General features: G+C 43.0%; 2 protein-coding genes across 2 annotated transcripts; one reads left to right on the top strand and one right to left on the bottom strand.

Annotated features, from left to right (window-relative positions):
- Positions 1 to 5,400: 5,400 nt before the first annotated feature.
- LOC126516520 (motile sperm domain-containing protein 1-like) lies at positions 5,401 to 28,017 on the bottom strand. Its single transcript, XM_050166654.3, has 7 exons — positions 28,000 to 28,017; positions 26,686 to 26,888; positions 23,228 to 23,412; positions 14,319 to 14,394; positions 11,917 to 12,101; positions 6,655 to 6,864; positions 5,401 to 5,586 (listed from the first exon to the last, which is right to left on the bottom strand). The coding sequence occupies exons 2-7, from the start codon at positions 26,763 to 26,765 to the stop codon at positions 5,555 to 5,557; spliced, it is 768 nt and encodes a 255-aa protein (XP_050022611.1). The 5' UTR covers positions 26,766 to 26,888; positions 28,000 to 28,017; the 3' UTR covers positions 5,401 to 5,554.
- Positions 27,035 to 28,505, top strand: LOC126516519 (SAP30-binding protein-like). Its single transcript, XM_050166653.2, has one exon. The coding sequence runs from the start codon at positions 27,242 to 27,244 to the stop codon at positions 28,055 to 28,057; it is 816 nt and encodes a 271-aa protein (XP_050022610.1). The 5' UTR covers positions 27,035 to 27,241; the 3' UTR covers positions 28,058 to 28,505.
- The last annotated feature ends 28,151 nt before the right edge of the window (positions 28,506 to 56,656 follow it).

The raw sequence follows: 56,656 nt of genomic DNA, 5'->3' as shown, positions 1-56,656 counted from the left end.
CTTAATTGTTAGTAAGTGGACAGCACTTAACAGGTTCACTGTGTACTCTTTACCACTCTCCATGCAAATTAGCATCCTCTGCAACAGAGAGCGACGATAGTGCCTCTTCAAGCTGCTTATTACTCCCTGGTCCATGGGCAGTAGCTTCGCAGTTGTATTTGCTGGTAGAAACTCCAGACGAATGGCAGAAAGTCCGGCGACGTGACCGTGTCCGGGACAGTTATCAACAACAAAGAAAACTTTTCTCTTCTCTCTCTGGAAGCGATGATCCATCTCCTGAAGCCACTGCTTGAAAAGCACTTGCATCATCCACGCTTTCGAATTAGCCATGTACGTGACCGGCAGCGTTTTTATGCTTTTAAAGCCGCGAGGTGCTTTAGACTTCCCAATCACCAGCAACCTTAGTTCGTCAGTCCCAGTCATATTTGCGCCCACGAGGACCGTTACCCAAAGCTTGCTGTGCTTGCCCGCCACGCAGTTATCACCAGCAAATGTGAGCGTTTTGTTTGGAAGCAGCTGGTAGAAAAGGGCAGTTCCGTCCACGTTGTATATATCTGCCTCCAATCGCTGCAGGCCATTTCGTCCACTGCAGTGGCCTCACCGACAACGCAACGAAAGGCCAATCCATGCCTTCTGCGGAAACGGTCGAGCCACTCATCGCTGCATGCAAACTCCACATTCAGGCGCAGTGCAATTTCTTCTGCTTTCGCTTTCAATATGACTCCATTCACTGGCAAATTCGTACTGTGCGCTCTCTTTACCCAAGCAAGAACGTCTTCTAGGTCTTTGTGCATAGCTGTGCGCATTCTTTTATGTTTCGGCGCAAACTCACCATCTTGCAGAGCACTGGTAATTCGCGATGCCGAACTTGCGCACAATTTCAGTCTTTGAAAGCCGGCCGGTGTGAACTTCGGTCAAAACTTCGATCTCTTCACGAAGTTCAAGCGGCTTTTTCCGAGCTGTTGGCTGACTTGCCATACTAGCAACACGACGAACAGGGAGCGACTAATTCGTGTAGCCGGGTCGGGAGGAGACAGAGGAGTGAGTGAAAGAGGGTGGGAGAGGAGGAGCGGAGGAGCAGCGGAACCTTTGCAGAAACACCGAGGTGGTTAGGTCTCCTCATCTCCCCACGTCGCACAGATGGTCGACGGCGCAGAAAAGCTTTCATTTTTGTCTCTTTTTTTGCTTTCTCCTAAAGTGCTGCTCAGATGACCGAGTAAAGCTGCACGGGTAAGGCCTGGCCGGCCGTGAAAGTTCATCTTAAACGATTAGCGCGTGTGCAGTGTTCATATTAAGCGGATTTTTTCGCATCGACTTTATGGAAAACCAAACAAACTACTTCCACTGTTCATCTTAACTGAGGGTTCATCTTAAGCGAGTTCGTCTTAACGGGAGTCTACTGTATTTCCCTTTGATTCTTTCTTCAAATCCCCATTGCACCTTACATTTACTTGATGGAGCAACAAAGAAGTGCTCGCCATGATCAGACATCTATGAAAGCCCAGTGCTTTCCCTTTCCTCTGTGCACTGAAAACACAGTCTCCCCCTTTCCTTCAGCTACTGTAGAAGCAAACATGGACAAATTCTGTTCACTGTACCATGCAAAGGTTGAAAATGGCAGTTCTGTGGCGTATGCAAAGTAGTTCAGCAAGCTTGTGTGCACGACAACAGTGCAACATTACAGCTATGCCATTCATGTCACACCATGCGGCCAACTACATACTTCAAGAGAATAGGATTCCATCACAGGTTGCTGATTACATCACATTTTGTCATCGCTAATGCAACAGTGCGGATGCTGCTGCCAGTGTTACAGCGATGGCACTTATATGACTACAACTCTACCTTAAAGGCCTTGCCGACACATTTATCACACTCACTCTAGATACAAATGAGCCTCGATACCGTACAGATTTCCCCTGCGGCTGCGCGTCGGCTGCTACAGCACGGGAAATCTGTACGGTATCGAGGCTCATTTGTATCTAGAGTGAGTGCGATAAATGTGTCGGCAAGGCCTTTAAGGTAGAGTTGTAGTCATATAAGTGCCATCACTGTAACACTGGCAGCAGCATCCGCACTGTTGCATTAGCGATGACAAAATGTGATGTAATCCTTTCCCCTGCGGCTGCGCGTCGGCTGCTACAGCACGGCCGCCCGATTGCACCAACTGCACGGAACAGGCAGCCCCGCGTGTACGGAATGCGGCGAGGATGAGACACTGGAACACCTTCTCCTGTGTTGCCCATCCTTCGACGTTGAGCGCACCGCGCTCTGTGCTTCATATCGCCGAGTCGGACTACCGTGCAGCACGGAGGGTGATCTTCTATTTCCCGCAGCCCCCGCCTCCATCGCCAAGAGAGCGCTTGCTGCCCTCCTTGGCTTTTGTGACGAGACTCAGCTGAGAGCGCGGCTGTAAGCCCTGCTTTGCTTCTTCTTTAACCTTCTTTTTTTTTTTTCTGCTCTCTTTCATTCTCTCTCTAATCTTTTTCTCCCCACTCCCCTTACCCCGTGCAGTGCTGTTGAGGTGCCCTCCCTTGAGAGACAGTTACGGCACTGCACTTTTCTCTTCCTTTCATCTTAAAATCACTACTACTACTACTACCGTACAGATTTGGTGCTCCCTTATGGCCCATGGTGGACACTTGTGTCATTGTATTACTCTCTGTTGCATGTAAAGAGGGGAAAATGCAGCTGTAATCTTCAGTCACAACCAGAAAGAGAATTAAATTTTGAGTGTTCACTTTCCACGTTGTGCTATTTAGGTGTACCGTAATTAGTACCAGATTGAACAAGTTTAAAAGTTTTACCTTCTGCAGGGTGCCATTTATACATGGTTTTATTTTTTAAGGTTGGAAGCACACTTGAAGAAAACAAGTTCACAGTGCGCTTAAAAATATTTCCCACACTAGAACACAGCAAAACCAGCTGCGCAATGACAGTCACTGAGCATGAGCACTATTTCCAGCCCACATTGGCAGCCCGTGATATGCAAGCAAATGCTGCTCACAATATGTAAAGTGAGACTTGCGAGGACTTGCGCAAAACCTTGTTCGAAAATGTGCAGTGCATTTATACAGAACTTCATAGATGCACAAAACACAATAACAGTTGCGATGGCAATGAAAAGACACAGAGCCTAATGGCATTGTTCAAGCTTGTCCTCACTGGTTTGTCTCTGCGGACTACACTGTGGGTGGGGACTATCTAAAAAACATTATTTTAGGCCCAAATTGGCCCCTGTGGACTATACACTGGGTACAAACTATATATAGTCTGGAAAATACAGTACGTAGAAGTGGCCATTTACAAAGTAATCAGAAGTGCCAATCACTTAGCGTAAGGGAGCTGCTTACCATAATCAGCAATACAGAATGGTAAGGCCCAGAATAAGGCCACACAACTTCCACAATATGATGACGCAGACTCCATATTTGCAGTGGTGAGAATGCTCTCTTCTATGAAAAGCTTTTTGTGGCAAAAAACATGTCTTTCAGCAAGCACCAACTAGGCCAACAAACAGTTCTGTTGAAAAAGAACAGAATATGCCACATAATGCACTTATGGCAACATGGCATACAATATATCGCTTGTAACAATTGGCTATTATAGTAGTAGCAACATCTGCATTACCTTTATGCAAAAATAAATTCTATATAATGCGATCAAACTATGTTCACAATGGCGCAGTCATTTTCTCAGGATATGCCTTTCCCACGAAAATTTTGTATAAAATCTCACTATGACTGTCGACGGTACTGCATTAGCATTGAATCAATATAGAGACACAACATATTGCTGCCGTTAAAAACGAGTTATGTATGAGGCGTGCACTGCAGTGGTTCTCTTTCGCGCTTCCTTAAGAATGCTCGGCGCCATGAGGCACCGCCGTCGCGAAGCCTGCCCGTTGCCTCCGAAATGCATGGCGCATTGGTGCGTGCGGACACTGAGAAATACGTCTAGTGGCAACGGGGCTCCTTTCTCGTACTTCTTTCTGGACATGCAGAGTCATTTAGTGGCACTGCTGAAAAGTCTGCGCATGGCCTCCTAGAAAATAAACGCGGCACACTAGTACCTGCAAAGGCTGAGAATTGTTTCCTCGCTTGCCTCACACTGAGTCGCACATACTCAGTGACCCAAGTTTGCCAGAAGTTCATTGAAGAGCAGCACATACCCAGTGCATTCATGGGTCACTGGGTAGCCTGTGGATGAATGAGTAATGCATCAGGCTGCTGTGCTGAGTGAACAGGGTTTAAAACCAGCCATCTGACCAACCTGGGTCACTGAGTATGTGGCAATGTGTACATGCATTCTGCTCTTCAACAAGCTTCTTTCACACCGACATAGGTCATTGTAGATGCGGGACTGGGTAGGCACTTATTTTTGAAGTCACTCTTTGAGGGCGACTTGGAGCTCTGGGTATGCACCACTCGACCTGTGCTGCTCTTCAGTGAACCTCTTTGATGCTAACTTGAGTCACTGGGTATGTGCCACTGGAAATGTGCCCCTCTGCAATGGCTAAAAAGATCCATTGAATTTCTCCGATGCTAAGTGGAATTCAACCCACATCACAAGGGTTCCTCTAGGACAGCAACCTGACACATTAACAGGCACAAATGCACTGGGTAGGTGCCGCTGTTCAATGAACCTCTCGCGAACCTCTCTCACAACTGAGTGTGCGACAAGTGAGGAAACAATTTCAGCATTCTCGGGCACTGGCACGCCACATTTTTTGTCTCGAAGGCCACAGGCGGACCTCTCGTCAGTGCTACTAGATAAAAATTATATTATGGGGCTTTACGTGCCGAAACCAGTTCCTGATTATGAGGCACGACGTAGTGGAGGACTCCAAAAATTTTGGCCACCTGGTGTTCTTTAACGTGCACCTAAATGTAAGTACACAGGTGTTTTCGCATTTCGCCCCCATCAAAATGCGGCCGCCGTGGCCAGGATTCGATCCCGCGACCTCGTGCTCAGCAGCCTAACACCACAGCCACTGAGCAACCACGGTGGGCAGTGCCACTAGATGTTGCAGTGTGTTGAGAAAGAAGCTTGAAAGAGTAGCCCAGTTGATGCATGGTGCGTTTCTCAGCATTTGCACACACTGGTGCATCATGCATTTTTGGAGGCCACATGCAGGCTTTGTGGTGGTGCCGCCAGGTGGTGCCAAGTGCTCTTAGGGAAGCGCAAAAGAGAAATTCCACAGCAGTACATGTCTCATACATAGCTCATTTCAACAGTGGCAATACATTGTGTTGCTATATTGATTTAGTGACATGCATTATCATCGACAGTCATCATGACATGAGTTACCCCGCTTTCTTTTTCTTTTTAGGTTAAGAGCCTGTATAAATTTAATGAAAGACATGTTGGGAATGCTGATTGAAGAACTAAGTTCTACTATTTACCAAAATCAGGCACACTTTATTTAATAATGAACAAAACGTCATTGGGAGGAGCAGGTCACACAATTTCATGTCCAATCTTTCTCGAAGTTGGCCTGATTGGCTTTAAAGGTGTCCAACCATTCTTGAGCACAGGCAAAAGAAACCCTCCCTTACTTGCGGACAATGAGTGTTGTCATGAGTCCTGCACATAGAAAGTAGTCAACTAGTGAACTTAGCTTGCTAATCACTAAATGCTATACACCTCCAACAAACTACATTTTTTCGGTTTTTTTTTAGCATGACCGAACTTAAACACATCATAGGTAACCCAAATCCGTCATTGAAAGGAACCATCTACACAGTTTGCAGAATCTACAGAATTCAAAGTGTCTGCCAATGTGAAAAGTTTTAAAAGAACTTTTATGTCCGCAAGATACCTTCAGTATATATGCTATCACTAAGAGTAATAAGAAATTGCATAGAAAGAATTCACAGACTGGATAAAAAGGCTGAAAATAAAGTGTGGTGTCTTATAATAAAATTTCAGGATTGTTACGAAAAGGTATCTGTACTAAAGGCCTCCTATAAATTGAATAACAGTGACCTCTCTGTATCCTACAACTTCTCAAAATGAATTCAAGATGGCTATACAATGCAATTATGGTAAAGATCAATGACTGAAAAGGCCAAAAGTGCAAAAGTTAAGCTCTCATATGACAAGCTAATCAATGATTGAGCTGCGTATGGGCGGGATGAAACTAAATCCTCTCATTATCACATTAACAAAAAAAAACTTGTTGATGAAATAGGCTACCTCATTCGTTGCTGCAGATGGTCAATCTTAATCACTGAAGCATAAAGATGGCTGTTCGAGGGACTTCTGCCGTCACACAGAACTCTGACATACTAGTTCTAACAGAAACATGGTTGACTGATTCAATTTATCAGTGATTCCACCTGGCTTCGAATGCATATAGAAAAGACTGCAACTCAAAGGGGGGGTGATATGTGCATTCTGTAAGTGATAAGCTTGATAAAAATGCCAGATGTTTTCAATGCTGAATGGAACGTTTGCAAAAGTTACTGAAGTGGCTGCATTACTTTACCTTGGTCTATTCACAGCTTCTGAAACTATGTGACAATGGGATGTACCTAACCAAAGAGGCAGTTGGGCTTTTTGGTGACCCATTACAATGGCAACTCGTTACAAGAATGTAGACAGTTAGCTACACAAGCTACCAAGTTTGTATTTCATATGAGTTGGACCTACCAAGAATGTATGCAGCGAAGAGCTTGTGCTCGTGGCTCATAGGCAAGTGTGCAAGCAATGGGTGGCTGCTGGTGTCACGTGCATCCTCAAGTGGTAGCATAAGCACCACAACACAGGCCAGCACCACAAACAGCACTAGTGGGTCTTGCCCAAATGCAGTCCAGCCTTTCTTCTGTCCCTGCTCCACCAATGGTTGCAACTGGGTGGAATCTGTAAACAGCACACCAGTTAGCCACACAAGCAAGCAAGTTTGTATTTCGCAGGGAGGAATACTTGTAAGGCAGATACTTTTCTGGCGCCTAAATTTTCTTGAAACTTTCAGGCAAAACGTCCCCTTCTCTAAGAGGCTGCTACAGCAAAGAATGCACATTATTACTGCCGTGCTGTCTGATGAGTGAGCAGAGATGATTTTTCAAGTTCAACCACACTATAGCACCCTAATTATTAAGAAACCTGCAGACTAGTGCTAACAATGCACACAAATGCATCAAAAGCCCAACTGACTTGGCAACTGGGCTGGATCACAAGGGAGCTCAGGAAACCTTAAAGAGATTGTTTTGACTTCAGATTTTTAAGTCGCAGAGCGGCACGTACCTTTTACAGTTCTTACATAGATGCATATATACACATATTTATATATCTATATGACAGCACATGCTGTCTAGAGAAATCCCATGAGCATCTTCATGGCTGAACTTAACTCTATGCTTGAGTGACATGTGTGAGATCCTGGCAGTGCTCCATCCAAACGAAATGCCACATGAAACAACACAAGCAGTATGTGACAAACTAGTGTGGCTTTCTCTGGAGGAAGCACTGCGTCGTCCTCAAGAGCTTCGAGACCCTCGTTCTGGCAACATTGATGCCTTCAGGTAGCATGTGTGGGTTTATTGACCGGTTGCCTTCACCCAAAAAAAGATCACGTTCTCGTGACGCCTGTGGCAGAAAGGATGTTCTACATCCGCCGCCAAGGTCTGTGGATGGTGGCACTGGCTAACACTCCTGGGGTTCTACTAGGAAACATGAATACCGAAGAAAGTGGATGGGGATACGGCGTCGCGGTAGCTCAACTGGTAGAGCATTGCACACGAAATGCGAAGGGTGTGGGATCGTTGCCCACCTGCAGCAAGTTGCTTCTTCATCCACTTTCATTTCCATTAATTTATTGTTTCTTTATTTCATTTATTAAGCACAAGTAATTTCCCCTATGTTGTCCTTGGTGTCGGTGTTTGTTGGCTTCTTGTGATATGACTAACAGAAATCGGGCCCCTCCATTAATCACATATTTGTATCATTTAACTTCCTAATTACATTACGGTGCATATTTCAATTTATGAATTGTAGCCGGTGAGTTTGCAAGACGTATCCACTTGAAATCAATTTCTAGGAGAACACCAGGACAAAATACGGGGGCATTCCAGTTACTTTTGTGCTTCAGTGCATAAAAGAGTGTTCTCTTAAAAAAGCAAGTGGAACCACAGTGCACACTTATGGTGAGGTTTATGATGCATACCTCTAAACTGGTGCCATTCTGGAAATTAACTCCAACTGGTCACGCCTTACAAAATCACCAGCTACATTTCTTAAATTGCAATATGCATCGTAATGTAATTAATTAAGAAGTTAGTTGGTGCATCTTTGTAAATCAGTTGAATAGGTGTTTCAATTTCTCGTGCAAATGTCTGCCTCTCTGAATAATCCAGCTCAAGGACTACAATTGTGTTATGTGCAACAAGCATGTTTAAAAATTCAGTAAAACCTAAATATCATCACCGCGTATAATGCACATTGAACCTGTATGTAGAATACACTTGCAATTTCAATCAGACCAAGTGAAAGAATTGGCTCAAATCACTGCCCGGTATCCAAGAAATATGCTGCACTCAAAGTAAAGAGCATGCTGCCACTTTATTTCCAGTCTTTCAGAAGTGCTTGTGATGGCCTACTCGAATACCATATACATTGAACAATTATTTTACAATTTTTTTTCCTGCTTCCACAGTGTGTACTAAAGATAACTGACTTAATACAATCAGGCTGCAAATGTATCAGTATACTTTGCTTTGCATAGTTAGTCTCTATGGCAATGCAAGCATTGAGATATATGTAAAGGGTGATCAGGTCGCCAAAACTGAGAAAGACATTCTTAGTGCAAAATAGTATGTGCCCTTTCATTTATTTATTTACCCTAAAGGCCCAGCCAAATCATTAATTTCACAGTGAAGGTGAAAAATCTTTGGTAAATAGCTGCACAGATATGCATACTTACTTATCATCGAAATAATAAAATATGGCAGCCTAAAACTCTAAAGACACATTTAATTGCAGGATCCTGCACTACATATTGTTTCTATGAATAGAATCCAACCAGACAGGCACTAGCGTGTTGAGTATGTGACGTGAGCTGTGGCCAGAGTACTCTCCAAGGTAAGATGCTTGTGCTAATGTGTGTAATGTTTGAGGAAAAAAGTGGAAGAGTGTTTTGCCTTTCTATCAATACACATCAACTCCTATGCTTCGTTTAGATGTGACGTGCCTATACAGTGAAGAGAATACATGAACCGACTGAGGAACATGACCTCCCCTGCTTAGCGTGCTATGCTTTGTCATGGTGCACCGCTGCTCTTAGACCAGTGGTTCATTGCTTCGTTATGCAGGCACACTGTACATAAAGAAAGCAATGACAGCAGGCACAAGGATTGATTTGTATTGCTGGGATGGCAAAATCTTCTAGTCTCTTTTTCAGTGCGTATTATGTCAGACAGTTCCTGTATGCTGTGTAGATAGCATCATTCTTTAACCCTTTCAGCATCGTTGTTTTAGAGCGCAGCTCTTAGGTGCCCATTCCGGCGTTTTGTGTCAGCATTCTCCCTCGGCATAACCGAGCAAATGAGCACAGCAAAGGATGAAAAGGCGAATGCGGAGCGAAACAAGGAGAGTGTGAGGAGGAAAGCGGAGGAGGAGGGTATGGCGAAAGTATGAGACAAAAAGTGTAGTGCCGCGCAAGACGGGCTCTGTGGCGACGACCGCTATGAGATGGTGCCAGAGTAGCGCGCTGTCATCTGCTCACCAATGGCATGCAGTGAGTGCGTCTACTGATGCTATATGGAAACAAAGCGCTGCACGAGCAGAGGTCTGTCTCCTGCGGCTGCTGTTAATCGTGTCCATGTGTTACCCACGCGCTGCCTCTCATGATCTCCTGATTAGTGAGGCAGTCGCGCCACACTTCGCTCCATTTGCAATGTGCCGCATGAGACAGATCGTCCGTGCAAGCCAATACATTGCAAAATGAGAACATGTATCGAGCTGTGTTCAAATTTCACATTAAGGAGTATCGTAATCGTTGGTGAATTTTCTTTTTTCTGATATTATAAAACAAACACCATAGATTAATTTTGGTTGTGCACAAATGAAAAAATTATACAGATAATGGCAAATGCCCTCCTGGTGCAGTCCTCACATTCCTATCTGACAAAAGAAATATCAAAAGATACATGGCAGGATAGAAATGTGGAAACGTGCCAGTACATCAGTGACATTGAAAGGGTCAAACTTGCCACTATGCCACTCCATCTCGCCATCTGAATGCTTCTCTCACAAATCGTCTCTCTAATAAAAGCCCAAAATTCTTAATGGCTCAATCTGTAACCTTCTTTGTGGTCTAAGCAATGAGAGTGATGGCAGGTGGCAAAGGCACTGAAGTAAGAAACAAACAGGAAATGGAAAGTTGTGCTAGCTGCAAGTGTATAGAGACTTTAACATAATATTACAGTCAGTGCACCCTAGAGAGTTATCCAGCAACAGCATGTATGCTGCAGTATGTACTGATGTGAAAATACATGCCTACATACTCAAATTGTCAATTGTCACTTCTGTATATTTACTCACTGGTACTGTGTGACCCAATGTGGGTCCGTCATTTCTATATAAAACCCAATTGTCTACTCATTTTTACGTCCTCATCAGTTTTTACAAATTTATAAATGGCAGGCTAAACCTGAATTCTCCCAGAATAGCCTCCTTTATAAAACATAGTCATCAATAGTAAGGTGCCACTGGATATCAGCCACTGACACAAAAATGTTTCAGACTCCCATGCCTCTGCTGCCACTTTGGTACCTTTGTTGTTGGAAATTATTTGAAGCTCTCAAATATAACAGGTGAGAAGCAGTAGTATAAGGGCTATATTGTCACTGCTATCAAGCAGTATCTTGGCATTACCAAGGGTTGCATTGAAGAGTTCTTGTCCATAATGTGTTCGAAATTGTGTGAGGAAATTGCACAAAGTTCATATCCCTTTGATTCACCTGCAACCAGGTAAAAAGTTGCACCACTTTATTCTTTATTACACAGAGAAATGGTGGTGTTTGCATAATTCTACTTCGTAAGAGTGCAAACTTCAGGCAGACCAAGTTCGTGGTCTTCTCTGAACTTGCCGGGGGAATCTATGTGAAGCGGTTAATCAAATACTATAAATTTGCCTATATCATTCCCGTGTCCTTGGTGTAAAGGAAACTGGCATGTACGCATGTGCTCTTGTGCACTCGTGCTACTCAATGTGACATGCAGCAATCGTTGCAAAAGACCTAGCTAGAAATGTGTGTGCAATTGTGGCCAAATGGTGAGAGAATTATGTTGCTGTATGGGGGGCTGTGGTTTGATTCCACCGTCACGTACGTAATTGAGCTATTTGGCAGGACACTAGCAGCACCCAGCAGCTATGATCATGGAAGTCCAAGAAGATTCGCAAAGAAAGCTTCACTTTAATAGTGCAGGAGGTGCCAGCTTAGTCAGCACAGAAATTGCACTGAACTGTGTAAAACATGTAATGTAGTGCCAGGCAAACCAAATAAAATAGTTTTTATGAACCCTGTGCTTTGTTTTCTATATCTGTTTAACATGGATGATCAAAGCAACACACACTTCACCTGTGGTTTCAGTTGGAAGCTAGTGCTGCCTCCGCTTTATTATAGCTCTTGCAGTGCACTGAAACTTCTCCAAAATAAGTGGTACATGTCTGATTATGACTAAATGAGTATTTCGCACCTCAGGAGAATGCATGTCTGGTATGATTGAACGATATGTCCAGGTTATCTGTTCTTCCTAATTAACGGCAAATTAACAGGCTTTTATTTCAGCAGTAGGACAAGGCAACTTGAGGGTCACTTGTGAGAACATAATTTACGTCAATGTCTTCAACATAATCTAACAATCAGATGCAGCGGTACAACACGAACAACTCTTCTAAATAGCATCACCCACCTTTCTGGGAGAGATCGTCCTCATCCTCCTTTTCTTCCTCATCGTCAGAGCTACTGCGTGTGGCCCACAAGATGGCAGGCACATCCCTAAAGCCCTGAAGGCGGCTCCCTTGCTTGCGCATGACTACGCGCAAGTTGTCCTTGACGCCCACATTGCCTTCAGACAAATCACAGTGATGCACCACTCTGTTGGGAGACAGGGAATCTACTGCATTGTCTGGTTTTGCCAACAATTTCAATTTTGTACCAAGATGCAGGCATGACTATTGCTGGCAAATCATACTGCAACACCCTGAATAAACTGATAACTGAACCTGGCCTTAACTAGACCAGACATGTGTTTTAACAAAGTGAATGTGACAGAGGAAGTTTGCTCTTTTGAAGAAGTGTTTTACTGGTCTTCTGAAATGCTATTCAATAACTATACAAAAGGAGGTTTTGTAATTAGCAACTCCAACTGGTAAGCCAATACAAAGCAAGATAAGTGTATTGAAAACAATTCAGCTTTATACAAGAAAGGTGCAAACAATACTCACTCGAAAAATATGGTTAAAGAGCACTTTCAAACAGACTTATGGTACTGAATAAAACAAACATTTAGTTAGTATGACCAAAAGCAGCACGGCTTACAATCTGCATATTTTCAATGGCATTGAGTCACTGATACAACAAGCACATACATAACTTATGACACTGTTACAAACACAGGAGTCGCCCTTCTTTTAGCAGGATGAGCGACACTTTCCAATGCCTGTCTATTTTTCTCCTCACTTTCTCCTTGGTTTGACTCCCTTGCCAATTGACATACTCTCAATGACATGCTGTGGCCTGTTTTTCTGGCAGGACAGAGGGTGGTAAGGTCCAAAGAGGTGATGCGTGCCTATCTGCCTTCTCCTCGCACGCATCCATGCATGGGACACGTGCCATATTGATCTTGGAGGTAATAAAGTTTTAGAACAGGGGCCCAAACTGTTTAGGACCCAAAAAACTTTACGGGTGTTAGCATTGGGGCATGCAGGAGTGAAGAGTTTTATAACAGGGCTTTGCATTTGTGGATAGTGTCTTGTGCTTGCAGTGCCACTACAGTGTCGAAGAAAAGCTATTATCAATATTAAAATAAAATATACCACTTTATGATAAGCGTAACTTTGACTTCTCTGTTTTTGCATTTAATTACAATTTAGAGGTTATTCTTTGTAAACCAATTTTATGTGCCTTCACCAGCCAAGTTAAGCCATGTCAGGCCTATGAACCATAATATCGACAATCGAATTTAGAAGCAGTAGCATATAATAAATCAATCTTCATTACACACATTAGTTGAAGTGATAACTGCAGTCACTTCTAGCTTACGAACTCCATGCATTACCACGAATCGAACCCAGTTTGGTGCTAGGCTAGAGCCATCGCCTCAATGGGTGCCACCATGTTTCTGGACACAAAGCTTTTCGGACTGCCACTAAATCAGTGAAATAGTGTGTCCGATGCAAAACCCAAACGCAGTTTGCGTATCGCGCATGCGCAGTGGCTTCAACGCTATTTCCTTGTAGCCCCAAAACGTTTGGGGCCCCTATTCTAAAGCTCTCCAATCTCTCTGCAGCAAGCCGAAATGGATGGGGCCTTCAAGCGCACATTGTTGTTCCCACGCATCTAGTGTTGGCGGCCACATAACCTGAAGTTTATGAAACGCAGTCGCTCGCATTGTGACTGCGAGTTTGTGGTCATCAAGTGAGACCTGTTAAGTGCACATCACACCGATAAAATTATGTACCTTACTTCGTGCAGTGTCTTTGCTATCGCCATCAATGCTCCACCTTTCTGGCAAAACTGACTTTTTTTTTTGGCTCAGGACAAATATCCGTATTTTTTTACACTTTCGTTTTTATTTGTGGGCACCAACTGTGGGCACTAAGCATGGTCACCTATGGCATCCTGTCAAGATTTACAGCGCCGCACTACGCAACAAGTGCAAATCTCGGTCGCTGTGAGCCACGTCGATGCATTGCTCTTGGTGCGATCTGCACTGCACTTGCTGGCGCTCATAACCTCGCTACTATTATGACCCGACCTTGTGATATGTTTATAAATGTTTAAGAAGATATCCACCCGGAGTGCTCTGGGAACTTGTGAAGTTGTTTTTAATGCTGAAACCTTAAAACCTCGAATTAACGCAATTTGCAATTTAACTTTTGCTGCAAGTACAGCTTTATTATTCGAGGTTCAACTGTATATGGTTATAAATAACAAAAGATCAAGCCCCTTGATTTCCCCCATTTTTCTTTTAGTGAGGCAAACATAGTTGGTCCATATGCACCAACTGTACAGTTACTTGTACAGGACTCAATTACAATTTACCATGTGCAGCAAAAGCACATACTGCATGAAATGTGTGTCCACACTTACATGTCAGTGTAGCAGTGTGGCGTGATTATCCCTGCACGCCCTGAGACACTAAACCGTCGTGGTGCATTTGACATCACTGCAAACAAAGATAAGGCCTCAGCTCAGTACAGCACTAGCAACAAGGGAAATCTCGAAAACATTGCACTTGCCGAGATGTTAAAGGCTGCAATGTGTTAAACATAATACTCCGTTTACCCGCATTGCTTGTTTCCATTCTATACTGCACTACAGTGCAGACTTGATATCTCCAGTGCACAACTGCACTCGCACTGCAAATCTGGGACTTCAGCACACACACACACAAGTTCACAATAACTGTCTCAGTGATGTCTACTGAGATGATGTTTAGAAGCAGTCTTAAAGCATACATGCGATTCTCTGGAAAAATTTATCAAGGCACTCAAACCTACTCCAGTGCACTGAAGCCATAGTTGTGTTTACTACATTCAGTATTTTGTTCCAAAGAGATTTCTTTTTCAGTGTAGCTGTCACTGTGTTATTCAGTAAATTCTGCAGTAGTGTCACATAGAATTGGCATAACAACAGCTACACACAGATCAAGAACAAATATAAAAAAGCTGCAAACTTGTGCTATGCTAGAAACCTCGGTGTGCTATGCAACCTTGGCATTGCTTAAGAAGCAGCAAGGTCTAAGCGTGGATGGAAGCTGTGAAATGAAGCACATGAACTTAAAGGGGTACTGAACCATCCCTTAGACTTGATGAGAAAACATAGTCTAGGGATAGCATACGCTGCTGTGAACATCTCGGCCAAGTTTTGTAGTTGTGCATAGCACATGGAGCTTGCAAGCAGAGCGCGAAGTCACCTAGCTCTCACACCCTCTCTTCAACAGAAGCCTGCCCCTCACTCTTTTCAGGACGCTTTATTTTGTAATATAGCAGATCCCCATACGCGGCTGCTATTGGCCAACGGCTGAGGTCAGTCAACAAAAGTGTTTGGATTAGTACACTTCTTCCTACTGTTACTATGTATATTTATTGACGAAGTTTAATAAACAGGCTGAAGTAAGTGAAAATCTGCTTTCAAATTTCGATAATGATTACATACTTCCGGAAGAAGCTGACTATCGTCTGCTCACGCTCACCCACGGCTGCCCACGTAGGAATTAAACTTTGGCCACCCTGCTTATCAGCACCGTAGCCGTTGGGTCTTGCTAATTTTGACTAGTTTTGGAGCACCGTAGCCGTTGGGTCTTGCTAATTTTGACTAGTTTTGGACACTCAACTAGCCTCGAACCATGAAAAATTTAAGGTCAGACCACACGCACGTTTGCCAGTGCACACTCACTCCTGGGTTAGACGCCTTGGCAGACTTCGCTTTGTATCGAGCTATTGATAGCGCTTCAAAATGAGCAAGTTGGATGTGGCTACTATCTGTCGGTCAAGCTGGTACAGGACAAAGCTGGGCTGCACCACATAGCATGGCCAGACTGAAGCATATGGTCGCAAGCACGAGTACAAAGCAAACGGTGTCCATAAGTACTGCAATTGCATGTAGCGTAGGTATGACAGGCACTGTGACAAGTCCGCTGGTTGAGCGCACTGCAGCTTGCTGAGGACAACCGTGTTTGGCACATCGTAGGTAGCAAAATCAGAAATACCTAGTGGTGTCTACACTCCTGAACTAAACGTAACAGCGCAAACACCTAAACGCCACAAAAAGAAAGGCACGACACACACTGGCGCTGACTAACAACTTCCTTTTTTCTTTTCGTCGTCGATGCATATATATACCTAGGCCACACAACCGCGCAGGTGCAGAGAATACATTACTAACATCTGCCAACTTATCTTACACGCAAACGTAGGAAATCAATTTCTGATGGGTGCAGGGACAAAGATGTGTCACTAATGCAATTATTTCCTTGTCTTTTTATGTGCTAGGCCTCTAAGGCAAGCCGCACATGTTCATTCTTGCTTTTTCCCAGAATTATCGTCCGATCAAGTCGCGCCTCACAATTGCTGCAAGAGTTTATATGCGCAACCAGGTGCGCTCCTTTGTCTACATTTTTGTTTACTTTTTGCGCATGTTCCCTGAGTCGCTCATTGACGCAATGCCCTGTCTGGCCAACATATGTCTTACCACATGAGAGTGGAATGCCATAAACCACGCCGACAGCGCACGACACGTATGAGGCATCATGCCGAATTTGGCATCCTCCTTTGCTCTCTCCGCAGGTGCGGGAACATAGCTTTGAAAGCTTGTTTGGCGCAGAGATTGCCAAAGGAACACCATGCCTGCAAGCAACTTTTTTGAGTTGATGGGTCACCTTATGCATATAAGGGACCACCACAGGCCTTTGCGTTTCACGTTCGGCGGCCGGCCTTTCTGTGGTTTTACTTCTCTGGATCAGAGCTTCAACCACGGCAGTCAAAAGCGACATAGGGAACCACGCTGCCAAAAGTCGCCTGATCTGATTGTCAAAGCTTTCTTGCATCTTGTGCACACACGATCTCGTTAAGTGCCAATTCTATACATGACGACGCAATACCTCTTTTCACAATCTTCGAGTGCGCAGACCTGAAGGACAACAGTTCCTTTTTCGCACGGTGTTGATACACCCAACACACATGGCATTCACAGAATTCAAGCTTCAGTTCCAAGAACTGCAATACATTGTTTTGTGGACTCTCGTGGGTAAACGTAAGACCTTGTCCATGTACCTTAAAATCCTCTAAAACCCTATTGATCGTATCCTGGTAGGACGAGTCAAGCGATAAAGATACCAAAAAATCATCGACATATCTAAAAACTTTTAAAACTTTCTGCTCAATAAAAGCATGGTCTAAAGAATGATCCACACTAGACAAAAAAATATCCACAAGGGCGGCAGCAACACATGATCCAATACAAATACCATTCCATTGTAAATACGGTTGGTCATTAAAAACAATAAAAGTAGCTCGAAAGTAATATTCTAAAAGACTTAAAAAATTACCCACTGAAAGTCCGGCATCATTATGGAACGAGATCGTACCACTATACTCAATACATTCATGTACCGAAGACAGGAGTACACGCTGTGGAACTGAATAAAATAAATCTTCAACATCTACAGAAAAACCATAACCTACATCCTTATTCTCAAGCAAGAACTGCACCACGTCATTCGAATTCTTTGTTCGGAAAGGGTCGATCACTGTTAGTAACTTTAAGTTCTTTTGCAGGAATTGGCTCACATTCTTCTGCCAACAACCAGATTCACTAATAATGGTCCTGAATGGTGAATCTGGCTTGTGGGTCTTAGCCTTAAAAATATACCGATAGGTACCTGCCTCTACTGTTCTGTATGCTTTTTGCAAGCGGCATCAATTCCAGTTTTTTACAAAAGTCAACAAACTTTGTTTTTATCCTAACTGCACTTTTCTTAATAGGAACAAAATTTTTTAGCACAGCCTGCAACACTTTCTCGTTAAAGATGCCCTTCTCGACGACAACAAACCCACCTTCTTTATCTGCTTCTAAAAGGCTCAGTTCGTTATCTTTTAGGAAAGACAACGTTCGTCGAACACTGACATCAGAACAGCGTGAAGGTCCTTTAGGTACTACCTTTTCCAAACGCTCGACACCTTCAAGAAGGCAGCGATCGCGGTCTTCTTGATTTGCCTTGGAAGCAACATTTCTATTAATAGCTATGAGTTCATGAGCAGGGACACTAGAAGGAACACAGAACTTAGGGCCTTTCACCAGCAAACGGTTAACCTCATCAGGTAGAACAGCGTTACCAAGCACCTTAACACTTTTTGTTTCATCTAGGGTAATTTTTGCAGTAGATCTACACAAAATCTTTACCATGCAATTCCATCTTGCTTCCGTGAGCTGAGCCGCAAGGCGAATATAATATCGGTACTTCTTAAGAGCTATCCACTCGGGGTCAGCAGCATGGCAAACAGGCCAAAGCCAGTCCTTGAAAAGTCGGATTTGCCGCCACAGTTCCGAGCGTAAAAGTTTACACAGTCTCTTGACATGGCTCCACGATGGAGACACAGGACTGAACAAAGCACTCACATCTGTCGGCACAAGTCTACACTGACATCCAAAATCAAATTTGAACTGTGCACCACAGTGACATAATACATAAAAATTGAGTAATTTCTCTCAGCATTCACTTCTTGGATCTAAAAAAAAATAGATATATTAACTGTAGGAAGCAGATTCTTTTTTAAGCTGTGAAATGTTTTAAAAAAAAATTGATGACAATTGCAAATTTGAATAGAAAAAAAAAATGAAGTACAAAGTTTAAAATTTACCTCAGTGATAAATCAGAATACCACAATTATGTAAATTGCACTATTAAAGGGACCTTGAAACGATTTTGGTGATTTTGTACAAATGTACCGAGTCATTAGGGTAGGTCCTCCTGATCATTAATTGACACATCTAAGTGCTCCGCATAAAGCATGTAATTTATTATAAGGTTTTAAAGATGTACATCGCTGCTGATTGTAGTACGCCACTCGGCTGAATTTTCAGCCGCCCTTGACCATTTGACACTAGTAAGGCGAGCTATCCGATTGGCTGCCCAGGGTGTGTCATCGATAATTCCTCTAACTTTGTGGTGAACAAATGTTGTTCATAATAGTTGGAACGTTAGTTAATTTATTTCTATAAAAAGAAAGGTACAGAAAAAATGCAGAAGGACAATTCCTCGCTACACTTAAGCACTTCCAGCACTCAGAAAGTGTCATCTGCTTGTGTTAGTCTCAGTCTTTTTGCGAGCATCATGGTTCACCGTTGTTACGAATGTTTAACAGTGTTTTAAACTTGGTTAGAACAATATTAGCTCTTTGTTTGACTCGTTAAGCTCTGCACCACCAGGTGACTGGACCGTGCACATACGTCTACACTAAAGCTCCTTCGTTATAGCGATAGTAGTATGGAGGGGCTTTAGTATACGCTTCCGCCCATCCGTAGAAACGCCCAGCTCACCTTTGGTTACCGAAATATGAGACACGCTCAGCTATGTGACAGAATGCTCGTAACGCATGCTGCTTCAATAGTTCTCGCTTGGGATCAACTGCCAGGCAGCTGGCGAAGAGGTTGGAAAGGCTTCGCACGCATGCTCCTAGACAACCAGAAGTCAACGACACGACGTGCCATCATGACGCAGAGCCAGTGAAGGCAGAGCTTAGCCCCTATCGCTCGGCGAACGAGTTGAGGAGAAAATGGATGACTATGGAGGAGGGTAACTTGTAATCATCCGTAGCTCTCTTAATACGAGACACTTCATACAAATTGTGGTGCAAATGATTTACAGTGGCTCTACCCTATGAGTCTACAATATTTGTCTGAACCATTTCAGGGACCCTTTAAGACACCCAAAGCAGACAAAATTGATGTATTATACATTGCTCTCAAATACATAAATAATTTGCGAGTAGGGTTTCTGCAAAACCTTCATGAGGATTTCAACAGCTTCATGTAACCTGTAAATTATATGTGTCCACTTTATATGCTCTACCAGCAGTAGTTTATAGTACCACAGTGTGCATAATTCTGTATTTGTGCATAAAATTGTAGCTGGAGCATGTGTTACCCTAAATGCATTGCAACCACAAGTCTTGCCAGCGGTTAGATTGAAGTGCTCAAGACATAAGCCTATACACTCATGAACAAAAGTATATGAACCACAGGCTCACTGAAGAAGCGGATTTTATTCGTAATTCAGATGCACTAAGTGAAATTGAAGAGTGCATTAAAAAGTTGGTAATGCCAAGTTTGGACTGCAGTCTGCAGTTTTAAATTATTCATTGACGGAGAAGAAAATTGGCTTTATCACGGAATCCCTGGTTAATATACTTTTGCTTAGTACACTTTTACTGACTGCCCCTGGAAGCAACTGCTATTGTATTTTTGAATTTTTTTGGTATGCAGGTCATGTTACAGCTCATGATAGTGCACAAAGTATAGGGCCAGGAACTCATAGAAAAAAAACACTCCCTAAATTACAGTAAATAACATTTACTGTCAATGTTCTTTAACTTTTGGGGAATAAAGTGGGTGATATTACACACAGTGCTAATATCATTGGTAAAATATTAACATGTACACCATTCCATATTTAACCTACCATGAGCATTTGGATGCCAATGAGCCGCTATTCATAAATAGACATCAAACTGAAAAATCCTTATATTGTCCCTCTTCCTTTTTCAGTCTGTGTCTATTTGCACTGTGCAATTGGAAGGATGGACATGTACAAGGACCTGTGCCATGTTTCCCATACATAGCCTTCCCTGTAATGTGCACTATCTGCTGCAAGTCTGCCACAGCTATGAAAAAAAAATGGGGGGGGGGGGGGGGGGGGGAATGACCATATGCAAATGCAATTCTAGTGGCTCAAACAAGGGTGTTCGCTATAGTAGTATGCATACTAGTACCACCACCATATGACATAATATGCTCATTATGTCTGAAGCAGCAGAAGCTTGATGTGGGCGAGTTGGTTTTGCATACTTGAAGAAAAGAGCGCTACAAAGACGCGGACTAAAGGAAGTGCCTTGTCCGTCGTACATGTTCTTCTTTTACTCCGCGTCTTCGTAGCGCTCTTTTCTTCAAGCTCATTATGTAAATGCAATGCATTATTTGCATATACCTTTTGGTCGTTGAACCTTTTGTATGTTTAGTTTAAGCGAGAAGAATAAGGGAACTGAGGGGCTCAATGTTTAGTAACAACCATAGGGAGCCAATAAACAACGAAGTTAGGGAAAGCTTAGGGTGCCCTTAAAACTGTTTTTATTCAACTCTATACTCACTACTACTGTTACTACTGTACTATTCAACTCTGCAACACTGTTGTACTCTATAATTCTGTTTGGGCACTGGACGAATCATTCGGAGGTGATGTGTTTGTTTCCCACTGGAAGCAAAGCTGTCTTTTCTTCCCCTTTCATTTCCCCCTTTTCTCTATAACAAGTATGCAGTGGTCAGATATTGAACCCTTATATTGAGTTAACTGTACATTTCATTAAGAACTGTTCATTTCACCCATGCTTTCCTTGGCTCCATTGTCTTTTTGCTTCTTATGGTTGTAATTAAAAATCCAGCCTTTCAGTTTCCGTTACTCTTCTAGATGCAGACGTTAATGAAAGGCTGAAAATATTAGCCAGGCTGATCACCTGGCATGCTACTCCAGATGCTGGGTGATAATTATGTTGTACACAGTGATAACAAATACACAGAATACACACAGTAAATCTACAATCTTTCCATGGCATATTCTGGCAGCCTTGATGCCTTCCATAGCATGCGGCGTTATTAGCTAGCTGCCTGCTCCTAAGATCACATGCTATGTTATGCCTGTGGTAATGGTGTTTCAGATCTGCTGCCATGTCTGCCACTGGTGCTCATTAAAATATGTGTGCTGTAAATACATGTATGCAATGTCCAAAAGCGAGAGCCGAGGGACAACCATTGCTGCAGCTCAATCGATTGAGGTTTGTACAAGTCATGCAGAGGTTGTGGATTTAGCTCTACGTTAACTCTGTTTAATTACAGAGTTAGGTATAAAAGCTTAACTTCCTCAATGCTTTCCCTGGTTTTATTGTCAGTTGGAGTCTTATGGCCATTTAGTGTGTGTCACACTTCCTTGCCCCATCATGCCCCATCTGCTTGAAAGGAGGCTACCACTGTTGCAAATACTGTGCTGAAGAAAAAATGCACCAGAACATGTTGCCTGCCAGTGGATAAATGCACTAGACTAGTTTGCACTAAGACAAACTGGGGCAGAAATAGATGCACAGTTAACAGCTGCAACACAATGAAAACAGTAAGGACAGACAGCCATCCCGCTTGCATGAAAGGTTTCTCATGCCGCCTGAGGTTTGTGCACTGAAATTACAACCAATATACCAAATCAAACTTTTACATTGAAGCTGTATATTAGTAGGGTTCCGTGAATTTTTGTTGGCCGTGAACAAAAACTATCATCATCAATGGCTCATCCCTCCGTGAGCAAGCAAAAAATGCAATGGCTCATAGCCCCATAAGGAAGAGGCTACAAGCACTCAGCAAAGTGAAGCAAACAGGGCTTAAATTTTTTGTAATCACGCATACAACATGCAGAACAGCATGTCGAAAACTGTCCTCATCAATGGCTCATAGTCCCGTAAAGATCATGGCTACTTATTTTTCGTGAATTAGCTGCAGTGACACTACCCCTGTTGTAACCGTCGGTGATTTCAATGTGGATGTGTCGGTACCGAAAAGGTTTACACAATGACTCAGTCCCGTAAGGTTCATGGCTACTCACTTTGCATGAATTAGCTGCAATGACACTACCACTGTTGCAGTTGTCGGCGATTTCAATGTGGATGTGTCGGTACCGAAAAGGGAGCGGTTTATGCGTTGCGTGTTGCAAAAATATCCCTTGTGATGCCACACCAGCCCGGCCCAACCAACCACCCAGCGGCGTACGTGTACCCATTTGACATTATCAAAGAATGTGATTGCAGTTGCGAGTGAAATAATGACCACTGATCAAAACAATGAGTGCGCGTACCTTTCGTCACATTGACCACCCAACAAGACAATAAATGAGTTTGTACCTTTGTTCAAAATTGTGTGTCACCTCCGTGTCATGACAAATAATTTACAGTACTACGTACGTGTCATGTGCTAAACAGCTTCGCTGGTCAATCACCTTCACAGAGTGAAATGGCTCATTTTATTTTGTCAAAATAATTGCTACGTCCGACCATTTTATTGGTCTAAGCACAAAGTGCCTGTCAACCATCAGGCTGTAGATGAAATGTTCATAACAAGTGAGCAGTACAAGACATCATGCAAATGACGAAAAGAATCAAGAGTTTAATGATACATGAAAAACACTGAGATCATCCTCTAAGTAAAAAAAACTGCAGAAAGTGAGAGGCAACAAATATACTCACACAGAAAGTGTACCGGGTGGTCGTTGACGTTGTACAAAGTGAGCACCTGCGTGTGGCCCTCTTGCTCATCTATGTAGAAGTCAAGCTGTGGTGGGGACACAGCCACGGGCAAATAAGAATCTGTGGCCTGCAGAACAGCCTTGTTGGCCTCAGGAGGGCCTTCACGAACAGCCCCATCCCGACGCCTACGGCAAGACACCACCACTTCTTTCAAACTACTGGAATCGCTAATTGACCACTAATTGATAACTGTAGAAACACTAATTGTAAAATAAGCTTTTTATTTGCACTTCTTCTTGGCAATGTGCACTGATGCATATGAGGAATAAACAAAATTTACTAATAAAAAAAGCAGAAATGGAATGCTGGTACTGCTTCCTGCAGTGGCTTCCTGGCATCAGGCATAGCTTTGATCTAATATTCAAAGAATTTTATAACACTGTTTTCTCTTGACAAGAGCACCTAGTTATTCTTCTTAGTGGATGTTCTGTACTGATACAAACTTGCCCAACTATGCCCCATGTGTAAAATAGAATTGGGCTAGTTATCCTGACAAGCTACTTTAAAAAATCTTTCTGTGACAGTTGGACATTACAAAATAAAGCTAGATCTTATTAGCCTAATTTACTGCTTGCATTCAAGCAGAACATGTGGTTTTTCATTTTTCATATTGTGCAGCATGTTTCAGCTCACTTGAGCCAGACCTTAGAAAAACAGTAGAAGAATTAATTGCAGGGCTAGTTGATCTTGCATTTCTGAGAAGGAAAACTAGTGCAAACAAAAAGGCGACTAACACAGGAAAAAAAAGAAAAGCACTACACTCACAACTGTTTAATAGTGGGAAGGGTTTCACATATATATCACTTTGTCACACATGCGCACAATCAAAATGCAGAAAGAATGCAGGTAGAACACGTGCAGGTCAACGGTGGTTGCACAAGAAGTTGTACTCCAAGTGTGATTGACGGCTCACTTGTACAACGATCTCTTCTTTTTGATAAATAAAGCTTCCAATGAAAGTCTGGAAGAAGCATTACCGATCTTGCCTAGTACGGTAGTTTCCGAAAAACAAGCCTCACAACCACACGCAGTAATGTGGGCCACCATATAGGCACTCTTGTCCTCTTGCTTACATTTTGCGCATGCTTCCTTCACGCAACGTTCGGCTTGGCCGATATACACTTTACCACAAGAAATCAAGATGGCATAAACACCTTTTTAGCACTGACTGAAGGACTTCTTATGCCTTGTACGGCAACCTCATCTGCTTTCATAGTGCATTCAAGGGCACAGCTTAGAAAGCTTGTTGAGGGCAGAGAGAGAGAGAGAAACAACTTTACTGGTCCATTATGAAATGAAACGCGTTAAGCGTCTGATGGGGTGGCTCCCTCTTCGCGGGAGGGCAGAAAAAGACTAGAAGCACACCATGACGGATGGCAATCTTTTTAAGGTTGTGTGACACTTTGTGCACACACAGTATAACCTCAGAGCTCAACTTAGGACGTTGCGCCTTTGGCCTTACCCTTCGTGCTCCATGTGTCTGTGCTTTTACTGTGCGCATGTGTGATAAGGTGATATACAGAGTGCCATAGTTTACTTTAGCCAGAGTTTAAAGATATGCAAATGCCATGTAGCTGGACAGAACAAAGGTAATGTTGTTTGCCGTCACTTGGAAATACTCAATTTTTTTTTTCTGCCTAGTTTGATGGTCTTAATTAATCAACTTCTCAAATATTATGATTAGATGAAAAGTGTCAATGAGAAAATTGTAGAGCAACATGAAAAACTCCAGATGCATCTTTCTGTTGCTCAACACATGCTACATAAAAGTGTTTTTCCAAGCGTGAAAGAAGCCCGTGAATACATGCAAAGTGCCTAGAGCGGTCAGTTGCATGGCAATTTTGCATGCATTTGCGGGCTTCTTTCACGCTTGGAAAAACACTTTTATGTAGCACGTGTTGAGCAACAGAAAGATGCATCTGGAGTTTTTCATGTCGCTCCACAATTTTCTCACTGACACTTTTTATCTAATTATAATATCTGAGGAGTTCATGAATTAATTAAGACTAATTATCCAATTAGACAGAATGGAAAAAAAATTGAGTATCTCCAAGTGACGGCACACAACATTACCTTTGTTCTGTCCAGCTATGTGGCATTTGCATATTTTTAAACTTTGGCTAAAGTTAGCTGGGACACCTTGTATATGTGAAAGTTATTTTTGGCTAATAAACAACTGAGTGTAGCGCTTGTCTTTCTCTTTTCTTCCCATGTGAGTTGTCTTTTTGTTTGCACTAATTTTCCTTGTCAGCTTAGGAAAACTAGGTGTGCACTGCAACTCAGTTTTTAATGTGATTAGCACTCTGAAAAGTTTACCCATCTTGCAATATGTATCAAAACTCTTTCACCCAGTGACCTAAGTTGCCTACTAGCTTGGGCCACTGGGTATGTGTCACTAGGTATGTTATATTGGTATGAGCCCATTCCTGGCCAATCCCCCAGAATGGACACTAGGGGTGTTTAGCCTTAACTACATACTAGAGTGACAGCGCCCCATCCTAAACACGCACCTCCTCACAGGGCGTGGCCGCTTGATGGCAAGCAATTGCAATGAAGTTGCAGCCATGATACTAGGGATACTATGGAGTTTAAACTGGTGAGCAGTGATTAAAAGATATAGCGTGTCTTGGTATCATTTGAAATTGTGTTTAGCAGCAAGATTGCCTCTTTGTGCATCTGCAGTGGCAATACGGTGTGTCGATCACTACATAGCTTTAATGATAACTACATTAATTAACATTGACATTCATTACGAGATGAGTTTGTCAGAATTTTTTTTTTACTAAGAACTTGTCATCTATTAAATAAATTAACCAACTTTTTAAATATGTGGCTATTCATTCATATCATTTCTGCGTTGAGTATCTTGCAAAAGACCTGCATTTTGGCAGCAGGAGTGCTTAGAATGTGTGCACAATCACGACGCCAAATCGAGAAATGCTGCTAACGCCTGCTGCACCGTCCGAACGCGCAAGTGCAAACAAGTCGACTAGGGTTACGGGCACGTGGCTGCGGATAGTCGGCCGCGTTGACAAAATGTGCGCACGCGCTGTGACCCATCCGTGTTCTACAGGCGATCGATCAATGTAAACATACCAAGTAGTAGCCGCGACAGAACACGAAACACGCGTTGGATCTTATCTGCACTGATAAGAAATGCCTCTGTATGGCAGCAGCAATCGCAACATCGGCTCTTGAATGCATCGTACCGATGGAACGCGCACAGAGCCGCGCCTGATCTCGCTTTTCTGTGGCGAGAACTGTCATTATACTAAAGAAATAACCAATGCAAACTTTCGGAACTTCTTCGCCGGCGAGTTTATAGGCCAAGCACCCGCTTGTGCGTTAACAGACTTTCGCACAACCGATCGACATCAGTTATGAAACAGCAGTCTCACCGTGCTTCCTTGCAATCGTCCGCCTGAAGACCCGTTGGCGGGATGCTCTGGCTGCTGAATTCCTCACGTCCACGCAACATTGTCAACGGGAGGTTACAGTACAGCGCGCACCAGAGTTGGTTTTATGGCCCACGAAGCCTGTGGACAGTCCTCAGTCAGCAAGCGCACCTCGCCGGGCCAGCCGTCAGTCTGAGGAGCGCAGCCTGAGCGAGTTCGAACATCGCCTCGTTCAAACCGTTTTCCAGTCAAGGCCCCAGACTGGCTACGGTACTATCCGTAGTACAGTGCTAGGGTGGCCAACATGCACATTACCATAATTGCTTTATGACTTTACAATCGTCAAGTTACCAAGCCAGTGTCTTACCAAGCCAAGGCTATTTGGTGCATTGTTGAACCACCGTTCGATTGTACAGTACCATAACGTAGCGACGTCTTCTGCAGTCACTTGCTAAAGCTCGGTTGCTAACCTGTGGTGGTGATTTAGTACTATTAAGTTGAATATTTTTAAGTCACGATAGTCAGTTTTTGGGGAACGTAGCGCTCCGTCTGATTCACCATGACCAGCGAACCCTCACAGACGGCCACGGCATTGGCATCGCTGACCGAGGCATACACTGATTCAGAGGACGAGCAGGACCTGGAACCCGCGGCGGTCCCTGCGTCTGCCGAACACAAGGAGCCGATCAGCAATGGAATTCCGAAGTCGCCGAGTGCCGGGCCGCTCGTTTCGTACCGCGGCGATGAGGATGATGAAGACACGGAAGTTGGAGATGATGAGGCGTCTGTAGCAGGTCCATCCGGCAGCAAGCCGGGCTCAGTGCGGCCAGCGTCCCCAGTTTCCTTTCATCGTACCCTGCAGAACTTAGGGCCAAATGACGTCGTGCCCCTGCCGCCCGAGCCGCGAGGTCGCTGTGCCCCGGCACTGCAGGAGAAGATCACACGCCTCTACCAACGAAAGCTTCGCGACCACCGTGACATGAACGCGTCAATCCAAATGCGCAAGGACTTCCGAAACCCAAGCATTTACGAAAAGCTTATTGCATACTGCGGCATCGATGAGCTGGGCACTAACTACCCGCCGGAGGCGTACGACCCGCAAATGTGGGGACCGGAATCATACTACGACGAGCTGTCACGACGACAGAAGGAGGAGATGGACAAGCGTGACAAGAAGGCCAAGGTAGATTTCCTCACGGGAACTGCCAAGAAACCCGACTCACGTAAGAGCAAGTGGGACATGGGTGGTGCGCAGCCCGTACTGGGCATTGTCAACCCCAGCTTCGCTGCGCCAGCTGCGCTCTCAGCCAAACCTACCGTCATCTCGGCCTTCGGCGCGTTGCCCAAGAAGAACCCGTCCACCTCCAAGCAATGACTGGCTTACCCGGCGGTCGCCGCCGCCGCCACCAGACGGGCGCGTTGGTTTAACCCGGTACCGTTTGCCACGTAGGCATCTACTAAACTCTCTCTCCCAGTGAAAACACTTGCGTGCTACGAGAGGGGATAGCACTTACGGCGTTGCAGTTTTCAGGACATCCAAATACCTACAGCGAAGTTTGCTGAAAGTGCAACTAACCATTTGCCTCAAAGGTTATGCAACATGTAAACATAAGTGAAATTGGATGGTGTGTTGGCTTCAAAACCGGTGGCCGTGCTTAAGTTGTGCTGAAACTTGAGTAAGGCAAGTTGCTTGGTGTAGTGGCTAGTTCCCTAATCAGTTTCTTTCTCGGTAGCCTATTGTGAATACTTTAGCTCCTAAACTCCTTCATATGTAGCACATTCATTGCAGCATGGTCCAGCATTAATAAAATACTATGCTTTCAGTTGTAGAAATCTTCAAAGCATAGGTATGTGATGTGTCTTGACGTTTGGCATGTGTATATATGTCATTCAAATATCATGAGCATTGCATGCAACTGTTTTAATAGTGGATCTGCGAGGAACTTAAGAACAAAATCAAAGCAGTGGCCATACCATGGGTCAGTCTAAAAAAAAAAATGTTTTCTTGCTTTATATAACCACTTCAGAGATTGATGAGCAGGACTCCTTAGTGGGAGCAGATGTGTCAGAATACAGGAACAAGAAAAAAAAGTAGAACCCTTGAGGGGGCTTATGTTCTGATATTAAGGTGTGTGTGCCTACCCAATGTGATTAATTCTTTTTAAGGAGTCTCCTGCATTCCTGGAGCCTTCTCTTTTTTTTTACTGTTCACCAAAGTGTGAACTTCCAAATTTCAAGCTGATTTTTAATAGTGTCACCCAATGTAAATCAGCAGTATGTCATATTCATGCCTCATTGTTTTAGCTGCTGTATTTGTCACACAACACTTCAGAATGATGCTGCATGCATTGTGCAACGAAAAGTTGAAAGTGTGTTGACCATTACCCCACAGTGATAGGCAGTGGTGTTTAACAGTTTGTTAGGAAGAGAAGGGCCTAACCCCCCCCCCCCCCCCCCCCCCTAATAGAATGCAAAGCTTCATGAGACTTCGAAGTGTACAAAGACCACATGGACAAGCATTGCAAATATATGAAGGAAAGGGAAAGGTTAAACAGGAAACTACATAGCTGCATAATAAAAAGTGTACAGGGGTAAGGAGTTCAAGAGGTCATCAAAAGTAAATATATATTGTAAGCACAGCACATGCCTGACCATCATCATCCCTACATATCATCATCCATTGCACATCTTCCTCATCTGTACATTTCATCGTCAACTGTACAGCTTGATCTTCGTGGTGGCAGCACGAGCTTGGCTTTGTGAGCACAACGCAATATCGAGAACGGGAGAACTGTGTGACAAGATGCAGTCTGCTCCCACTTCTTTGGTATGGCTTTGTCACATTAGTAATCGGCGCACGAGTACTCTGCTTGTGCTTGGCATACCATCACCCCCATTTCGCTAACTTGCGAAGTCAGAACTTCTGTGCTGGGCAGTGGCAGTTGCACCCTAAGTTCCTTTGGTCTCATTCATGTGTCGGGTGGAGAGAGAGCAAAGAAAACTTTATTTAGGATTTATTAATGCATTGTCGTCCAGATGTTCTCCAGCTGGTGCACAACTGGTGGGACCCTCAGTCCAGCATCCCAGCAGCCCAGGCTGGCTCTCATGCCTGCCGCACCAACTGTTGCTGGCTCTGCAGGTTAGAGCTTGACAGCATGTCTTACCACTCATTTTGAGTGGGGTGTAGCATAGAGGGAAGTAGCATGTAGGAGCACAAGTGGTATGGAAACCTGAATGGCGCAGGGTGAAACACATTGGGAACATTCAAACTCCCCTGTGGTAGATTGTGCAATTCCATCACATTAGTTGAATTATTCAAAGTGTGTGTTACTTACATGACAAATCACTGTGTTGTTTGGTAATTGACAAAGTTTCTCTCACTTTGTAATTGTTCACTTTAGTGCATATGTTCCACTTGCAAAACTGAAGCCAAACAGCAGTGGTCATATTCATTTAGCAGAAGTTCTGTGCTTAGCACCAGCTGCGAGAAACACTTCCTCAAATTCTGTGGCAAACTGAATTGATGTTCTAGCTAACATTGATCAAGTTGGCTTGGCTTAACTGCATGGTTACAATTCTGCAGTTGAGACATGTGTCCATGTGAGGCAGACATTGATGACAATTATGTCTTGAATTTGCTCTGTGTCTAGTATGTTTATAAATGAAAACTGCCCTTTCAGTCATAGCACTCCAGCTGTTCTGGCATGTCTTATTTTTCAAACATTAGTGTTTGAAATAGAGAAGCCATGGGATTGCCCTTACTTTGGTTTCTTTCACCAACAGAATTTTGAGCGCCTTATTCTGTCTAGTCCAATGAAGTGGTGCAATTCAAATGTTGACAGGGTTTAGTATACTGTGTGAAAATAGGTTCTGGTGCAGCTGTTTCTTGCATTTTCAGTCCTTATTTGTCTTGTTATGACAGAAGGCATATAGCTAGTACTGCATGGCGTATAAAATATTTCGGCAATGTCTCTCTTCAATTTCGGCAGACTCGTGCATTATGGTTATGCGGCCAAGCTCGTGTTTGACAGTAGAGAGGTTTAGCTTGTCCGGTATTCGGATAAACGCAGGCAGTTGGGGCAGAGGTGTAAACCAGAGCGGCCTGCATGGTGCAGCCACCTGGTGGTGCAGAACTCAGACAAAAACGGCTAATATTGCCTTAACGAAGTGTATTCTGCTTTGCTGCTGGTGTAAATTTTTGGCACTGGCGTAATCGTGTTGCTCCATTTACTGCCTGCGTTTACCCGAATACCGGACAAGCTAAACCTCTCTAGTGGCCACTTGAACAGTGAAATTTAAATGTGTCATTGCAGCTTCTGTGCTTGGTAAGGTTGCAATGAAGGAGCCAATTGGCAACTGCTGAGTGCTTTGTTGAAGAGGTTACACCATCACTTCCTGCTTCTGTAAACCAGATGACAGATATCGAAAAGCCAGTCCTTCATTAAAGTGCTTAGCAGAAGTGCTTTGCTAAAATCAACTTATTTCCTTCACAGTATCACTGTTGAAACGTGTACCCATGGTGGTGACATTGTGGCTTTGGCACAGCGCTGCTAAGCCAAAAGGCATGGGATCGAATTCTGGTTGTGAAATGCAAAAATGCCTGTGTGCCGAACATTGGGCGCACATTAAAACCCTAGGTGGTCAAAATTAATCTGCAGTCTCCCACTGCAATGTGCCTCGTAATCGTATCATGGCTTTGGTAAGTAACACTCCAGATTTTTTTTGTTCTTTAGGCGTGGGAAATATTTGCTGGCTTTTTTTTCTCTCTCTCTTCCCTTCGGGTTCTGCTTTTAATGCCATGTATAAGACGTTTAGGTTGTGTTTGTTGGCTGTTGCAAGAACTGATTTCCATTTGTTTTAAATTTGGACTGCATGTTTATTGTAACTTCAATAAGCATGGCCCGTATTTTGGCATGGCTACACGCATTTGCAAAGACTGCATCACACCAATTGATTTAGTTTATATGGTCTTGAATCCCATTATCTTAATTAACTGAGTAGCTGACTGACAAAAGCCTTCTCCTGTTTATCAGGGACACATAAACAGGTGCAGTTGCTTTTGCACTTTTTGGAAAGACAACATAAAAATGTAACATGCACAAACTAGACCTAGTCTAATGGTTGATCAAAGTGACAAAGTATGGTGTATAGTTGGAAATACACTGGGGCGTACGAAACATGGTCAAAAGGTTGTTCTGCGATTGCAAGTGGAGAGAGGGTCAAAACACTGCATCTTGTTGGGGCTCGAACACAATGTGTTCTCAACACCCAAATGCTGTGCACTCAGCAAGTCAAAGGTCTGTTCTTTGTATGTGCACAGTGCTGCCATGCAGGCAAAATGTTTTAACTGATATGGCCACACACTGGCTACTTCCATAAATGAAACATTTCACGCAAGTAGCCTTAAAGGGCCCCTCATCAGACCACAGAAAATTTTGGTTATATGCAGTAAGTTATGTGCCCTCTAGGGAGCATTCTACCGCACGAATTTTTCAAATTGCTTCATTGATAGCCGAGATAGAAATATCTCAGTGCCGCGAACCCATGATTTCAGCAGGCGAGCTTCACTGCCAACATAGACAATCACTCCACTTGCCCTGTCTAGCCTTCACAAGCAAAATTCCTCCCCTGTGTTCTCCTGTACCGGAGCTCGAGGATTGCGTGACAAATACGTCATGGGCATCGCCTTCTTTTTAAAGCGAAGCTTTATATGGTTAGGCGAAATGAAAATTCACCTCTGTGCCTGTGTACAGAAAGCTATCTTCATTAGCAATGGCTCGAGCAATGGCTCGAGCAATGGCTCTTCTTCTACAGCTAGCTCGTTGGTGCTCATCATTTGTTTTCGTAATGGTGAGGCCGCGTATACAGGGGTATGAGCCATTACTTAAGGGAGTACGAGCCCATTCATAGCCAAAGACTCGCAAGTGTCAATGGTGGGTAGATGCCGCTAAACCACGCTGCCGAGCAAACTCGAGACATCGAACGCAAGTGACAACGGCGGACTGCGGGCACACCGTCACTGACATTGGTCTCTCCGTCACAGCCGAACGTGTGTAAAACCTTATTAAGAAACACAAAAATGTAACCAATAATGAGAAAGACTTTACTGAACCATCGGGATTAACCCAGTGATAAACATTGGGCCGCACGTTTCAGCTTCACTGGTTAACCATCTGTACGGAGTGCTTGGGCGGTGAGTTTTTTTTTTTTCCTCCCGCTTGTCTGCTATATGGTGCATGTGCGTGAGCTGTTGCGTTTGTCTCGTTTCGCACAGCACACAATTTTGCGCACAGTGCACGAGAACACCTGACTAGCGGTATAAGTCAGTGCTACATGAACACTGAGGCAGACACAAGCAGATCACAGAGCATGATTGCACAGTAGAAAATGGCACAGTTTCGGTGTCAGCACGCACGACTTCACTACGCGGAAAAAACAGACGAAATAGAAGTAAATCTCTCTTGCTACAGTGAGAAGTAAAACGAATACACGGAGACATTCGGTTTGTGTGTTCTATTATTTCTCTAAACCTTAATTTGTCTATCAGTGCAACAGATTAGACAAATAACAAATGTTGCCTTGAATAATTGTCAGTCTCGAGTCAATAAGAGCGACGTCACTGCACTACTTTGTTCATAGGCGCACTTGCGCGATATAGGTCGACTCTCCAGCTGGGAGCGTGGTGCCCACAAGGAGAAGGGCAAATGGCGTTTAGCTTGAAATTTCAGCTCTTTGTACGGCACGTAGAAATGTAATACTTAGCAGGCACAATCATTAGCGAGCATTGTATGCGCTGCGCTTGTCAGCTCAATATGGCCAGACCTGGTGAGGGACCCTTTAAAAAAAAATGGGAGATGTATAATAATTATAATTTTGTCCCACAATTCTAAATGCAGTGCTCAGCACTATAAATATGTTCAACAGCTGACTCTAGAGGTTGCATACATATTGGTGCCCAATAGTTTTCTGAGTTAATCTCTGCAAGTACTTATCCCCTTCCGTACTTTGGACAAGCTAGGTCCATCCACACCTTTCTGGTAAAGATTATCAAGGAAGAGTCCAGCTCGTCAGCGGTACTTTGCATTTTCTAGCAATGCCATGAACGAGCATTAGCTTCAGAGCTTAGTCGTGCTTTTTGTATATGGCAGCACACAATCATTGGGATAGCGCAAGCAGAAGAAAATTTATTTCTGAGGAAGTAAAAACCTGTTGGTAACTGGAGTCCTTAAAAATAAATTGGCAATTTTTGGTCGCATTTCAGAAAAATTGCGTGGCACGGAAGTGGTTAAAGTTGAAGACAACCATCATGTTGAGACTAAATTATCTCGGTGGCATAAAATGTTGTACCAAATGTATTGCTTGCACTGAGCTAATGAAGCAGTACTGCTATCATTATAAAATTCAATTGATCAAATGACAAATTAAATATGTATTAGTTTTATGTTTCATATTTGGAGCATAGTCCAGTATATGGTTAAAAAGTTGGTGATACCTTGGTGATTAGCATATATTACATTGAATTTTATCCTGAAATAAATTTTTATTTAAAGTAATTCAGTAGACATGACAGAAATATATATAAATCGTCATCATCTTCTTGGGAAAACTGCACAAGCAGCAAAACGCTGTCTTGCATGCCTTGAACTGCAACAATTCAACGTCCACACGACAACGATTCTCCAGCTGACAAAGTGGCAACGCACGCAACAATACCAGTAACGGGGAGCCAAGGCACTAAGAGCCAGTCAACGAGGTGCTGCATAACTGGGCATTGACAAGCGAGGCGGCTACAAGCGATTCCATGAAACGCAAGACATCGACAAGCCAGGTATGTGCAAGCAAGACATGGAGAAGCAAGGCAGTGACAAAGAAGATATCAAGTAGCAAGGCATCAAGAAACAGTGAACCTACACCAAACGCACCTTTAAACCAAACAGAAAGAAGCATATCAACAAGGACGATGGCAGACAACAGAACAACTTGTAGTGATGCTGTGGACAATCCAATGACTCGCAAGGCAACAGCCAACCCATCGGCACCTTTGCTGACGCGCAGTGCCACGTCGCCTCAGCCAAGGTACAGGCTAAGAAGCACACAGCCTGAGATCCAGCCAATGGAACCAATTGACTAACAATGTCTTGCTGGGGTAAGACACCCAAAGGGTGTCTTACTTTACATTTTACAAATATTAAACACTATTAAACTATTACTATTAACTATTAAACACATTACAAATATTATTCAAACTTGCCACAGGTTGAATTAAAGTGTTTCAATATGCAGACGAGATATTTTAAATGTCAGTATTTTCATCTGTGGTTTAGCTTTGGATGGATTATCTTGTCGTGCAACATTGTGTACATAGCACTTGAAAAGGATATAACAAGCATGGATATGATGAATATTGGATAGAGTGAAGTTATTGTCTTGTCAGGTGCAACTTTGTAATCGGAAGGTCATCTGTATGTCTGGCTGACCAGCCTTACAGCTTTGTCGCACTTGCTGCGGTGACATCTCCTATCTATGTTTAAGAAATCGAGCTCCAGTGAAGTTCCTTTGAAGTTTGAAGTGTGATTGACCTCCTGAGTGTCCTGTGGCCTTCTTTCATTTCCTTCTGCCTGGTACAACTCTTAAATTTAGCTTCTGCTTTCCAGAGTTGCTAAAAATTAACTTTCTCTCTAAAATGCAACAATTATCATTTATATCGGGCCATTCAGTTGTCTCGTAATGGCATTTCTGCATTGTACATGTATTTGAATAGGGAAATTGTAATTGGCCATTAGCTAAAACTTCCTCTTAATGGTGCACTTCTTTATAAGTAGTCGTATCAGTGCAGTCTGAGCCTTGAGACCCGGCTAATTATAACACTCCGCGCCTTCGTGCAGTCACTTCGTGCAAGAAGATCCACAACATGAGATCATTAACTGGCACACATTCCAGCCTCTTGGATGAACTTGACTTGGCTTCTAAACCAGTGGTGCCAACAGTTAAAGCTGTATTACCCATCCATTTGTTGTTACTGCCTCCTCTCTAGGTCGCATTCACACAGCTGGTACGTACTACTCTCGCAGGGCTTTGCTTGGACTTCGCAATGTTATGTTTTCCAGGTCGTCAGTTACCAAGCAGGAATTTCCAACCATTGCGGGCTAGGTTTTTCATACGCACAGTTATGACCTATAAGATCATCTCAATTAAGCCCAAACCAAATGATTGAGGACCTTAACAGAGAAAGTATAAGAGTGTGGTTGAAAATTTATATGCAAAAGACAAAGATAATGCTCAATAGCCTGGCAAGGGAACAAGAGTTCAGGATTGCCAATCAGCCTTTAGAGTATGCGAAGGCATACGTTTACCTAGGTCAGTTACTCACAGGGGACCCTGATCATGACAAGGAAATTTACAGAATAAAAATGGGTTGGTGTACATATGGCAGACGTTGCCAGATCCTTACTGGAAGCTTACCACTATCATTGAAAAGAAAGGTGTACAATCAATGCATTCTACCGGTGCTAACTTATGGGGTAGAAACATGGAGGTTGACAAAGAAGTTTGAGAACAAGTTAAGGACAGCGCAAAAAGCGATGGAACGAAGAATGTTAGGCTTAACGTTAAGAGAGAGGAAGACAGTGGTATGGATCGGAGAGCAAACGGGAGTAGCCGATACTCTAATTGACATTAAGAGAAAGAAATGGAGCTGGGCAGACCATGTAATGTGTAGGATAGATAGCCGGTGGGCCATTAGAATTACAGAATGGGTGCCAAGAGAAGGGAAGCACAGTCGAGGACGGGGGAAAACTAGGTGGTGTGATGAAATTAGGAAATTCGCAGGCACAAGTTGGAATCGGTTGGTGCAGGACAGGGGTATTCGGAGATCGCAAGGAGAGGACTGTCCTGTAGTGGACATAACATAGGCTGCTGCTGCTGCTGCTGCTGCTGCTGCTGCTGATGATGATGATGATGATGAAGAAGAAGAAGAAGAAGGTAGGAACTTTTAACGTCCATGAATTTATAATATCTCCCATGTACATTTGTCTAGCATTAATTTGTTGTCATCAGTATACCCTAGTGGTGACTTCTCCACATGTCAGAAATGCGTTTGCAAGCACATGAATGCAACTAATGTTTCAATATAGGCTTGGTGGCTTGTGTAAGACGAGGACAATAGAACATACATTAGCAGATGGCACATGAAGACTGTGTGTTCAGGTTCCTTCTATATTCCTCATCATTTATGTGCTGCACTAGTACTCCGAGATCACGTGAATGTGCTTGGCAAATGAAAGCCTGATCAGTGAATGAAGAAACAGACAACTCTGTTTGTTTTAACTCTTCTTCGAAAGGAAGTGAAGTTGCATGTTTGCCACAGCATCTGCTCAGCAGGATGTCTTTGGTATTGTTTCTGCACGAGAAGAACATTTTAATACAGTCAACGTCCCATTCTTTGGACTCCCTAGGGGCCGCGGAAATGTCAGAAAAATTGGGCAGTCCAAAGAAATGATGGCGTGCCCTTTAGTACTTCTCCCGAGGGCTCAAATCGTCACATGTATGTCCAACATAGCTATGAAAGCCTGTCAGTACACTTATTGGGCTTATCAGTGCTTGCAGGTAGCTGCCTGGTATAGAGAGCTGGGAGGGGGTGGGGGTGATGTGCCTGGTATTCCGCCCCCCCCCCCCCGCCCTAACTTCCCTGGCTACACCCCTGCCCTTTCCGTACTTTCTGTGCTTTGAAGCCATCCACGAGGATGACAAAGGAGGAGATGGCACTAATGCTGACAGTGGTGAACTCTCAATGAAAAACATGGCACCGGACAGCTGGAAATTTGGTCTCGAACGCCGAAGCAGCTAGGCTTAGCATTGCCATGGTAGCTACTGCCAACAGCGGATCGGCATGTGAGAGCACTGGTTCTATGCTGCAAAATAATCAAAATGTCGTTGGTGGCGGCTTCAATTAATGCCGTTTCGAACCTGTGGTCATGGCAGAAATCCGGAAAATTGGATGGTGAAGGGTTCAACGTTCGAAATTTCCAATGTCCTTATACATTAGCTCTATGGGGTTTGTGGCGATGCTGCGAAGGCATCTGAATTATCGAGCATGTCCGGAAAATGCAAAAACGCCTTGTGTATTTAAAATTAGGTGCACGTTAAAGAACTCCAAGTGGTCAAAATTATTCTAGAGTCCCCCTACTCCGACATATCTCGTAATCGGATCATGGTTGTGACATGTAAAACGGCACAATTAGATTTTATTGACTCTGTGATGCCGTTGACTCTGTCTCATTGCCAGAAACCTTGCACCGGAGCATACAAGGCAGCAGGGAAAGTGGGCTAACAGAGTGTAGCAGAAGTGAGACTTCTTCTCAACGGTCCCTAGGCAGCAACTCGGGTGCTCCCGAAAAGCCTGCATCAATTGATGAAGGCACTGCAGGGAAAGTCGGCCAAAAAGTCCAGCACATCATGAACCAGTGTGAGTAGCTGTGAATTTGTGTTAGCGAACCGTGAACGAACGTTCACCACCCTGTTCGCACGACGAGCTCGGCCAGAACATGCCACTTAGTACGAAGTGTAGATTACGTGGTGGGGTATTCACAAATATATATATAGTACCAACACAGTCTGACTCAAGTTCTGAAGGAGCCCCAAAGTAATGTCAAATGTTTCTCTACTGGCAAGTTTGGAATGTTCAGCCTGACAAACGTTCCTACTAGAATTTTTCATTAGTAAGCAGACATGCACATAGCATTTCTGTGCTTGCCGTTATGCATACCTGCCAACTGTACTGAATTTTCGGTAAAGTTTACGAATTTGGGCTCATTTTACAATTCTATGATGTTGCAACAAGTTTTACAAAAAGTAAATTCTGTTTGCAAAGTAGTTCAAAGGTTTTGAAAAATCGAGCAGCACAATATTTAAAAAATGTGCATGAAAAAATTGTTTTGAAGGTTGAAAGCGCCTTTAAGGGACGCCCTTTCATCGCAGTCCAAGACCGCAAGCATACCCTCGTGTATATATTTCAATGCTTGCTGGATGTGAACAGTTATGTTCTCCGATGATGTTATAAACAGCGTGACTCACCTCTGTTTTGAGATGCATGTTTGAGCTCTGTGTTAAACCATGAAGAGCCTCTCTATATATTCCACCATTCTTTTATCTGCCCTTTCATTTACTTCTCTTTAGTTTGTATGAATGTGTATGACTTTGTATGTATATATGTGTATATGTATAGTTTATGTGTATTGGGCCTATGCCATTTAAATGCCGTCATTGTCTTTCACTTTGTTTTGTTCCACGCATTGTGTTTATTATGCTTTTTTTTTTTTGCTGCTACATACACCATTCAATTCGTACTGTAGTACACCACACTAAAGGCGCCAAACTGTTTGTGGTCACATCTATAATAGATAAATAAATAAATACATAGTTCCGAAAACAACACCCACATGTAGTTTTGCCCATCTGTCTTCAACCATACCCATGAATGCTTGGTGATTGTGAAAGGACACCCCAGACGAGTACTTGCTTCGAGCAGTTCTTGAAACAGGCAAACTCAGCAACAGAAAAGTAACTAAAAAAAGGTTTCTGTCATGGCCACGCAATAAAAACTGTTTTTAGTGGCCTTGTCACTGTTGTCAGTGAGATCCACAATATGTTCCTTGTCAGTCTCTACTGTTCCAAGCTTGCTGCCACTTTTGTGCCATATCAAAAGGTAAATGATCATTCATAATTATGTATGTATCCCACAAAATGTGAATGCTCAAGGAAAACAACAATGTTTGCCAGCTTGCCTGCCCCCCCCCCCTCTTGGTTATGTCCATGGGAATCTTATGAATTTTGAAGCTAACAGGTTGGGAGGTATTTTTTACACAACCTCCACTTAAATCACCTACTCGTGTATGAAGGCAGCAAGAACAAGTGTGAAACACTTTTTTGTTTCACTATCACTCGTGTGTTTTTTTGAAACAGTAGTCTGAAGTACGCTGCTTTGTCAATGCAAGAAGTTGCAGAAGAATTTGCACAAGGCTGCTTTCAAGTGTTCTGGCTTGTGGGGTCTATTGCCAGATTTTTTGAGACACATTCCGGTGGAAGCAAAATGCAAGAATGCTCAAGTACTGTGCTTTGGGAGCGTGTTGAAGAGACACCAAAGAGAAACACTGACTCAGTTTAGCCTAATAAAATATTCTTTCAAAGTTGAGAGTTTCAGTAATTCTGTGGTAATGTGTTCATTATTCAAACAATGAAGTTAGAAGTTCCATTTAAATTTCATGTCGAAACACCAGTGCCAAAGGCATTACGACTTCACGGACGTCAAAGTATTTTTTTTTTTTCGTATTGTGGCCGGTGCGGCTCAGTAAATGTACTTGAAGTTTGCAAACTTCAGTCTTTGGCTCTTCTAGAGTACACTGTAGTCCATCTTTGCCAATAAAGAATTACCTACGCCTGAACAGGCAATGTCGAAATCTATGATGTTATGGCAAGGTGGTGAGGCAACTTCGCTTTTATTTCTGTCTATTCTAGTTTACCCAACCTTCAATCACAGTATAAGTAACTTTTTGGATCTGTAGAAAGGTAATTTACTAATACATCTCAAGAATCCTGGGTGGTGGTCAAAATTAATCCGGAGATTTCCCCCCCCCCCATCCTTCTCACTACAGTGTCCCTCATAATCCACTGTAGAGATTTGGGACGTTAAACCACACACTTGCCTTTTTTTTTTTTTTAAGTGAAGCTTTCTTCGCCTCTTCCTTCAACTTTCCCACTGCTGCTGCTGCTGTGTCTGCTGCTGTCTGGCACATTGCATTAGGGGGTGGTTCAGAGTGTGTGTGTATACATGACAGGAATGAGTCGGAGAAGAAAGGCAACGCAAGAAACTCGTTTGGACCCCACCGCATCGAATGTGCACAATGCCCTGCCGAACTCCTTGGGTGTCGCCACATTAGCCTCTTGACAGCTGTAATTATCCATGATCCCCCTCAAAAGCATTGCAGAAACTGCAGCGCTTCCCTATCTACTAACCTGTGAGTCCAGAGGGGATATAGATATAACTGTAGAGAGGAGGGAAGAGAAGAGGCAGTTCCCATACAAGGGAGGGGAGAGGGGTGGAGGTGACTTGAGAAGGCAAGGAAACCCTACTACTATACGACTGGTTGTGGGGAACCTCGATAAACTTAAGTTCAAGGTACGGTAAAGTACATTTCTGCTATTTCTGGAAAATAAGCACCATGCAAATTTGTCAAGTGGACAAATTACGCAGGGCGTGCAGAAGCAGAGCCACATTAAATAAAGCGCACCACTGGGTCCAGGAGACACTACGGAAGCGGTTGACCGTCATATCAACGCTTCTGCGCCCACCACGTAAGCTTTGCGGCTATGGCATTGCTAGAGGTCGTGGATTTGATCCCACTTGGGGCAGCCGCATTTCGACAGGGGTGAAATAGAAATCGCACATGCACTTAGGTTTTGGGACACGTTAAAGAACATCACGGTGTCAAAATTAATCCGGAGTCTGCCACCACGGTGTGCCTCATAATCCGATTGTGATTTTGGCACATATAGCCACATAATGCAATCCAAGTTTAATACTTCTGCCACAATGTGATGGGCCATATGAGGCAATGACAATGCTCAGCCCTCCCAGAGGTTATGAAATATTGCACACAACAACGCCTCATGCAAACACCTCTCCCTGTGTGTTCTCTGTACTATGCAGACAAACAGCAGTGGTGCACACAAGGTAATGTTTAACATCAACTCACCACTCTCGTGTTGGACTAAATGTTGAAGAAATTAAGCTTTCGCCGTCAACATCACCGCTACTTATGGTCAATCAAAACAACCAGCACAGAAAGCTTTGCTTACATTGATTCCCACAGTGCGTGGGATCTACATATTTTTTTTTTTTTTTTTTTAAGTGTATGGAGCTTTTCTGCTACATTTGGTTGTATGACCCACATTTTTTGTGGTAATACACTCGAACCTGGATATATCGAATCTGAAGGGCAATCATAAAAAAGCTTGATATATAGGCAGGTAATTCGATATATAAAATAAACTTTGTATACAAAAATTTTCAAGGGGATTTTAAAGCTGTTCGATATATAGAATAATTTGTTATATGTGGATTTGATATATCTGGGTTTGGTTGTACTGCTTTAGATGCATGAAGTTGGAGGCTCTGCTTAAATCGGCTGTTTAGAAACGTGTTGTAAAAAAAGTGGCATTAACTTTTTTAGACTTCTTTAAAACTAGAAGTGCAAATTAAATGCACTTTGTTTAACTGTGTAATTACACCTTCACTATGTTTCCACTTGCTTAATTTTCTTGAATGTTACATTGGCTTTGAGCAGTTATAACAGAAAACGCTTCATTTGCCGACATCATAGATGGTATTATCGGTCATTCACTTCTGGGGATACAATCACTTGTGCAAGGTTTCATGTGAGCAGCACCAGCAGCTACAAGCAATAGCATTTGTGGAATAGTGCTAAGACAGACTGCTTGGCGGTTCACCGGGAATAATTTCACCTGCAGGCAGTGATGTGTCCAGTGCTATAGTTACGTGAAATCTTGCAGAAGAGGTTGCATATTCGAAAATAAATGACCACCCCATGTTTTCCCTCGCCTTGCATGTGTCTTTGTGGTCCTATGAAGGGTAGTTTTTTGCTAAAATTACTAGAGGGAGCTGTGGCACTGCAATTGTTTTGCTACCATAGGAGTGGCAATTAGTGTGTGGATTTGTCTCAACTTACTGCTTGTGGATTCATTTGTTCTTGTGGAATTATTTACTATGCTTTGCGTGCCTTTAGTGACCTAAATTTCTAAGCAATCACGTATTAATAAATGCAGAAGGCAATGAGATTATTTGCACACGCATTATCACTGTGCATTGTTGCATTTATGATGCAGCACTTTGCTGGAAATAATCAGCTTGCGAACGCCACATAGCCGTTTGTAGCCAGAAGAACGGAAGTGTAGGCAAATCCATGTATAACCATCAATGCCATGCTGGCTAAATCAACCTGCTTGCAGCCCCCATAGACACTAGCACCAAAGTTTCGGCAAATTTTTTTAGGAAACTTTAGGAAACTGAAGGCTAGCTTTGTGGAGCCAGCCTTAAATGGAGTCATTGCCAAAAGAGTTAAGTGTTCCTATGCAGCAAGCATTTTATAAGCCAGACCTCCTCGAACAATGTTTGCGGATGCAAGTGCATCCTCAAACACTATGCACCATAAATCACTATTCACCATAAAGTAAAGTGGCATGTTCTGCTATGTTTGAATTGATTTTTCTCAGTTTGCACTTTTTATTCAAATGCCTTTATGAAAACTATTGTTTCGAAACTGCTCTGCCAAAACTTGTTATTAAGGTGTTTCCTTGAGTGAAATTTTCTCAGGAACAAGATAGGGTATTTTTTAAGTTTCCAAATTTCTATCAGGACAAAATATCAAGCATCTAACATACGAAGACAACATAAAAAAAAACAGACTTGGTTTTCAATTTATGGGATTTTTACACCAATGGCATGAAAAACTGGTGGCTGCCATTATTCTGCACTATAGACGACCTAGAAGCTATTTATTCAAAAGCAATGAATATACCTATTATATTTGAAATTATAGTTTCCTTAAGGTGACAAACTCAACTGGTCAGTATGATGGCCATAACTATTTTCCTGTTCAACACAGGGTAATACAACAAGGAACCCGTACACAAGGAACCCGTACGCGGTTCCGAAACGTCAGATTATTCATCAGACTTGGTCAGTGACCGTAATCCCTTCATAATCTAATGATAACGTAAATCATCTCGCAAAATTTCATTAAAATCCAGTTAATGGTGCTCTAAAGTTGACTCTTCAGCCCTGCAGCTCCCCTTAGAGTGGCTGTTTTTCAGTGCCTAAATTTGTGCACACATCTGCAAAACCTTATTTAGGTTCAGCTTTTTTGGTTTAAAGCAGAAAATTTAAGCCAAATCTTATTTTTTTCCTTTTCTATTTTTTGAGAATTAAGTTTTAACCAAAAATGTTAAGTGAAAGGGAATTTGCCAGAGAGCTATGACAGTGATTGACATGCTGCTAGTCAGCCTGTGCACATGTGCTCTGATGCATGGAGTTCGGCGTAGTCAACATCACATGTCAGCCTGCCAAACAAGCTCTACAATTTTTCCAATAAAAGAAATGTTTACTTAATTTATTTAAAGTAACATATGCCACTGCAACAACAAAAAAAAAAGATAAGCAGGAAGTGTGTGTGTGGTGTGGGGGTAGTTGATGGGTTGTGGGAGCCTTGTCTTGGGTCGTTGCAGTCTTCACACCACAGCTGATGGTTGTGTGTGAACAAGCCCACAAGTTCACTGAAGGTAATGTGGGGTTCTGTATACCTAGGTCACTTATTCTAAAGAAAATTGTTCTTATTTGTTGAAGCTCTGTACCTGCATAAAGTTCCAAATTCAATTACTTCTCATTGTATTGGTGTTTGAATTCCTGCATAGCACATTGTGCCACTGCTAGACCACTTGTAAAAAATTTTGTTACTCTGTGTATTACTTACAACTAAAAAAAATTAAATTATGGGGTTTTACGTGCCAAAACCACTTTCTGATTATGAGGCACGCCGTAGTGGAGGACTCCGGAAATTTCGACCGCCTGGGGTTCTTTAACGTGCACCTAAATCTAAGTACACGGGTGTTTTCGCATTTCGCCCCCATCGAAATGTGGCCGCCGTGGCCGGGATTCGTTCCCGCGACCTCGTGCTCAGCAGCCTAACACCATAGCCACTGAGCAACCACGGCGGGTATACTTGCAACTACAGTGTTAACAATCGATCGGAATCTGCAGTCGTACTTCACATTTCACTGTTTACAAAATTAGTTAAACAGATAGTCACATAAAAAAGACAACTGGTAAGCTTAACAGGCAAAGTTATCCACCAAAAAAAGACGCATTTTTTGGTGGAGATAAAAACCAAAAAATTTGCTGAATTTTTAGAAACGAAAAACCAGAAATGCTGAGCCCTATAAATATGCAAATGAAGAAGAAACAATAACATTCTGAAAGTGATAGTAAGGTACAACTATTTACCTGTTGTAGGCAATCTAAAAAAAAAAAAGGTATTCATCCAAAACTAATCCCTGCTGACAAAATATGCTGTGCGGATTGAACATTTTACGAAAGGGAAAAATTGCCATCTGCCTGAGAGTAACATGAAACCTATATTGAAATAATAATAATAAGCATAATGTAACAGAAATGTAATAAACATAATAATATGCTGAAACATGAAAGATTCGTGGTTGAAGAAAAATTGTTTCTACTTTGTGGATTTAAAAATTAAAATTAAATTATGGGGTTTTACGTGCCAAAACCACTTTCTGATTATGAGGCACGCCGTAGTGGAGGACTCCGGAAATTTCGACCACCTGGGGTTCTTTAACGTGCACCTAAATCTAAGTACGCGGGTGTTTTCGCATTTCGCCCCCAACAAAATGCGGCCGCCGAGGCCGGGATTCGATCCCGCGACCTCGTGCTCAGCAGCCTAACACCATAGCCACTGAGCAACCACGGCGGGTTTCGTGGATTGAACCTGACACCAATGCCTTACAGGGGAAGTTGCTCTACAATCTGAGCCTAACTGAGCGACTAGCAGATCGCAGAATGAGTCAGAATCTATTGACAACTTGAAGTACAGGGACGCAGAACATGGTAAAATCAGCATGGCTAGATACCTTGCTTAACCTGAACGAAAGACAGATTAGGAGTGACAAGAAGGCAGACTCCTAACCTCTCCTTTGTAGCACATCTAGCTATGCTGTATCACCAACTAACCCCCACTGCACCATTGCTATGGTAAATCAGTTTCATGGAGGTAGAGGCACTTGCTCTACCTTGCGGATTTATGCAGGACTGTTTTGTGAACTTCTTATTTTGCTCCATATTTGCACCTGCAGACTTTACGCCAGATACGGACTATATAGTCTGCAAGAATATGGTACACACTGCAGTTCACAAATAGCTTGTCAACCACTTCTCTCCTTTTTGTGCACTGATTTCTGTTTAATAGCTTCTATAGTTACACTAAGCAATGTGCACTACAATGCATTTGTATCACAAACTTGTGACTATTTGTTGTGTTGTTTGCTTTTGGTTTGCATTCCTCCATTTTCCTAGCTATTCTGTAGCATGAAATGTTTATTGAATTGTATTACCAGGCTGTAATTTGCACATAATATACATATCTATAGTTTTTTTAAGAGGTCCCTCTTCTGGGACCTCCAAATATAATCCACTTCGCTAAAATCCAACTGCAGTGAAATTTTGGACTGTGTAAAAAGCCTATAGTTATGATAATATTCGTATAGATGAGCCTCTGTGCAAAATTTGACATTTGAATTAAGAGTGTAAATGTCATGAAAAGCTCACAAAAATGGCTGTTTGTGATACTGAAAAAAAAAAAAAAAAAACACCACCATTACCGCTCGCGAGAAGGGATGCATGACCCAGTGTATGGCTCCTTGGCATGACCTTCGAGAATCTCAGCAGACCATTAGGCTGGCTTGTGTCACCATGCTTGGAGAGTCACAGAGGCCACTCAAAGTATGCGGTAGCTTGGAACGTCTCGGCAGTGACAGGGCTCATTGTGGCACCCCATGGCGTCTGCGGTATCTACGCTATGCAGCAGCATGGTCTGCTGAGATTCTCGAAGGTGATGCCAAGGAGCCATACACTGAGACATGCATCCCTTCTCGCGAGCGGTAATGGTGGTGTATTTTTTTTTTTTTTTTCAGTTTCAGTATCATAAACAGCCATTTTTGTGAGCTTTTGGTGCCATTTCCACTCTTAATTCAAATGTCAGATTGCCCTGGATTTGGAATGTGTGCCATGGATGCCCTGCGGCTGCCCATGGCACACAAAAAATTACTGAAAAATCTTGGACGCGGCGTGCTGAGATTTACGTGATAACAGCACCACTCGGTGCATGCTTTGCCTGCTTAGGTGTTGTTTGAAGCCTGTTATCAAAAAAACTATACAATTACTAGCTCTGCGGCTTTGCCAAGATTGCTTCAGTGGTATATACTACTCAGTTATAACAAATTTAGCCATAGTGAAATGTTGTTGCTGTTGGCCTCAATCGTCTAATGATGTATGTAAATAAATTGATAAAACTTTAATTTGATGATTTGTAGTTCTGAGGTGTTTGGTCATGTTACTTTCATGCTCAGTGCTTCATCGTGAGGGCTTCTTTCCTGTGCAGGATCCCCAAAATGCTCCATCCCTTGATACATCTCTCACTCTAAAAAAAAAAATGACGGGAGGGGAGTGATATGTAAAGTCCTGGGGGATGTGCCACCTCGTACTGCAAACTCTGAGGTTCACATTGGTGAAGGGAGTAGCAGTGTGCAACAAAAACAAAACAGGAGAATAAGAGAGAGAACACTGGTGTTACTGCAAAGAAGGAAGCGTCACAAAAAGTGGACCAGCTCTCCAAGCAGACCCATTGCACTAGAAAGAAATCTTGCAGCAAAGGACATGACTCCAGCCACGTGGAAGTGGAACCACCTTGCTGCAGTGCTGGTCCACTCAAGCCAGAGCTGATGGATGTCAGGGCCAGTTTGTGTGAGTGAGCTTTTTGAGCTTGTTGGCAGTCCCTTTACAGCGAAGCTATATAAGGGACTGCATAATAACTTTTTATTGGGCAAGTTGGTGCTTGCTGATTGACATGATTTTGTAGCACAAAAATACCAGAAAGGAAAGATTAGCAGCAACAGACAGAGCAGAAAGAAAGATAGCGCTTCACTCACAACTGTTTATTAAGCACAAACTTGCTACGTATATATCGCGCACACAATCTTGATGCTAGGGGGTGGCAAAGAGCAAACGGCAAGTCATCTTTCTTTCTGCTCTGTCTGTCGCTGCTAATCTTTCTTTTCTAGTACTTTTGCACTACAGAATTATGTTGTTCTGCATAAGGGAGCTTTGCAATGGTTTTCATGAGGTGAGGTGGTAGGTATCCAAGCTTTAAGATGGCCATTAAAAACGGTACACCGCTGATGTTCTATATGGGGCTAGGCATATAGAATATAGCGAAGCATGTGAAAAGACTCGGGTATAATAAAGGAACTGCAACAACTGTAACAAAGTGTTTGCAAAGTCTTGGGTGTAGTTTGAGCAGGAGCAAAGCAGATTTCTAGAGCTGAAAGCCTCTACAGTGCAGCTAGCTGTCTTTGATGTACGAGTTGGTTGTATGTGCATACATCTGCAAAGGCTTTTCTTGTGTGTCATTTGGGAAGGAAATTGCAGAGGCATATGACTAGGTATACTTCACGTACACACACATCTGCCACCTGAAGATTACTACAAAAAATTAATGTGTTCAAGTGCTCACAGTTGCAAAAATGCTGATGTGTTAAAGATACTATACTCAATCAGCAAGACAACAAAAACCTTATTGAGAAAATGTCAATCAGTGTATGAAACAAAGTTACAAGGTCCAATATGATGAGGAGCATTATGAAACAAAGCTCCTGTTAGTTGAGGACTAAAATTCTAGCTTTGTTTGATGTTGATGGAGGCAGGAAGCTGACGCAACTCTGTGCAAACTCCACATACTTAGGTGAGCAAGTGTTTACTTATACATGAGACACCATTCACTATGCCTCTATTTGACCAGAAAAATGCTCCTAGTGCCAGAGATTTTTGCTTGCTAATTCCAACCGTACGGTCCTCCCTATTTTGTTTCACAATACAGTAAATGCAAGGTTAGGAAATATAAGGGCACTTTAACCTCTTCTTCTTGTGTGAAATTCTGATGAACCAACATTCATTGAAAAAAAAAGGAAGCATTGGTCCCCAAACTGTTCAACTCGATGCATAATTTGTCTTGACAGATTTAGTCTTAAAAGAGAAATGGCATGCTGCTGTGTAAACCAGAGAACCATATAAGGTGTCCATGTACAAATTAAAGTGCATTGCTGCTTGATGCAGCAATTGTATAAGCACGTCATCTAGTGCTTCATTTTTGGGGGGATTAAACTTTAAGAATATAAAGTGCCACTTCCTATTGGCTAAATGCCCTGTATTTCTCGTATTTGTGGTATGGGAAGGCATAAGAAACATGGACACAAAGACGAGAGGGGCCTTACAAGTGCTGACTAACAACTGACAAAGTCACACAGTGCCATAAGAGAAGGAAGACGCAAAAACTACCTCTGCATGCTCATGGGAAGACATTATATTTTGCCAGAAAGATAGCGGTTTAGGCATGACAGAGGAATCATCGCACCTAAACCGTGATCTTTCGAGAGTGCCCGTGCAGGTCTATGGTTGACTGGTTGGTGTTGCTTTCCTATGAGCATGTGGAGGTGCTTTTTTGCGTCTTCCTCCTTTTCCTCCACTGTGCGACCTTTCACTTGATAATTGGCACTTGTGTGGTCCTTCTCGTTCTTCTTGTAGCCTTGTTTTGTGTGCCTGCCTTTCTATACCATGAATTCCTACCAAGTCGTTCAGTTTTTTTATCATTCTAAGCTATTGTCTTCAATTAGCCTGTTTCTTACCAGAGCAAGAGTGCTCAAAAGTGACCAGTTGTATGTACCAGTTTAGGGTCTAGGGCTCACTTAGCACCTGGTTAAGCCACAATCACGTCTCGCAATTCCAAGTACTTAGGTGTGAGAGGCATTCCACTGTTTCTTTCCATCTCATTTTGCTTTGGCACCATAGTTAATTAGAGAGCACAGTAAATCAAAATGATTGTATCTACTGCTCAACTCTAATGTGCACTTTTCTTCAGGGAAAATTTACTAAAATGTGATATGCATGGTAGAGTTACAATAAATAGTATCTACAGTACATTTTAAATAAAGTAAAATCTGCAATAATGACAAGCTATCATCTTTGGCATTGCAAATTTGTGTATTCCAATCCACACATCACTGCAACTGCATGAGCAGCAGTAGGTTTGGTCCCACTCCATACATTCATTAGGCTATGGTGTAATGTAGACACTACAGTTAAGAGGAAGCTTTAGCTCGGGTGCTCCTATATAAATATATGCAAAAGTAGAATTCATTTTTCTCGGCAACCACTGCACCAAATTTAACGAGGTTTGTTGCATTTAAAAGAAAAACTTAAAATCTAGTGACTGTTTATATCGAATTTTTTATTTAGGCTGTCATTTTTTTTATTAAAAATGGATGAAAATCCTAAATTTTGAGAAAATGAAACTATCATGTTTACAACTCTGTAACTCCAATGAAAAATGATATCAAAATTCTGTGAATTGCATCTAATAGTACATCTAAAGCGCACAAAATTGATAAGTTACACATGGATCTCAAAAAATTTAGTAATATGGAAAAACAGCTTTTGCAGAAGCTTTGTACACAACGTAACAAATTCACCCAAGATATAAATTGAAATATCAAATTTGTCCCCTTTGAATAATCTAATGGATTCCGTTTACAGAACTGCGATATCTGTTCTTGATGCCGAGCTATTAATTTGTAAACATTGTGCTTCTATTTTTTTCAAACTTTCGAATTTTTGAAAATTTTTGTAACAGAATTCATGCCCTAAATCGAAATTCTGCTTGAAACAGTCACTAGAATTTACCTTTCTTCTTCAAATGCAACAAATTTTATCAAAATCGGTCCAGGGGTTATCTCAGAAAAACGTTTTTGCATTTTACATGTATTTGATTAGGCTGCGCCGAAGTTGGGGCCGAGCTAAAGCTTCTTCTTAAGGCTAGTTTGTAGTTTGTAGATTGACATACTGTAATGCTTGGGGACAGGTGAGCACTGTATAGTCTGATGCATCACCATGTTTGTGTAACCAGAGTCTGCTGGCACCACTTGTGCCAGGCTCCGACACTTGTGTTACCCATAATGCTCTGTGTGCATGACCAGCAATCTTTGCACACAGCAAGGCGCAAATGGCCCCATGGCAGCTGAAAGCAGCAGCTGTGCCTGCACAAACTATGTGGATAGCTAAAACACGCTAGATGGGGCAATTTGTGCATGCACCAGCACCCCAGTTTGAAAGTTTGCTAATAGATTTGTTCATTCATCACTACGTTATCACCCACCGTGGTTGCTCAGTGGCTATGGTGTTGGGCTGCTGAGCACGAGGTCGCGGGATCGAATCCCGGCCACGGCGGCCGTGTTTTGACGGGGGCGAAATGCGATAACACCCGTGTACTTAGATTTAAGTGCACATTAAAGAACACCAGGTGGTCAAAATTTCCTTAGTGCTCCACTACGGCGTGCCTCATAATCAGAAAGTGGTTTTGGCACGTAAAACCCCATAACCCATTCCACTGCATTATCGACATTGGTTGCTGTCAAGCGATGTGGTGAGCTTAATCAGCACTCGCTGGTGGCACATGCTGCGTTAGTCTATAAGTGAGCCTTTAGGCTGTCATAGTTTGCAAGGGTTTAAAAAATGTGTCTCTGTTGTCATAGACAACATTGAAGATGAGATACTCTAAGCAGTTGACAGGGGTAAGGAGGCCTCTGACAGCAATGATGTGTGACAACTTTAACTAATGTGGCTTGGACACAATAAATTTTATTTTTTAAAGTGAGAGAAAATGGCCACTACTCTCTCTCTCTCTCTCTTGCCAAGAAAAGTTGGTTAAATGACCAATCAAGGGCATTTATCATTTCTTTAAGTATAAAAATTGGGGAGTGTGTTACAGTTCAGTTGAGGCTATTGCATTCTTCATGTCTGGCTGTGAAAATTGGGTGTGCATGTTACAATAGAGGGCCGTGCATATAGTAAATTAAATTGTGGGGTTTAATGTCCTGAAGCTGCACAGTGGGTTATGAAGATGGGTGTTGTAATGGAGGGCTCCAGATTAACTTTGTCCACTTGGGGTTCCTTAATGCGTGCCCAAACCACTTGTACGCAAGCATTTTTCATTGTGCCCCCATTGGAATGTAGCTGTGGTAGCTAGGTATCAGACCTAATAGTAATAATAAATAAAAACTAAACTTGTAAACCTAGGGCTCAGCAACGCATCACAGTCACCGAGCCACCATGACGGATAGTGCTGCGGTCGGGTAACAAACTGTATTCCAGCAGCAACAACTCAGAATGGACATCATTTTAAAACAGTGTTTGTTTTCGGTCATTTCAGCAGGAAACGAAAATTCTTCGATGAGATGGCCACACAGGAGGAATGTGCAGAATGAGCTACGAAGAGCCAAGCATAGCTACTTAAGTATGAAGGAGATAAAGTTACTCTAGTTGCAGTAAGGGGGAAATTGCATAATGTTTTGATTTTAGCAAACTACCTAATTGCCATGGTAGTTTTTGTCCTCTTTTTCAAAAAAATGGTGACTATGATAATGTGTCTTGTACATAGCTATAACTTATCACCTAGGTTTTCTTACGACACTGTTTGTTTTGACATTATTAGTATTGCTGATAAACCTTTCTTGTATATTTGCATTTGACAAAGGTCTCAAAATACACAAGGAACGACAGAAGAGGACAAGACCACAGGAAGAGACAAACTGTGGAACAAGGTTGCGACTGTGCAGACTGAAAGTGTACACTGTATGGGATGTCTTCGTTTTAGAGTAAAACTCTGTCAGAATTTCTAGAATTTGGAATGTGAAAAAAAATTTGGCATCAAGTGGCAAACCCCTTTTTTATTCTTTCTTTATGTGCATGTGTTTCCAATAAGAGAAAATTTTCAATGAGTGCTGTATATATTAGTTGTTAAAGATCATAACCTGCCTCTATATATAACCTGCACCCCCAGCTGTAAGCCTTGAAAAGGAAAAAACAATCTCCACGCATAACTCACACAGATGACTACCAAAATCACCCATTTTTTTACAAATGCAGCCTGGCACAATTGCGGGCACACAGTAAAGCTCCAGTACCAGTTTTCTTGTGCCTCGTTCACTCCTCAATTTAACAGCTGTTGTAGTCTGTTGCAGTGCCGTGCTTCTTCTCATCAACATATAGCCCACTTATGCGCAGATGCTGCTTTCAGGTTCCACCACGCCTGAAAGCAAAGTTACCATGTATCAGCAGCCCTGCGGTATAACATATTTCTTTTCTTTATTTTTAGAGCTGGTTGTGCACATGCAAATACATTAACTGTGCACAAATACTGTGGCGTACGTGGTGTCATGGATCCTATCAACAGATGCAACACTGTTATAAGTGTGGCCGAGCAGTTCCAACAAGCGTAATCAACAAGCGTAAGACAGCTGACAGCTGAAGAAGAAACTAGGAATAGGCAAGAATCAGATGTATGCGTTAAGAGACAAAGCCGGCAATATCATTACTAATATGGATGAGATAGTTCAAGTGGCTGAGGAGTTCTATAGAGATACATACAGTACCAGTGGCACCCACGACGATAATGGAAGAGAGAATAGTCTAGAGGAATTTGAAATCCCAGAAGTAACGCCGGAAGAAGTAAAGAAAGCCTTGGAAGCTATGCAAAGGGGGAAGGCAGCTGGGGAGGATCGGGTAACAATAGATTTGTTGAAGGATGGTGGGCAGATTGTTCTAAAAAAAAACTGGCCACCCTCTTTATGCAATGCCTCATGACTTCGAGCTTACCGGAATCTTGGAAGAACGCTAACATAATCGTAATCCATAAGAAAGGGGACGCCAAAGACTTGAAAAATTATAGACCGATCAGCTTACTGTCCGTTGCCTACAAAGTATTTACTGAGGTAATCGCAAATAGAATCAGGAATACCTTAGACTTCTGTCAAGCAAAGGACCAGGCAGGATTCCGTAAAGGCTACTCAACAATAGACCATATTCACACTATCAATCAGGTGATAGAGAAATGTGCGGAATATAACCAACCCTTATATATAGCCTTCATTGATTACGAAAAAGCATTTGATTCAGTCAGTACCTGAGCAGTCATGCAGGCATTACGAAATCAGGGTGTAGACGAGCCGTATGTAAAAATACTGAGATATCTATAGCGGCTCCACAGCCACCGTAGTCCGCCATAAAGAAACAACAAAATCCCAATAAAGAAGGGAGTCAGGCAAGAGTTACGATCTCTCCAATGCCATTCACAGCTCGTTTACAGGAGGTATTCAGAGACCTGGATTGGGAATATTGGGGAATAAGAGGTAATGGAGAATATCTTAGTAACTTGCGATTTGCTGATGATATTGCCTTGCTTAGTAACTCAGGGGACCAATTGGAATGCATGCTCACTGACCTGGAGAGGAAAAGCAGAAGGGTGGGTTTAAAAATTAATCTGCAGAGAACTAAAGTAATGTTTAACAGTCTCGGAAGAGAACAGCAGTTTACGATAGGTAGCGAGGCACTGGAAGTGGTAAGGGAATACATCTACTTAGGACAGGTAGTGACTGCGGATCCGGATCATGAGACTGAAATAATCAGAAGAATAAGAATGGGCTGGAGTGCGTTTGGCAGGCATTCTCAGATCATGAACAGCAGGTTGCCATTATCCTTCAAGAAAAAAGTATATAACAGCTGTGTCTTGCCAGTACTCACGTACGGGGCGGAAACCTGGAGGCTTACGAAAAGGGTTCCGCTTAAATTGAGGACGACGCAATGAGCTCAAGAATGATAGGTGTAACATTAAGGGATAAGAAAAGAACAGATTGGGTGAGGGAACAAATGCGAGTTAATGACATCTTAGTTGAAATCAAGAAAAAGAAATGGGCATGGGCAGGACATGTAATGAGGAGGGAAAATGACCGATGCTCATGAAGGGTTACGGACTGGATTCCTAGGGAAGGGAAGTGTAGCAGGGGGCGGCAGAAAGTTAGGTGGGCGGATGAGATTAAGAAGTTTGCAGGGACAACATGGCCACAATTAGTACAAGACCGGGGTAGTTGGAGAAGTATGGGAGGGGCCTTTGCCCTGCAGTGGGCGTAACTAGGATGATGATGATGATAATGATAAGTTCCAAGAGGTTGACTGACTCTGCGGCTGCTGTTGACAGTTACGCTCACGGAGCAGAAGCCAACTACGTGTACTACAGCACGACCGTACGCTCGGGATCATGCTTGAAAACTGATCCCGTGCTTTTTATTTTCTCCGCCTTTACAGGGTGGTGCAAGTGGCACCACGCATTGAATGGCCATCTATAGGGAAACTGTAACAGTCCTCCCCCTTAGATCATTCAAGAAAAGCATTATGGGGAGTAGCACTGTGCTGGCTTCAGGCTTTTGGTGCATCTTCCCAACCAAGGCATGCTTTATACTGAGTTGGGACAGTCCACAGCAGTATCTTTTGTGCCACCAGTCACATTTGCGGATAGCTCTGAGTTTGCAGAAACAGCTGGAGGAGTGTCACACAATGTTGTTGGACAGTTATTGGTGCCTGGTGTAGTAGGAGGTTCAGGCTCCAATGGTTCAGCAATTGGCACAGGGATCTTCTTTGCATTGAGTACGTAGGTGATCGCCATGCCTATGATAGTGCCATCACTAAGACAGACTGTAGCTGCTGATTGACCTGTGGTGCTCACGACACGTGCAGGTACCCACGGTGGGCCTTGATGGAATTTCTTTGCAAGCACGTTGTCTCCCACATTTGGCAGTGGAGAAAACCGGCACCCTCTGTCGACATGCAGCTTCTGCTTAAACCGTCTCAGTAGCACTGAAGTGTGTAAACTTGGGTGAAGAACATCCTTCCCATGAGCATTTCACATGGTGCTCTGCCAGTGACCTCATGTGGTATGGTTCTGTAATAAAATAAGGACCTTGAAATCTAGGTTTAAAAGGATCCACAACCACTCTTCTTGATCTTGTTCGTGACAGTCTGTACAACACACTGCTGCACCATTTGAAGCTGGATGGTAGGGCGGTACAAGCATGCAACGTATCCCATTCCATTTCAGGAATGCCAAGTATTGCTCACTTGCAAAGGTGAGTCCATTATTGGCACGATGAAATCCAGCAGTCCATACTGTGCAAATGCTATCCTCAATGCTGTGATAACAGATGGTGATGCCATTGGACAGACTTCGTCCCATTTTAAATATACATCAACAATGATGAGAAATGTATGTCCCAAGAACGGGCCCCCAAAGTCAATGTGAAGCTTTGAATAAGCCCTCTGTGGAAAGGGCCAGGGTGTGGGCTGAATGCGTTGAGGTGTGCACTGGTAAGCTTGCCATGTAGCACAACCCTTTATGTTCTTAGCAATGTCACCATCAATTCCTAGCCACTAGACATGGCTTCTGGCAATCGACTTGCTTTTCTCAATGCCAGGATGCTTAAGCTGCCTCAGCAGCACTTCATTGCTACTGAGACGGCTTAAGCAGAAGCTGCATGCCGACAAAGGGTGCTGTTTTTCTCCACTGCCAAATGTGGGAGGCAGCGTACTTGCAAAGAAATTCCATCAAGGCCCACCGTGGGTACCTGCACATGTTGTAAGCACCACAGGTAAGCCAGCAGCTACAGTCTGTCTTAGTGATAGCACTGTCTGGCATAGGCATGGTAACCACCTACGTACTGAACGCAAAGATCTCTGCCAATTGCTGGACCATTGGAGCCTGAACCTCCTACTACACCAGGCATCGATAACCGTCCAGAGCAAAAGTTTCAGTGCCCATCTAACTAGTCGTGGTGAAGCTTACACAAAAAAAGAGCTTATCAGCACTCAACAATACTAGTGGTTTTAGTGGTTTATGATCCGTATAAGCAGTGAAGGGTATGCTTCACAAGTACTGGCAGAACTTTTCAACACCAAATACAAAGGCTAATGCCACTTTGTCAATTTGGCTGTAATTTTGCTCAGCACGAGACAAACTTCTGGAGGTAAAGGCAATAAGCAGTTCTCAACTATCAGCTTCTCTACGTGCCAGAACTGAGACACAGTGGTTTTTCTGGATCGAAATATACTAGGACTGGGGCTGAGGTTATCAACTGCAAATGCATCTTCTTGCTCTTTTCCCCACGCCCATTTTTTCTCTTTCATAAGAAGTGAATGCAGAGTCCACGCTCGCTTAGCGTGGACTCCGAGAAGTCG

The sequence above is a fragment of the Dermacentor andersoni genome, chromosome 1 (assembly GCF_023375885.2).
Source record: "Dermacentor andersoni chromosome 1, qqDerAnde1_hic_scaffold, whole genome shotgun sequence".
Classification (NCBI taxonomy): domain Eukaryota; kingdom Metazoa; phylum Arthropoda; class Arachnida; order Ixodida; family Ixodidae; genus Dermacentor; species Dermacentor andersoni.
This window is presented reverse-complemented; position numbering and strand designations above follow the sequence as displayed.

Coding starts and splice junctions, on each gene's coding strand:
- LOC126516520 (XM_050166654.3), bottom strand. CDS start 26,765: ATGTTGCGTGGACGTGAGGAATTCAGCAGCCAGAGCATCCCGCCAACG. Junction 12,102..14,318: donor CCACACTGCTACACTGACAT/GTAAGTGTGGAC, acceptor GTCTCCCAACAG/AGTGGTGCATCACTGTGATT. Junction 5,587..6,654: donor CTTCGCTGCATACATTCTTG/GTAGGTCCAACT, acceptor TTCTATGTGCAG/GACTCATGACAACACTCATT.
- LOC126516519 (XM_050166653.2), top strand. CDS start 27,242: ATGACCAGCGAACCCTCACAGACGGCCACGGCATTGGCATCGCTGACC.